The sequence below is a fragment of the Camellia sinensis genome, chromosome 8 (genome assembly GCF_055761805.1).
Source record: "Camellia sinensis isolate YWXY chromosome 8, ASM5576180v1, whole genome shotgun sequence".
Classification (NCBI taxonomy): domain Eukaryota; kingdom Viridiplantae; phylum Streptophyta; class Magnoliopsida; order Ericales; family Theaceae; genus Camellia; species Camellia sinensis.
This window is the reverse complement of record NC_138968.1, coordinates 60,880,239-60,952,327: the sequence shown is the minus strand read 5'-3', so window position 1 is coordinate 60,952,327 and position 72,089 is coordinate 60,880,239. Positions and strand designations below refer to the sequence as shown.

The following is a 72,089-nucleotide window of genomic DNA, read 5'->3' as shown; positions in this document are numbered from 1 at the left end:
CCTAGGGCAGACAAGTGCCAGGGACCAATGGTGTCCTTTACTGAGGACAACCTAGAGATGGTACAGCATCCACACAACGATGCCTTGGTGATATCCCTCCAGATTGGAGAGTGCTAGCTAAAGCGAATTCTAATCGACCAGGACAACTCTTGTAACATCATATATGTCAGGTGCTACAAAGAGTTTGGCCTTCACCATGATGATCTGGAACAATCCAATGGTCCTATGGTTGGGTTCAACAGAATGCCGACGTGGCCCTTAGGAGTAATAAGTTTGAAGGTGCATGCTGGCACCAAGAAGGTAAGAACGGAGTTCACAATAATTGACACCCCTCCCCTTACAATGCTATCCTGGGAAGGCCATGGCTGCATATAATGGAGGTTGTTCCCTCAACATTGCACCAGCTGTTGCAGTTCCCAATAGAACATGGAATTGAGGAGGTCAGAGGAGATCGGGTGCAGGCAAAGAATTGCTCCATGGCAGCAATGAAATCCACCTACAATGTACAAAAAGCAGAAACAGCAGAGGTTGAAGATGAGGACATGGAGGTCCTTGAGGATGTCAGCAAAGAGCCAGCCGAGAAAAGTGAGGAAGCCTTGAAGAAGATCTCAATCCAGCAAGGGGATGAAGAGCGCTTATTCCTTCTCAGCTCAGGCTTGGTCGAGAAGGAGGAAAAGGAGTTAGAGGCGTTCTTGAGAGCAAACCTTGAGGTATTCGCCTAGACACCATACGAGATGCCTGGCATTGACCCTAAGGTCACTTGCTATAAACTGAATGTGGACAGGCCGACCAAACCTGTCATTCAGCGGGCAAAAAAGCCTACGTTGATCCATGTTGAGGCAGTAGAAGAGGAAGTGGATAAACTTCTGGAGGCCAAAGCCATTCGAGAGGTAAACTACCCAACATGGCTATCAAACATGGTTGTTGTGAAGAAAAAGACTAGGAAGTGGAGGGTCTGCGTGGACTTCACCAGCCTGAACAAGGCTTGTCCCAAAGACAATTTCCCACTACACAAGATTGACCAATTGGTGGATGCCACTTTAGGGCATGGAAGGATGTGCTTCCTAGACACTTACAGGGGGTACCATCAGATAGCTATGTACCCCCCTCCCGATGAGGAGAATACTGCATTTATCACCCCAAAAGGGTTGTATTGCTATAGAGTAATGCCTTTCGGATTAAAAAATGCAGGAGCAACCTACCAGAGATTGGTGACAAAGATGTTCAGACATCTAATAAGCAAAATAGTGGAGGTATACATTGATGACATGGCTGTGAAGATGAAGGAACCTGAGGATCATCTCCCCAACCTGAAGACAGTCGTTGATATCCTAAGGACATTTCGGCTTCGACTCAATGCGTCGAAGCGCGCATTTGGAGTTGGGTCGGGAAAATTCCTGGGATACTTGGTCACCAGAAAAGGGCATTGAGGTGAGCCCGAATCAGATCAAGGCCATCTTGGAGTTAAAGAGCCCAACGTCGGCAAAACAAGTGCAGATATTGACTGGAAGGGCTGCAGCTCTAAATAGATTCATAAGCAAAAGTTCTGACAAATGCAAACATTTCTTTAGTTTAGTAAATAAAGCCACAGACTTCTTGTGGACAGAAAAGTGCGAAATCGCCTTGGCCGACTTAAAGAAATACTTGATTACAGCTCCAGTTCTCTCAAATCCAGCACTAGGAGATGAGTTGTTCCTATACTTGGCGGTTTCAGAACATACAGTGAGTGCAGTGGTAATCAGAGAAGAAAATGAAGAACAAAGGGTAGCATACTACGTAAGTAAAACCCTAGCAAATGCAGAGACCAGATACCTACCCTTGGAGAAGCTAACACTAGCTTCAGTAATGGCCTCCAAGAAGCCGAATCATTACTTTCAGGCCCACAAGATTGTGGTGTTAACTGAGTATCCTTTGAAATCCCTGTTGCAGCAAGGAGATCTGATAGGTAGGATAGCCAGATGGGCAGTGGTGTTGTGCCAATATGACCTGGAATTCAGACCAAGAACAGCAATCAAAGGCCAAGTTTTGGCTGACTTCGTGGCCGAGTTCACACCAGGCGCCATCATACATCGGGCTCCGTTGAGCCGAGGTATACGATGTCCAGGTGAGTAAGGAGAAACCTAGTTGGGAATAGCCGAACAGAGGAAAGAAGAGAAACTCAGGCCCTGCAGTATTTACGTCAGTGACTCCTTCCGCCTATATGTTGATGGAAGTTCAAACCAACAAGGAGCGGGGGCAGGAGTAGTGCTACTATCGCCGGATGGACAGATGCTGGAATAATCCATTCATTTGGGGTTTAAGGCCTCAAACAACAAAGCAGAGTATGAAGCACTGATTGCAGGATTAAAGTTGGCAACAACAATGGAAATCGACGAGGTAATGGTCTTCTGTGACTCCTAACTTATCGTCAATCAAGCAACAGGCGAATACGTAGTCCAAGATGAAAGAATGATGGCCTACGTAAAGGAAGTGGACAGACTGATAGCATTATTCCAAACTTGCCAACTACAGCAAGTTATCCGAGATGACAACAGTCATGCTGATGCCTTGGCCAACCTGGCTAGTGCAAAGAAACTAGGAGAAGCAAGGACAATTATGGTTGACTACTTGTCATGTCCAAGTGTAGAACCACTGAACAAAAAGCATGAGGCAATGTGTATGGAGATGGAACCAAGCTAGATGGATGCGATAATAGTATTCTTTAAAGATGGAAAACTGCCAGATGATCATAAAGAAGCACACAAGATCAGACTGAAGTCGGCAAGATTAAGTCTAAGAGTAGAAGGGTATCTCTACAGAAGATCTTTTACTGGTCCCCTTTTGAGGTGTGTGCATCCTTCACAAATTGAAGACTTCCTGTATGAGATACATGAAGGAGTATGTGGAAGCCACACTGGGGGGAGGTCACTTGCTCATAGGGCCATTACTTAGAGGTACTGGTGGCCCTATATGCAAAAGGATGTTGAAGCTTATGTTAGGAAGTGTGAGAAGTATCAGAGGTTTGCACCTTTGATACACCAACCAGCAGCAGATTTGAACCCAGTGTCTAGCCCTTGTCCGTTTGCCCAATGGGGCATGGATCTTGTTAGACAACTGCCTCTAGCAACTGGACAAAGGAAGTTCCTGCTAGTGGCAACGAATTACTTCACCAAGTGGGTAGAGGTTGAACTCTTTGCAAAGATTTGAGACATTGATGTAAAAAACTTTATATGGAAGAACATCATCACCAGGTTTAGGATCCCGAGGGCGATAATAGTAGACAATGGTACACAGTTTGACAATAAGCTAATCAAGAGCTTCTGTGCAAAGTACAAAATCAAGAACTACTATTTCACTCTAAGCTTCCCTCAAAGCAAATGGACAAGCAGAAGCATCCAACAAAATAATCTTGGATGTCATTAAGAAGATGTTGGAAGCAGTAAAGGGTAAATGGGTGGATGAGTTACCCAGTGTACTCTGGGCATATCGGACTACGCCGAAAAGATCAACTGGGGAGTCCCCATTCGCCATGGCTTATGGCACAGAAGCAGTTATTCCACTGGAGGTCGGCATCCCAGGGATCAGAACCCAGGGAGCAGAAAATGGGACCAATGAGGCACTCTTGGCCCGAGATCTGGATCTGTTAGAAGAAAGAAGGGAGAAAATAGTAATTTAGCTAGGGGCGTACCAGCAGCAGCTTGCCAGGACTTACAATAAAAAGGTCAGCCCAAGAGAGTTTCAAGTTGGTGACCTTGTCTTGAGAAAGGTCGTCGGCAACAAGAAAGATCCCAAAGAGGGCAAGCTTGGCCCAAATTGGAAGGGACCTTATACAATCATGTCGGTCCTGGGCAATGGGGCATATCAGCTTGAAGGCAGCGAAGGCAAAGAGTTGCCAAGACCCTGGAATACTTGTAACCTGAAGTTTTTCTATCATTAGATTTTGTTTTGTTTTTTAAAGTTTTTTGTCATTAGCTGAAGTAAATAATAAAATTTTAGCTCGATTTTTTATTTCAACCTTGTGAAAAACGATTGACCAGGCATTTGGCGATGTTTCTAATTGAAACATGACGAATAACTTATATGGCAGAGTTAAATTATAGTTGCATATAATAGAGTTGAACTAAGTTTGAGATGTTTATGATTGAAACATGACGAATAACTTAGACTTATTGTATGATAGAGTTGAATTATACTTGCATATAATAGAGTTGAACTAAGTTGGCGATGTTTCTGATTGAAACATGACGAATAACTTAGACTCATCATACGACATAGTTGAATTATACTTGCATATAATAGAGTTAAACTAAGTTGAATTAACCTGAACTTGCCATATCAGCAGAGTTAAACACAGATTGAAGCTAAGTGCATCTGGGTAAGATTAACAAATGAACCAAGGTTGAGAACCTCGGTTAGTCTCTGTTTAATATAAACTTCAGTGACGAGGTCATAGCCACATGCTTAATGAGAACCCAAGTGGAACTTAAGTTCACATTAGGGGGCAGAGAGCTGGAGAATAATGCTTGAGAGTTGGAATTTACAAGCTAAAATTGGTTTAACACTTGTTGAAAATTTCAGAAGAATTTACAAGTTGAAGTTAAGCCGAGGTTATGTTGAAAAAAGGTTGGCTTAACACTTGTTGAAATTTTTAGAAAAATTTACAAGTTGAAGTTAAAAATGAGGTTATGTTGAAAGAAGTATCTGCATACTTGCCGAGATTACCAAGTTGCCAAAACTTGAAGTATGGAAGACTGAAGTGTTAATAGAAAACGATAAGAAGGTAGCAAGTTTTAAATAAGCACTTGTGAAAATATTTTTACAAAATGCGAGATAAACAGTCAACAGTTATACCCGAAGTATTTTACCCCGAGGAAATTGCACAGTTAAGGTGTACCTTGAAGACATGCAAATTATTCTAAGTATGGAATCATGCAAGACAGTAAAAAGAAGACAAACATGCAAACACTTGAAAGAAAAAGTTGTACTTGCATTAAAAGAAGCAAAAGGGCACTTCGGCCTACAAAGAGACTACTTGTTCAGATTACAAAAGTGGCACGTCGGCCAAATATGAAAACTAAAAATATTGTTCAGAAAATTACTAAGTAAAAAAAAAATATTATAGCAAGACTACTCGGCGTCGGTGGCGGGCTGTGTCTCGGCCCCAAAAGACAACTAAGTAATCTTCTCGGCAACCTTCTCAGCCTTGAGCTCGGCGTCAATCTCTCGTAGAGTCTGCTCAATGCTCTTCTCGGCCATTGGTACCTCGGATGTTGTCTTCTGGGGAGAGACACCTTTTGAGACCTCGCCCTTCTCATCCTGAGTCACGTCTAGGACTTGTTCATTCAGAGTTGGGGACTTGGCGCTAGCAGGATTTTCAGCAACAGCCACCTCGGCCTTTTCGTTTTTGGCTTCCTCTCATTCTTCTTCTTCTTCTTCTTCTTCTTCTTCTTCCTCTCCAGCCTTAACCTCAGATTGGCTTGAAGTGGGTGGGAATGGTAGCGCAAGTCAGCCTACGTCCCTTAGAGGAGAGTCCTTAGGGACAGCTAACTCCGCCAGAGCGGCCATCTAACCAAGGGTGAAACCCTTGTTGCATGCCTCTCTGACTTGTTTTTTGTAGTCCTTGCGGACATCGGCTGCCCCTTCGGCATAGGCCTTCTCGTCTGCCGCTTTGATTTCGGCGGCTTTGGCGGCCAAGGCATCTCGGAGTTCGGCTTGGGCTTCGATCATTTTGGCCTCGACATCTTTCTTCTCGGCCTTGAGGACCTCAGCGATAGCCTCAGCAGCCCTCGCCCTTTCATCGGCCTCGTCTTGGGCCTGTTTGGCTGCCTTGGCCTGATCTATCAATGTTTTCATCTTGGCCTTGGCTTTATTGATGGTCTTAAGCAAACAAGCAGCCTCCTTGGTCTTGCGGGTCAACTCCTTGATGTCGAAAGCCTGCATTGTAAAGGAGTAGGCGTGCTGGATCGCCTAGAAGAAATGGAAAAAAAACAAAAGTTAATAAAACTCTCTAAGTACAGAAAAAATAGAGAATGTAGAGTACCAAGTGTTAGGGGCTTACTTGTACGGAGAGCTGCAACATCAGAGCAAAATTTTCGTATTCGCTAACCTCGGCGTTGCATTCGAGGTCTTTGGGTAGGAGCAAGGCAGTAGAGAGGGCAACGCCGACTTCAATGTCAGTCGCGCTGTCGCTGGCTCTGACTGGCTTGTCCTCAATTGTGATTGGAGGGGCCTAGGGGGCATCAGATTTCAGGGACCCCGAGGTTGTAGCAGACTTTGACCTCGACTTTTTTGACCTGGTGGATTTGGAGGGTTCGGCCTCGGCGGGCCTCTTTTCGGTGGTAGAGGAACTTTTTTCTGCCTCAGCCATTTTTAAGATTGGCAAGGTGTCCTCAGAGTCGATTTGAGTCACCGTTGCCTTGGCTTGGGCTTTCTTCAGCCTTTTTGGCTTCGGTTTGGGTTGAGACTGAGAAGGGAAAGATTAAACTGTGATGACATTGGGGATGTCGGCAAGAATGTCTTCAGCAACGGCCTTTCGTCGCCCATTTCATCGGCGGAGATAGCAACAGTAACTTTAGTGCCAAGGTGGATCGCTGGAAGTGCAGTTGGTGGGTTGGCTTGATCGTAAGTTGATGCCTCAGAACTTCGGCGTCTTCGGCTACGAGTTCTACCTACGGGGGAAAAAAGTGGAGCTCGATGTCGGCGTTGGCACTGAAAGGGTGGAATCAGTTGTGGAGCTGAAGTAGATAGCTACTCTGCTGGGTCAGATGTGAAGGCTTGATTTGGCTGAGGTGATGTAGTTATAGGAGGAGTTGTAATGGAAGGAGAGGAGTTGCTCTTCTTCGGGACGTCGGGCAAAATGGATTTGTAAGTTGGGATGTAGTTGAGCAGCAGAGGGGCTTTTCGCTTGTCAACTAGAAAACCCAATAACTTCTTGAAATCCTTGCTAGGATAGAATGTTTTGCGGAAGTACTTTAGTGGTTGAAGAAGCATGAAAAAGTAAAACAAACAGACGTTAGAGCATACAAAAATATCAAAGTAAAAAAGACTTGAAAAGCAAGTAAAAGTGACACTTGGCTCTTACCATTTCCCTCTTTGAACACTGTTTGGCTTAAGGGGTAGAGGTGAAGGTCGTCATCTAGTGGGAAGTCCCAGTTGCCCGAGACGATGAAATAATCATCTCTAGCACCCTTGTTGGAGTCTGGGAGATCGACAACAAGTTTGTATTCTGTGGATCTCGGCTTAAGGTAATAAATATAGCCCTTTTTTGACTTCTGGCCGCACATGGTGTAACGATACTGGATGTCAGCAAGAGTAATCCTAGCGTTCTCTTTTTTGGTTAAGGCAATTATACCATTGATACCTCGGTAAGAGTTAATGGCAAGCTGCATTGGGTTCAGTTTGTAATAATGAAGGACTTCGCGGAAGAGGATGTCAAGGGGGAACCTAAGCCCGCACTCAATAAAGGCTACTATTGGGAAATGCATGGAATCCCCATCAAGCATGATGGAGTCTTTCTCTCCTGCCAACCTAAGGTGGACATCGGCAGAAATGGCAAACTCCTGCATGAAGTATTCTAGCTTAGGTGGGGTATCTACCTTCCATCTGAACATACCCATGACGTCGGCTAAAGTGAGGGAGGTGTTGGATTTCAAAAGGAATTGTTTTGTTAAGGTTTGAAGGACCTCGGCTAAAACCTAAACGTGTGTTGGGGCAAGAATTTTTGAGGATCTAAAGGGAATTTGTTTCAATTTTTCCTAAAGTTTGTTAGTTCTACAATAAATCCCAAAACCTAAGACTATGAAAATAAGAATTGAAGGCAGGAATCTAGAGAACACAAATAAGAAAACAGCGAAGAACAGTGATTTGGACTCAAGAAAACCAGAAGGGGTTCAAGAACATTGCATAAAATAAAGAACATCAAGTGTATGAACAGTGTGTGAGTACGTGTATATACCCAGAAACCAATTGCAAGCAAGGCAAAATTTACAACACAAATGAAGATTTAAGAACATGAATAAAATCACAGTAGCGGTGTACAAGCATAACAGTTTGAAGTGAAACAAGAAATTGAAACGAAGGGAAGTAGTGGCTTACCAAGAAGAGTGATGCCGGTGAAATGAATGCCGAAGTTGAACGACGGTGGAACAAGTAGCAGGACGGTGAATGCCTTGTCGGGGCCGCCGGGGGGGGGGGAGAATGGAAGCAGTTGCAGAAAGCTTCGAGAGAATGAAAATGGAGGATTTGGAGATGAGTGTTAGAGAGAGAAAGTTTGGAGAAGACGAAGATGCAAAAGTGAAACAGCGAAGAGAGAGGGAAGTGTTTTTGATCAAAATACGAAAGGGCGGCAAAAATGCAATAAATGTGCCTAAGATGGCGTGCCTGTCAGGTGGCGCACACAAAAATGACGTGACCTGATGGCGCGTGTCAGATACGGTTTAATAGGAACGAGACGCGTGGCAAAAACAGTTGAATTACTGTGCATGACAACTTGCACGCGTGTAAAAACTCTTGGAGTTCTTGATTTAATGAAGCAAAGACCTCGGCTATGGGGATGATCTTGGCTTGAGAACTTGAAAAAACTTGGTTCTTGGTTCTAAGGCATTGATGCAAACATACTGAAGTTTTGGACATATGGAGCCGATGTGTGATAACCTCGGTAATGAAGGATAGAGCAAGCTTAACCGATGTGCTGAAGGTTCAAATGATATAGGTTCCATCACCTTAGGAAGCCGAGGTAGTAGAGCCTAGGGGGCAGTTGTGGGGGCCTATTTCTTGAATGACAACACGTAGCCAAGGTGGCACCAAAGTGCCAGCCGAGGTGCCATGTGTCCTAGTCATGGCGCTGAGGTGATCTCGGTTAGGCCGAGGTTACCTGGGAAGATACCGAAATCTGAGATGAACGGATAAGGGATAAGAGTCCTAGAATGAGGGAGGACCTCAACCAGGATAAGGATAAAACTCTTAGGGAGTTTATCTTTATCTATTAGAGAGTCCAGGATGAGCATTAGGACAGAGTCCAAGAGAAGCTAAGCTTCTACATGGATCAGGTTAGTGCTGACTATAAAAGTAAGGCACCCTTGTGGGTCTAAGGTACGCTTTTTGTATTCTGGCTAGTGAGTTAAGAACTATTTGCTATTTTTGAGAGATAATTGAGTACTGACTTGATCGTCGGAGTGCCCCCAGGTGGAAGAACCACCGCCAGAGTCTCATCTTTCTATGACAGGTTGTTCGAGCGCAATCTATTCTGCCGGTGTTCTCCAGCTGAGTATCTGATTGGCAACGTGGTCAAAAGACAACACGCACAGTATCATAATTCAAAAGCATCAACATCTGTTATTACTAGTTCTACACTGATTCGGTTTCCCCGGGGTTCTTCTAACAGACTAAATGCAGAAAATAGTAGGACTGTTACTAAAACCACCATACTGGTGTAGGAACAATTAAAATAAAGTGAATCAGAAGTTCAAACATTGCCTTAGGAAATTTCAAAATATCCTTCAAGTGTATGTAGGTAAATAAATTGATAGGAATGCAATAAACATGAAAGAGACACGAAGGGAAAGGTATACGATTCCTAATCACTTTAAATGAAGTTTGGGAACCTTCACAATAATTGCTAAGATTCCGATGATGGTTTCTACAAAACGAGATGAAGCATACAAGCGTCCATGATTTTCTACAAAGCTTTTAGATAGATTGGACAAACCAAAAACACCACAAAATTGAAGAATTTCAACACCAAGTTTGGCGAGTGTGCATGCACATGTATGTCATTGTACCCCATGAGTGAGACTCATTGGATAATGCCGATATAAATTGCATGAACTAAAGTTTTTATGCTCATGCATAAATTCATATATATATATATATATATAAAATATTACGAACAACTATGTCATAGTTCATATGATGATAGCCTTGGAATCTAATCAATCTACTAGAGACACCTTATTTTGACCGGCCTTAAGATTGGGACACCTTCTTCTAATCATCCAATGATGAAAACAGAAACACAAGACTTCGATTATTTTTAGCAGAAGCCATGGACGAAAGAGGATCCCAACCTGGCATCCCTTTTGGCCAAAACCATTTTTAGACCCTTAAAACCATTTTCAAAATGCTTTTAAACTTATAGAATTCAAGCATTCTATGATGTTCAAGCTTGTGTTTCAATCAAAACCTTGTATCTTCAGAAAAATGAGTGAGAACAAAGTAGAAATGAGTGAAAAGGATGAAAATCCTCTAGAAACACACTAATTACCCAAAATTGACCATGGCCATATGTTGTTTCCCAACCGTATAACTTTATTGCATGCCCATGGCTTATGCCACGGCCATACATTAAATGTATGGCCAGATGAAAAGTGGCCAACTGAAGAATATTGGTGGCAAACAGAGCAGTTTCTAGAAGATGGTAACCATGCAACTAGGAGTGTGCTCTTCCACAATTCTTAGAGGAATTGCACAGCATAACATTTCATCATCGAGTGTTCAGAATGAGGTGTCTAAGTCTTAAAGGTGGTCAAAATGAGGTGTCTACAATGAGTAATGCTAGGGGCATCAAATTTTGTACTAAAAAAATTACTAAACACTCACATAGGTACGGAACCCACACCCATGTGAGTGATTTGATAGAAATTTTGGTAATACATTTCGTGTCTCTAGTATTCTTGTTAATGATTATGCAATATTTTGAGTTGTTTATCAAAGATCAATTATTATGAACAATACTGTTGAGAGCATCTCCAATCCTTCACTAATATTCATAAAATTTAAATTTGATGAAAATTTTGTTAAAAAGAGATCTAATCTATTCGTTGAAATATTGAATCAAGTTTTCACCACAAATTTCATCAAATGAGTGCTGAATTAAATCTTTCATCAAATTGAGCTCTTCTACCATCTTTTCTCTCTTTTCTTTGCCTTTTCATACTGATTTCGGAGCTGTTTTAAGCTTAAAAATGTGATTAAAACTTGGTTACAAGTGAGGGAGGTAGCCCCTTTCATTGGCTAGCTCGCTAGTTGTGCACCCCTTTGTTTTGTTTGTTTTTTTTTTTTTTTGCTTTCTTTTCACTTTATTCGGTAAATTTCAGTACCTTTTAGGCACTGTTTTTGGGTTGTTTTTGTGTGTTATGAATGGAATATGGTCTTACAAAAGGGTCCTAGTCCTCCTCACTACTTATGCTCTTACTTATCATGCTTTAAATATCATATTTGTGTTATTGTAAGTCCTCTTGGATTTGGCGTGTTTAGGATATAGCGACCAATCTTTTGAGTTGATCGTTTTGGCTTTCATTATATCTCTTGGAACCTTGCAATCATGGAAAGATTAGAGCTTAGGCTTAACCACCCCGCCACAAGTTTGCTTAACTAGTGTAAATTTCTTACTTTCATATTATTGTTGTTCACCTTGACTTTATCTTTTTAAATTTTGATCAAATTATTATTTGATGAATGATTTGATAAATTCTTAGTTTGATGAATAATGTTTCTCCATTAATTTGATGAATATTTGAAAAATGGATTAACCATATATTTTTAAATCCTTTCATTTGATGGGAAAAAAAATTATAAATTAGAAATATATCTCTTGAGGTTTACTTAAAATATAGATTGCCCGCTACGTTTTTTGAAATTACAAATATTCCTTTATCATTATTTTTTATTTAACAATTTAACTGAAAGATTAAAATTTCTAACTACTTTACTGTATAACAATAAAGTACTTGAATTGTTAATTGAAATATATTTCTGACATAATTAAAAATAGTTAATTAACTTTAATAATTTGTTAATAAAATGAGTCATTTGTTCTACAATTAGAAACTACATAAGGCAATCTATATTTTAAGCAAATTTCAAAGGCGTATTTGTAATTTACCCAAAAAAATTAAGAATTGAAGATGCACTAATAGTCTAATACAACCATAAACAAACTAAGATTAGGCCTACCTTCCATTTACCAAAAAGGGTTTATAGTTCGTTTGGATTGAATGGTGTAACACATTGTACTCTTTGGACTAGTGGGATTGCTTTTGACTCTTATTATTGTAATTAGAGCCTCCTTGAGTGACATTAGAGTATTGATCGATGTGGTATTGTTATAATAAAGTAGGATTGAATTAAAAACATTGATTCGAATAATTGTAGTAATCATCACTCTTTTACCATTTTTTCTATTCACACTTTCAATCTTAATGTAAGACTAAAACCTTTAGAAAACTTATTTTCATGACTTCGATTTAGACAAAAGAACGACCCAAAAAGGAGTTCAGATGAGAAAGTTATGTCCATTTGAAAAATTAACAACTGAGCTGAATTACATAGTTCGCTCGAGTAGTCTTTTACAAGCCTAAGATACTGGGAGCTCGAATCTACTGCTTGAGCTCAAGAATGGGTGCTCGAGAGGTTAGTTCATTTTGTCTTCACCGCTTTAGTGCAAAAATGAGTGCTCGAGCAGTCACTCTAAAAATCTGCGTGTAAAAAGGCTCTTTTTCTCTTTTTTTTCTCTCTCTCTCTCTCTCTCTCTCCTCCCATTCCACCATTGCTAAGCTCCAAGGTTCTTTAAACCTTGATTTCATATCTTTTTACTCAAAATCTCACCCTAGTTCTTAAGAACTAAACGCGTGGATCGTTGAGAGTTATGTTTTGAGCTAGGTTGGGCTTTCACCCATTCTCTCTCATCTTTGAGTAAGAGTTCTCTTAACCCTATATATCTATGATTTGATATAATTGTGTGGTATTCTGATAATTATGAGTTGTAAAGATTAAAGATTTTCATATATAAGTATATTATTGTAGAAAAAGAGATTTTCACTCCATCTTTTGAAACGTTTTATACAAATCTTGAAGTTGTGGTAATATATTGTTGATTTGAAAGTGATGCTGTTGAAAGTGAAGAAAACCCCTAATTTTATTGAAAAACCCTAGGCTGGAGATTTTATTAATAAAAGGTTTTGAAATCAATCGGTGTTTTATAAATAAATTGAAATCAATCTTGTGTTGGGAAAACATGGAATTATTGGAATGGCGTATGTTATAAAATTTTGTTAATGATGTTGATGAGGTTAATTATCATATATGCATGTGGGGGAACTTACCGATAGGTCCCATACACAAAGTTCAAAACCCATTTAGTATCAAAACAAAACACTTTCACCAATTAGTCCTGCATATTTTAATTGTTACCAAAAAAACTTTTTTTTTAAATTTAATTTAAAAACGCTGCTACATCCTACCACTGTCAGACTTCCGTTAGACATTCACCGAAGACTCAACGGAATGTTCGACATCACCGGAAAGTTGTCGGAGTATCACCGGAAATTTGCTAGAGTATCGTCGGAGTATTTTGAACGTTACCGAAAGTCACCGGAATGTCTTGAATTTGCTAGGTGTCAAGAATATCTTGAAAGACTCATCGGAATGTCCAGAATATTGCTAGGAAAAAAAATTGAGAAATTAGAGCAAAAAAAATAACAAAATGTGCTAAATATTGATAAACTAAAAGAAGAAAAAAAAAAAAACAACAAACAACAACAATGGGAAAAAAAAATGTCATTTTCAATTTTTGTAGGGTTTAAGAAAATAATCTTCAAAATTGATCAAGCTAAAAAGCATGCTTTGAAACTGTAAAATGTTATAGTTTCAAAGCGTGATTTTGTTTAGCATTTATCCTTATTAATCAAACTGAAAAATATATTATGAAACTGAAAAATTTTACAGTTCTAAAGAAAGTTATGAAACTACAAAATTTTACAGTTCCAAAGAATGATTCATTTTAGCACCAAAAAAATTGAAACTGTAAAATTTTACAGTTTTCACCTCCTGTAACTAAAACTCAAAAACAACTTATTCAGAACTTGAAAATTTTATCCATTATAACGGGAAAATAGATGTGTATTGTACAAGAAAAAAAATTGAGAGATCGAAGGAAAGAGATAGATATAGAGAGAGGCTTATACTTCGGCAACTATTTTTGGTTTATATTTAGCCGAATGTAATGTAGATCTACTCAGATCTGATGTAGATCTAAGTAGATTTGCATCAGAGATTTACTCATCTTCTTTGTCAAAAACTCATCTCATTTGTTGCCGATGAGCATGAAGCAATGAGTCAGTGTTCAGTGGTTGCCAGTGAATCCCAATCAATGGTGGTGGTGGGCCACCCGTGACTGTAGATTAGAAAGAAAAAGAAAAGAAGGAAGGCATGGTCGTGATCATTGCCAGATATCAGATAAAGAGAAGAAGTAAGGTGTTGAGAAAGAGGAGAAGACAAATTGACACAGGACTTTTAGGTTTATCTAAAAGGTTTTGGGATTAAATAGAATACACACTTTTCAAAAAAAAACTTGTGGGCAATTTGCCCTTGATTGTGTTGTTATTTTAATGCTTTGATAGAAATAACTATTCTATTTTTGGATTGCTGATGGGGCAAAACATTTGAAAACTCATGTATTGCATTGCATTCTCTTGGCTTTGGATCAAGTGTCTAGTTATTTAAAAGTGTGCATAGTTTTGAAAACGTGTTGTGTTGTGTGTGTTGAGGTGCCCAATTGCCCTTCTGTGCTCAGAAGCCGGAAAATGTGAAAATGTTATCCGAATGTTGTCGAGGTGCCCAATTGCGCTCCCGTATTTGATGCCAGTAAATGTGAGAGATATTGTTGGCTGTCCAATTGCCCCTCTATGCTTGGTGGCTGGTAAATGTGGAAATGTTTTCGAAATGTAATGGGTATCCAATTGCCCCTTCCGTACTTGATGCTGGTAAATGTGGAAATGATTTGGAAAGTATGATAGGTGCCTAATTACCCTTCCGTGCTTGCTAGTAAATGTGAGAGTATTTTGTGACACACATTGTGGATTTTTATCACAAAAAGAATTTAGAAGGGATAATAATTGTCCAAGTGTTTGAGTCAAACATGGGTTTGCAATTATACATTGAGCATTGATTTTTAAAGGAAGTCATGAGTCTTGTGCATGACATTGCATTGCATGATCATAATCATAATAAACATTTATATATTGTGTTAAAATTATTCCTACTAGGTGTCAAACACACTCCATTTTATGGACTAGATATTCAAATTTTCAGGTTTATACTGATGTGCCTCTCCTTGTTGAGGAGCAAGCACAGAAGCTCATTTTGACGTTTTCTTTGTTTACCGCTATTGAGCTTACTTGTTCGGGATAAGATTATATTTTGTTGTAATCAAGGCCTTAGCCCTGAAAGATAGGGTTCTTTTGTTGCCTTCTCTTTTTACTTTAAATCATGTATTTAAGGTAAGACATTTAGAAATTTTGTTGTTGACATTTGAATGAGAAAGAATTACATTTTAATTTATGAGATTGTTGTACAATATTTTATTTATTATCACACTATATAACGGAATTAAATAATAATAAATGATTGGTAATTATTAAAATGGATCATAAGTTTTTGGGGCGTTATAAACGGTAAGAAAAGAAAAGAAAAAAATGATTATGATTTCTTACTATTCTGTTTGGATAAATAAAAAGAAAAGATATATAATTTTGTATCTATCTTGTTTGAATAAACTAAATAAAAAAATAGAAGGAAAAAAAAAAGTGTTTCATTCTATTTTAGCAAAATAACCTTCTAGATTAACCAAACATACATATAGTATTAAGGGATTTTTGGTAAGACCCCCTTTTTTGGACATTTTTTTAAGATAAAAGACAACTCAATAAATTTTCCTTCAAAAAGTACCTGAGTAAGAGAAGCCCAACTCAATAAGGACATTTTATAATTTGTTTTTTCTTTTTGACCATATTGCCCTCATATATATATATATATATATATCATATATTTAAACAATCTTAGCTCATGCATAAAACGATCTTGAAGATGATCTACAAAGTGAAGATGATCTGCGAAATCCATGAAGATGATCTCAAAGTCTAAAGATCTCACCGCCAACGATCTCATCATTGGTCAACAATACACGATCTCGCCATTCAAGATCAACACTCTCAATTAAATGAGAGATTACGTTGCAAAGCTATATAAATCTGTTGTTATTTTTGATTTGTTTTTGTTGATTTGCTGAGTTCAATCAGGTGTGTGCTCTATTTTTGTTTGACGTGATGAAAGTAAAATTTTACTCTGGTTTGTGCTATGTTTTTGTTTAACAGAATGAGAGTAAACTTTTACTCTGGTTTGTGCTCTGTTTTTGTTTCATAAAATGAGAGTAAAATTTTACTCTGGTGTTATCTGTTATATTTTCTTAACATGCAAGTAAAATTTTACTTTATTTCAGAGTAAAATTTTACTGCATTTCAGAGTAAAATTTACTTTGAATTGAAAGTAAAATTTTACTGTGTTGTTGAATGTTCATCTATGTAGTTTCTAATTTGCTTTCTGGTAAAATTTACTCTGAATCTTCAGAGTAAAATTTACTCTGAATCTTCAAGTAAAATTTTACTTTATTTTAGAGTAAAATTTTACTGTATTTTAGAGTAAAATTTACTCTGAATTGAAAGTAACATTTTACTGTATTGTTAAATGTTTGTCTATGCAGTTTCTGATATGTTTTTTAGTAAATTTTACTATTTTTCAGAGTAAAATTTACTCTAAATCTTAAAGTAAAATTTTACTATGTTGTTGAATGTTTGTCTATGCATAAGAGAATACACTTTATTTTTCATTAACCAGAGTAAAATTTTACTGTTGTGAAAACAGAGTACATATTAGATAAATGAATTATAGTCGAATTTTGCTTTAAATCTATGAACAAATAAACAAAAAACTCTCGATTTTTTATTGTAATATATCAATTTATCTTTTTATCAATTTATCATATATAGACATATATGAGGTCATTTTATCTCAAATTTAAAACTTTTGATCTCAAACATGAGTTCATAGGCATCAAATCTGAGATGGTGATGGATTTCAATGGACGATTTCAAGATTTCGATTTTGTGAGATGGATCGAAAATGGAGATCAAAAGGGTTTAGGGCTTAAAAAGAGAGAAAATAAAGGGAAGCGAGAGGATACCAGTAATGTAGAGATAGAAAGGGAAGAGAAATGGTTCAGCTAGGGTTTTGGATTATATGGAAGGGCATTTCAGCCTTTTCATCATATTTTTTTATTTGAGGGACTTTTGAAACTATTATTTTATTTGGCGGGCTTCACACAAAAAAACCCTATAGAAGGGACTTTACTTTTCACCAAAAATCCCTAGTATTAATAAGATATTTTCCAGATCTGACACTAAACTAGCATTGACTATAACTATTACAAAATGCTAACAGTCAGCCGCTCATAAGTTTATGAGCAAGTGACTGATCTGCTGTGGCTTACAGCACCGTGTTATGAGCTCGTAGGAGTATTTTTAGATTTTATTTTGATAATCTGAATCGTTCATATTGTAAGGTACGTCGAATAGATTATTTATGAAAAAAAAAAGTCAATTAGATATTTATAATTCATAATAAGACCACATTTATGTTTAAAAATAAATAAATGATTAATATAATTTTGATAATTTTTTAAAAACAATTATAGTCCGATCATGGAGTTACACATGTCCGATTAACCTCATTTTTATACGACAAACTCTATAATATGAACAATTTCGATTATCAAAATAAAATCGAGACAAGTACGTCACAATAGCACGCTCCTAGTCCTAAGGCTATCTCCAACGATGCATCAAACCCTGCATCAGATTTGAAATTTGATGAAAAACTCACTTTTTTCTCACTCCAATGGTTTCACCAAATTGATATCAAAATGAGAATTCACCAAAAGTTTTACCAAAATGAGAATGCGCTGGTGTTTCACCAAAACACTATTTATTATCGTTGTATTTTCATTACTGGATGACCAATCGGATGACCCACCGGATGACCAATTTTGACAAAATTTTGTATAGATTTTACACTGGGAGGTCGACCAACTGGACGACTTCGGAGTCGACCCCCCAGATGACCCTGACCTTAAAAATCTCAGGATTTTAGATTTTTCAGTATCATTTTGTCAAGTGAGATTACCAAATCTCTATCTGCACATCTCAAATTACATTTTCCCAAACAGTATGAGCCAAACTATGCATTTTTCCTTTAAATTAGCCATTTGAGAACAGACCAAATCCTAGAACAAGTTTAAATTTGCAAAGAATGAAATGCAGAGGGATTGCACTTACAGTTTTGAGCATTCCTCTAATGTCATAGTGATAGCCTTTAGAGAAACCTTTGGTTGCATCAGCTCTAAGGTACAACATCAGCCATGGATACAATTTTGAGGTTTGGAGTTTATGACTAAAAACCCAACTTCCAACACCCACTTTCTTCAATTTATGACTGAATTTGGGTTGTCCAAAACTTAGCATAAAGAACTTAGAGAAGAAGGTGATAAAGAAGATACACAACTTAGCAATGTCTACTAACAAATAAAAGGTTTTGACAGGAGTAATTAAGAGGGAAAAAAAAATAAAATCATAAACCTTATCGGTTGACCGGCCGATTGAACTGCCGGTCAACCCCTTTCTTTTTGGTGCACATCGTTGGAGCTAGTCGTATCAGATTGAGAAAATCAGCTATTTTTTACTCAGATTTGGTAAAAAAAGAAATGAACGGTTGGAAATGCTCTAACACAAGTAATTTGTAATATGACCAAACATGATTCAAAAAAAAAAAAAGAGGAAAAATATCATTTGAGTAAAATCTTAAAAAATTATTAACATATTAACAGAAAACTTTACAACATTGAAACATAATTTTATAATTTTTTTCATTAGGACTGTTTATTTTGACGGATTTTTGTATCATTTTCTAAAAAATAACTTATTTAAAAAAATTTTGTAAATTAATGCTATTTTTCCAAAAAAAAAAGAAAAACCTGATTGAACGCGGGAGTCGTCGCCCGTCGGGTCTGCGAGACGAACCTGGAAGGCTAAAACCCAGACTACAGACAGCTCCCCAAAAAACCTCTCTCTCTCTCTCTCTCTCTCTCTCTAGGCACCCTTGACTGCGTGCGAAGTGACCAACTCAAGCCCTTCTGATTACTGTGTTTCCTTCAAAGTAATTTCAACGAGCACCTGTCGTGCAATAGCTCCATATACTCCCGAGAGCGATGAAGGGCAACAATGCAACACTATTAACACTTGCTGAGAAATGCAAAGTCTCTCTCTCTCTCTCTCTCTCTCCCTATATATATATACATTTGTCTTACTTCTGATCTTCACCCACTTGTTATCTTTGTAATTATGACTCTGAATTATTAACAAGAACTATTATTTTGCAGACTATTTTAGCATCAAATTGGCAAGGCAACCTTAATACGATCAAAGCCGACGCCAAAGGAAGGTAATTGGTTTAACAACTTTAGTCTCTTCTGATTGGACTACCCAAAAAAAAAAAAAAAAAAAACTACATTTCTGTGGTGTCTCAAGTATTGGGTTTGGTAGTATGTGACTTTAAACAATGATGGTTGTTTTCAGCAAGGAGGAAATCTATACTTCAATGGTTAAGTACTTTGTCAAGAGAGGGAAGCCATACATTTGGGTACCTGAAAAGGACTTTCACAATGTGGTATCTATGCCTCTTGTCTTGTGATTCTATTATCTATTTACTGATTTGAAGCTTCCCTTCTGTTTATTTCCTAATTCTATTTTCTTGTTGACAAATTTTGATTCATCCTATTTGATTATTTGATAGTGTGTGGGTGCCCATAAAATTGAATCAGCTCGTAGTGTTTACATAGCTTTTAAACAAATGTTTGTAGTGTGATTTGGGGGCGCTGCCAGTGCCATGAGGGTCACCAAAATATATGAATTAAACTAAAGTTTCTTGTACGAAATTCTGAAATGCCCTATTGTTGAACCAAGAAAAAAGGAAAAAGAAAAAGAAAAAGAAAGATAAGCAAGAAGTGTGTTTAAATGTTATCAAACAATATGAAATCTGCTCATCCAGATGGCTCAATTTGCAAATTCTCATAATCGTATGGCAAATGAAAGTTGGATGAAATTGTGTAGTCCAAATTTTATTTATTTGCGCTGTGCACATGTAATTCCTAATCAAAATTTTTTGCCAAATGTACAAAATCAAATTCTATGGACAAAAAGAAAAAAAGAAAAAGAAGTGAATAATATATCAGTATTAACTAGATTTTCTTTGTCAATATAGTTGTGTATAATAATATGATCATAAAATCAAACATGTTTTGTTGTCTGTGTTAATTTACAAAAGGATATTAGATATTTGCATACCCCTATCTACTAAAGGTAAGCATATGATGTTGTGCTCGACACTTCATAATATGAAAAATATCTATGATAGACTGGACATAAAAACCTCAAGCAATGTCTCTTGATTTACGTGATTTATGTGATTAAGTGATTAGTTAGAAAGTCATCTACCATCCTATTGTGCAATTTTGTCTTGACAAATAGCTGAAAATGCGTGTTCCAATATTCAGTTGAAACAAGTAAAATGATCACATGACGAATCAATCTATCAGTTAGAAGATAACTCGTTTCAATAAGCACTTTTGAATTTGATGAACTTGTTGTCAAGAATATTAATTTCATGTCAAACATAGTCAATATCCCGAAAATATGAACAAACAGGAATTAATGTAAATAAGGCATCAATAAATTAAAGCACGATGAATAGAAAAAAACATAAATGACACAACAAATTTTTTTCAAATCACATCATATAGACAAACACACAAATACCAAGACAAAACAATAGTAGCAACCAAGAATCAGACTGTGTAGTCCTATGAAGCATGAGTACTTCAAAAAACATATTGTGTTCATATAAGGTATGTATTGGGTACTAGTACTTTGCATGGTATTTCTGTATTCGTACCATCGGGTACACAAAAGAAGTACCCATATTATTTTTTTTCTTAATTTTTTCCATACCTAGAGTTACCAAGTATATACTTCAGTTAGAATTACCTAGTATATACTCGAGTTGCACCTCGGCTGAAATAGTATTTTCTTGGGCTAATTATATGGACCTCCCGTTAGGTAGTTGACCATTATATTGATCTCTCTTGTGGTTTTGAAATTACAATGCCCTCTTATACTTTTGCTGACATTATACACAAACGCCCCTCTGCTATCCTGTTGTTAGAATTCCCTTTGTAGTTTTTGAAATTACACTGCCCTCGTTTACTTTTTCTAACAATATACACATACCTCTCTTCACTAGCTTCTTGTTAGAAATGATAACAAAAATTTGTTGTCATCGAATTTTGGTCTCTAAATGCCGAAATTACCCTTATTCTCTAACACCCCATGCAATGTTATCCTCGCAACCATACACCCACATCAAATCCAGCCTAATCTGCATCTATGTAGGCTTCTAGACTTAGCTCCTCATTATTCGTGAAGAGGACGCTTCCCAGGGGTAGATTTCAAGTATTGTAGGTGGCACGACCTGAACCCGTCCCTAGAGGTTTGGATCTTGACCGGCCAATAATCATGAGATTACCTACGGTCTCAGACAGATTTTCAAATGTATAAATATAAGGGGCCAGAAGCGGAAGCAAAATACAAATTTTGTCCATTGAACTATGCTTACATGACATGATCATAAAATATATACCACACATCTCATAACATACCATAATATTTACAAACATTCATCTTATATATATAACCCAAGATCACCATATAACTTAACAAAGCTTGACCAAAGCAACAACAAAAGTCTCAACATGAAGGCACATCTCGAGTGGCTTTACAAAAAGGGCTGACTCCAAGCAATCTCTAATGCAAGTCCTGATGCTCACCTACATACATATATATAAAAGAGTGAGATAGAAGCCCAATGAGTAATCTCAATGTCAAGCGGTTAAATGAATGAGCTCCATAACTTATCAAAACAATACAATGTTCTTGACATGATTAGGGCATGTTTCGGAAACGTATAATAACAAATATAGTTCATCAAACCTTTCATAGCTTAACACATTGCGTAATACCCAAAAGCCTATTAAAACTTGACGGAATACCATACGGAATGTTCACGATGGAACAAAGCATTCTGAATGCCCACAATGGACGACTTATGTGGAACGCTCACATTGGACGACTTCATACGGAACACCCACATTGGACGGCTTCATACGGAACGCTCACATTGGACGAGCTCATGCGGAATGCCCACTTTGGATGGCTCATACGGAATACCCACATTGGACGGCTTCATACGGAACATCTATAATGGGTCGATATCATACGAAACAATTATACATTATCAAAGCCACGCAAAACGATCATCAAAGATCAACATCATACAGAACGTTTACAACCAACCAATAGCTTATACAGAATGTACATGACGAGGGAAGACAGAACGGAAGTTATCGGAGATTAAAATACATTTTTCAAGTTGTCACAATAGTTGTTTAAAAGGAAACTCGTTCATTTTTAGTGAAATCTCATTTTCAAAAAACTTATCATATCGTATTCATTTCGGAATTTGATAGCATAGCTTAGCATCTCAAAAGTATATATTCGGAAAACTTATCATATCATGTCAGAAAATACTTGTCTCGTCGAATATCTCGTAAACAAAACATAGATTTCATAAATCATCATATAGCAAAGCCGATTTCAAAGTTGTTTATATGAAAATATCTTTACAAAGACATTACTCACCTTGGCTAGTTTGATGTTCCTTTTTCAATGTTCCAACCTACAAATTCACATAATCATACACATTGAAACATGTAGTTCAAATCGAATAACTCATCTTCTCTTTTCTAATTCATTTACTTATATCGATTTCTTGTTAATTCCCTAATGAATCATAATTCATGCCTAGGAATGCTCAGAAAGATATAGGGACGAAGATATGAATACAGAATAACTTTTCAAAATATGCTAGAACAGAGATGTTCGCTCGAGCCACCTGTTGGTCGCTCGAGCAGTCTGTAGAGACTGCAAAAGTATTGGATGATCAGAACGTGCGCTTGAGCCATCCCACGTGCGCTTGAGCCAGCTCAAGTGATCTAGCCAACCTTTGGTTGCTCGAGTAGTTTGTGATGTTCTGCAAAAATGCTAGATGTTTAAACTGTTCGCTCAAGTAGTAACTCCATTGCTCGAATGGCCTGTGCGAAATCTAGGTTTCAAAACTAAAAGATTGAGCTTTCAAACACCATTTCAAAACTTAGGATCATGTATGGCTTGCTCAAAAACATGGAATTACTTCAGAAAACACAAATACATGACCCCTTTAGAAACCATTTGCTGAAAACCTTTTTAATTGACAAACATTTGAACCAAAACTTCATGCATGCAAGATTTTGCAATCTTTTTCTTGAAAATATGCAATGGTGACCTCAACTTCATGAATTTTTGAAACAATATCATGATATAACCTCACATGCACACAAGAACTTCAAACTCAAACCAAAAATGATGAAATCAAAGATTGACTTCCATGAACATGCATGCAACCCATTTTCTTGCTCAAAACCCATTTCCTTTTCAAATTCCATGAGATTGATTCAACTACTCTCTTAATTCATGATGCATGGAGGATTTTCTACAAGATTTAGACTTAGAAACCTCACCTAAGGCTTTAATCTTCAGAGATTAGAGATGATTTTCCCTTAGCTTCTTCAATTCTTCTTCAATCTTCACTTTCTCTCTCTAAAATGAGAGCTCACTCTCTCTCTCTAAAGAACTCTCCAGCAAATATGAACTCAAAATGAGTCCAAGTCTCTCTTAACACACACACATATATATGTGTGTGTGTGTGTGTGTGTGTGATTAGCTTAGGATGCTAATTAAAGATTAGGCTAATTAATCAAGGTTCAAGACTAATTAAACAAAGTTTAATTTCGCTAAACCGAATCAATTTTTAATTAAACTACCCAAAAGGTTCTAAATATTCCAATTAATCTATTCAACTTGTCAATTTCGGTTTCTGAAATCATTCAAGCCTTCAATTTCAAATTCTGAACAAAAATTATAACAGACAGTTTTCAAATCAAACAGATATACACAAATTAATCACAAAGCACATATCACAACTTAAAATTCACACACAATTAAATAAATGTAATTATGATATGCATGTTGGGGTTGTCACAGTAGGATTCAATGAACAGCTTCCAAGTGGGAATCCTTTAGAGAGTGCATGAATTGGCTTACTACACTCACGACATAGGCAATGTTGGGTCTTGTGTGGGACAAGTAAGTGAGTTTCCTAACTAACCTTTGATATTTCCCTATGTCTACAATCACGTCGTCTACAACTTCTCCTAGTTTGCGATTGTGCTCAATAGAAGTGTTTGAGGGCTTGCAGCCGAGCATACTTGTCTCCTTAAGGAGATCAAGTATATATTTCTGTTGGGAAATAAAGATGCCATTTCTAGAGTATGCTACTTCAATTCCCAAGAAATATTTCAGTTTTCCCAATTCTTTTCTTTCAAATTCTTTGGCCAATTGCTTCATAAATTTCTCAACTTCCTCAAGGTCATCTCCAGTTACAATAATGTCATCAACATAAACAATCAAGACTGGAACTTTTCCAATTTTCGATTGTTTGATGAAGAGTGTATGGTCGCCCTGGCTCTGCTTGAAACCCATGTTCTTCATTGCACTGGTAAATCTCCCAAACCATGCTCTAGGGGACTGTTTTAGCCCATATAGCGCTTTCTTCAACTTGCACACACTAAGTTTTCGGTGAAACCTAGTGGTTCCTCTATGTAGACTTCTTTCTCTAAATCACCATGCAAAAATGCATTCTTAAAATCAAATTGCTACAAGGACCATCCAAGATTAGCTGCTAAAGATAATAGTACTCTAATAGTGTTCATTTTTGCAACTGGGGCAATTGTCTCATGATAGTGTACTCCATATATCTGAGAGTAGCCTTTGGCCACAAGCCTAGCGTTACATCTCTCCAAGATTTAATCAGCTCTATACTTCACAGCAAACACCCATTTACACCCTACCAATTTCTTTCCTTTTTGGCAACTCAACTATTTCCCACACATCATTTTTTTCTAGTGCTCTCATTTCTTCACTCATGGCATTTTTCCATTTCTCATCCTTAAATGCCTCTTGGATTGTTTGTGGAATTTTAAGGGTGTGCAAATCTATGACAAATGGTCTATGCAGTGGAGAGAGTCTGTCAATGGAGATAAAGTTTGCTATGGGGTGTTGAGTGCATTTCCGTGTTTCTTTCCTAAGGGCAATTGGTATATCAAGGTCTGTAAACTCAGGTTGTGAAGCAAGAGGATTTTCAGTACCTGTTACATGTTCAGATTCTTGGGCTTGCATCGGTTCAGGTTCAGACTTTTTCATTCTTGAATACACTTGTAATGGTAAGTTAGTAACATCACTACCTGTTTTCTCATCAGGAGTTTTTTCGGTTTTATTTGGAGACAAGGATGATGTTTCTGCTGGAGAAAGAGAACCGGCAGGAAGAGAACCAGCAGGAGGAGTGAGTGTTTTAGGAGCTAAAATATCGAGATTATCAAAACCGAGATTGAAATTAAACTTATCTTCCAATAAATGCTCTCCCTGAAGATAAGTTTCACCAAAAAGACTTGTTCTGAACAAAGGTAACATCTTTAGAGATAAAGAATTTTTTTCAACTGGGATGATACGCATTTATAGTGGAGGAATAACCAAGGAAGACACACTTAAGGGCTCTACGATCCAATTTACCCCGATTGTGAGCATGAATGTGAACATAGGAAACACAACCAAATATTCTTGGTGGTAATTGGGTAGACTTATTGAATTCAAGATAGAATTGTGAAAGGGCACTAATTGGGCCCAATGCTCTTGAAGGTAGTTGGTTTATGAGATGAGTTGCAGTCAACACAGCTTCCCCCTAATAGGATTTAGGCACTTGTTTCTCAAATAAAAGAGCTCGGGTTGTTTCAAGAAGATGATGGTTTTTCCGTTTTGCAACCCCATTTTGTTGTGGAGTATCTGTACATGAAGATTGGTGTATTATCCCGTCCCTTTGGAAAAATGGTGAAAGAATATGGTTAAAGCATTCTTTCCCATTATCTGATCTGATATTTTTAATCTGAACACCAAACTGATTTTTGAATCATTTTGAGAAACATAGGGAAAACAGGATTAATGTAAGATTTATTTTTCATGAGAAACAACCAAGTAACACGAGTACATTCATCAATGAAGGAAATAAACCAGCGAGTGCTAGTAATATTTGGAATCTTAGATGGCCCCCACACATCAGTATGAATCAAAGAGAAAGGATATAAAGATTTATTATCACTCAATGAAAATGAGACACGATGATGTTGGCAAATTGACATACTTCACAATGAAAAACCTTATCATCCAAATTATGAAATAAACTAGGAAACATAGTCCTTAATACAGAGAAAGAAGGGTGCCCTAGACGAAAGTGATGAAGCCAAATTTGTGCTTTATTTGGTGAGATTTTTTTTTTGAGAAATGAGATAAAGGTAGACGGCCACTATCTTTGCCACCACAAGTATTGAGACAGTAGAGTCCTTCCTTCTCTTTAGCAAGCCCAACCATCCTCTCCATAACCGGTTTCTGAAAGATACAATGATTGAGAAAAAATGTCACTTTACAGTTTAGATCTTTGTAATCTGATGTATAGACAAGATTTGCAGAAAGTTTAGGCACATGAAGAACAAATTTCAATGCAAGAGAAGGTGTAAGATTTATGGTTCCTTTTCCTGCCACGGATGCAAGGTTCCATCACCAACTCGGATTTTTTGGTTTCTAGGGCATGGGGTGTATGTTGTGAAATAGTGTGAAGAGTTGGTCATGTGGTCTGTGGCTCCTAAGTCTATTACCCAGGTTCCGTGCAAATTACGGTCCTTTGAGACACTAAGGGCTTGAGAAGAGGAATACTTACCTGAGTGTGCCAATGAACATGAGCCAACTGGTTTGTCAAGTGAAGTAAGGAAGCTCCAAAGTTTCTCAATTTCCTCCTTCTGTAATATACCGATTTCCAAGCTGCTGCTAGTTGAGTCTTCGCTAGGTTTATCATCAGCAAGGGCAATATTTGCTTGGCTGCCTGGTAGGGCATACCATTGTTGAGTGTTGTTTTTGCCAAAAGGTGTTTTTCCCTTCAATTTCAAGCACATCTCCCTATTATGCCCTGGTTTCTTGCAATGGCTGCACCAAAGGTATAGCGACCCCGGTCTTTTCTCTTTAAATTATTGTATCCGGACTTAGGTTCCGTGGATCCTGTCATTACTTATTGGTTGTTGTTGTCCTTTAATCTCTTTGTATTTGAAGTATAGGTTGGGTTGGGCGGGTCTGTTACAGGTTGGTTGATTTTAGATGCCAATAGGTGATGCCCAGATTTTGGCCTTTACGCTCGAGCGGAAGTTTTAACGCTCGAGCGTTCCCTTCGTTGTTGCTTCTCCGCTCGAGCGGTAATTTTGACGCTCGAGCGTGATTTTCCATCTCCCAGTATTTTGCTCTGCAGTTCTTCCGCTCGAGCGGTAGTTTTTACGCTCGAGCGTGATCCCTTGTTTTTGCTCCTCCGCTCGAGCGGGGAGTTTGACGCTCGAGCGGGTGTCAGCGCCTGCAAAACTTCTGGAAGGGTGCAATCGACGCTCGAGCGGCTTTCTTCACGCTCGAGCATGATTCTGTGTCTTACGCTCGAGCGGGGCTTTCTACGCTCGAGCGTAGAGTCGATTATATCAGTCCGTGATTTCACTTTTTGGATCACTTTTTGACCTACTTTTCCTTCATAACTTTTTAAAAACCGCCCCTGGAGTGTTTTTTTATCTCTCTCTCTCCCTCTACACACATTCTCTCTTTCGATTGATCTACTTAGAGTGAGTTTCTACCTTAGATCCTTTATTAAAAAGTTAGAGTGAGTTGAGGGCTTCGTTTTAATCTGAGAAACTTGGGATTTGGAGCACGTTGGTCTTTGGTCTTCATCTCCATCTTCTCCATACGGGTTATTTTCTTCGAGGTAGGGATTTTCCTACTCCATTTTATATGTTTTGTTCTAAGTTTGGTATTTTGATAGGTTGGGGACACTTTGAAAATTTTGGGAACAAAACCTAGTTGAATTGCTAAATTGATTTGAGTAATTAATTTAAGGAAATTGGGGAAATTGGTTAAATCCATGGAATTGGGGAATTTATTGATTAAATGGTGTAGTTGGTTAATATAAATCACTCGCCTATTGAATTGTTGGTATATTTATTTTTCGAGTCTAGAAATAACTGTTTTGGGCTATCGGTGGAGGATAGTCGTGCTTGTTGTAGACATTGCATGCAGATTAGGGAAAATTGAAACTAATCAATTTGTTAAGTCATAAATTTAGACTATTGAATTAATACAGAAATTACATGTATTGATTGAGCATTGCATATGCATATTGTTTGGGAGGAGATAGGGGATGTACTCCACGGTTTAGGGGAAGATAGGGGATGGACCTCTAAACCGGATTTTTGTTTGGGAGGAGATAGGGGATGGACTCCATTAGCACCATATTTATGTGTGCTTATTATATTGAAGTGTTTTTACATGATTATTGATACAGCACTAAAATGTGTATCAAATGGGAAGTATGAAGTGTTTTGATATGAGCATGAGTCTCATTTGTTTTGTTGATATTGGAAGTAATGTGAATATGATATATAATTCACTGTTGTAAGTTTGGCCAGGTTTAGAGCCATGTTGATAATAATGGAAAGTGAAATATGTCTTAGACATTAGTGTCATGAGACTGTTTAATGATAAAATTGATTATCTTGGTTAACCATCTATTGAATGCTATAGCTTTATTCAATGCTTATATTTGGTTTAGTATTTTTCTACTGGGCTGTGGCTCACCCTTTATGGGAACATCATTTTCAGGTTCAGGTGATAAGCTACCTCCACGGACTTAGCCTGGAAGGATTTGATGTTTGGGATTTTGAAGACTTGTCTTTAGTTATATGTTTTATTTTGTTATTTTTGAGATTTCATGTAAACATTCAAGCCTAGGGCTTAACTTGTAAATGAGTTAGTACTCATCCTTTTGTGTCCAAGTGTTAGCTTGGAAAGATGTAAGCCCTTAGGGCATTTATTTTGATGTTGCAGGATGTTACACGTGATGTCTTTCAATAAGAATACTCTGATGAATAACTCAAATGATTCGTTTTCTTTTATAAATGCATGTTAATGTTATGGTTATTATGGGTTTATTTTGAGGGCGTTACAACTTGGTATCAGAGCGTACCGGGTTTGAATACTTTGGGTACGTGGGAAGTGATTAGTATCACAATGGGTTCGTCTCGTTTGATAGAGACTTAGTGTAACGTTATATGCTTATGTGATAACATGTTTATGTGGTTATGTGGGTATGGAATGTAGTTTCTAGGATGTTGATTGGACCCTTGAGTTCTAGTAGTCTTGTTGGAAAGGCACTTGATCACTGCTGCTTCCAACCGGAACTATAGTAACGCATTGGGACTATCATTATCCGGGAATGAAATTCGTAGGTGCTTATGTGATTATGTGCTTACGTGGAATGAATTATTTTTGTCCAATGCATTAGGACGCGAGTGTTTAGTTTCGGCACATTTATTAATGTGCTAACGTCTTTGTTTGTTTCCTTTATTAGGATGTCAGGGCGAGGACGAGGACGCGGTAGGCGTGGTAGGCCGGGTAGGCAGGAGGTACCGGTGCCAGAGGAGATTCCGGCAGTTCATGAGGGAATTGGCCAGGCCAATGTGGCCGAGCCAGTAGGCCAGCAGGTTATGGGCGCTTTAGCCCGAGAGATAGCAGGGGCATTCAGGGAGTCGGTAGGCATTCTTAGGGCTGAGAATCAAGCCCAGGTTGTTGTTGCGGATGCAGGACCTTCCTTTCTGAAGAGGGAGTTCTTTCGGTCTAATCCGGATGAATTTGTGGGTGATCCTAAAGAGCCGCTTAAGGCAGATGAATGGCTCGAACAGACAACGAAGACGTTTGAGATGCTTGGCATCGAAGACGAGGGGTTGTGATATAGAGGTTGATTACCATAGAATCCCATTTTCCTTTGTAGTTATGCCTATGAGAGGTTTCGATGTTATTTTGGGTATGGACTGGTTATCGTCATACCGGGCAGTTATTGATTGCTACCGCCAGAGAGTCACTTGTTGTACCGTGAATGGTGAGTGTTTTCATTTTCTGGGGGACCGTGTTGGTAGTGTTTTGCCACCGGGGTATGTTCCGCGAGGACGGAGTGAGCTTAGTGGTCTACTTGCTAACCTTTCGATTAGTGAGGACGGTGAGACTCAGATCGTGTTGCCAAGGGTGGTGTGTGAGTACTCGGACGTTTTTCCCGAGGATCTTGTTGGTTTGCCACCGCATCGAGAGATTGAATTCTCTATTGACTTAGTGCCCGGCACGGTGCCGATTTCTATGGCACCTTATCGTTTTGCCCCAGCTGAGTTAGTTGAGTTGAAGACCCAACTCCAGGAGTTGCTAGATAAAGGCTTTATACGTCCTAGTGTTTCGCCTTGGGGAGCACCGGCCCTCTTTGTTAAAAAGAAAGGTGGTGCTTTGAGACTTCGTATAGATTACCGGAAATTGAATCGGGCTACGGTTAAGAATAAATACCCTATGCCCCGTATAGATGATCTGTTCGATCAGTTGAAAGGTTCCCGTTGTTTCTCGAAGATAGACTTGAGATCAGGTTATCATCAGTTGAGAGTCAGGGAGGAGGATATTCCAAAGACGGCATTCCGTACGCGGTATGGCCACTATGAGTTTTTGGTGATGCCATTTGGGCTTACCAATGCACCGGCAGTATTTATGGATTTGATGAACCGGATATTCCGGGAATTTCTAGATCGTTTTGTAGTCGTCTTCGTGGACGACATCCTTATCTATTCACCTTCAGAGGAAGAGCACAAGGAACACTTGAGGGTGGTGCTTGATTTACTTAGAGCCCATCAGCTTTATGCTAAGTTTGGGAAGTGTGAGTTCTGGCTAGAGGAGGTGAAGTTCTTAGGCCATGTAGTTTCTAGGGAAGGGGTGTCTGTTGATACATCCAAGACAGAGGCAGTGCAAGATTGGGTACAGCCTAAGAGTGTGTTTGAGATCCGCAGTTTTCTGGGATTAGCTGGGTATTATCGCCGGTTTGTAAGAGATTTCTCCAGATTAGCTTCGCCTTTGACTAGATTGACTCGGAAGGGAGTCAAATTTGTTTGGAGTGAGACTTGTGAAAAATCGTTCCAGGAGTTGAAAGTTAGACTGACCACTGCTCCAGTCTTGATTATTCCGGAGAGAGGGTTGGGTTATGCAGTCTATTGTGACGCCTCACGAGAGGGTCTTGGTTGTGTGTTGATGCAAGAGGGGAAAGTGGTTGCCTATGGCTCACGTCAGTTGAAAGTTCACGAGAAGAATTACCCTACGCATGATTTAGAGTTAGCAGCTGTGATATTTGCCTTGAAGATTTGGAGGCATTATCTTTACGGTGAGAGGTTCGAGGTATTCTCGGATCATAAGAGTCTGAAATATCTGTTCACACAGAAAGACTTGAACTTGAGGCAGAGGAGGTGGATGGAATTTATTGAGGATTATGACTTTGAATTGCATTATCATCCGGGAAAGGCCAATGTGGTGGCCGACGCCCTTAGCAGGAAACCTGTTGGTGACATAGCTAGTATAGCCATCCGAGAGTGGGAGATGTTAGGTGCACTTGGAGAGTTTGATTTGCTTCTAGGCGAATCCGTTGAGGCTGCGGCCTTGCTTTCTGTTGTTGCGCAACCTACACTTGTGACTCGAGTGTTAGAGGCTCAGAGGGGCGACCTTGAGGTAGAATCCCTCCGTGAGAAGATTTCTGGTGGGAAGGTTGAGAGAGGTTTGACGGTGTATCCCGACCTGAGTGTGAGATACCGAGACCGTCTGTTTGTGCCGGAGTCTCATCGAGAGGAGGTACTCCGAGAGTTTCATCATTCACGCCTTGCAATGCATCCGGGAGGTACTAAGATGTATCGGGATTTGGGTCGCCAGTTTTGGTGGCGGGGTATGAAGAGAGATGTGGCAGCTTTCGTGTCTAAGTGCCTTACTTGTCAGCAAGTGAAGGCCGAACATCAGAGGCCAGCGGGTTTGTTGCAACCCTTGCCTATTGCCGAGTGGAAGTGGGAGCATGTCACTATGGACTTCGTTGTAGGTCTTCCGAGGACTCAGCGGGGCAGTGATGCTATTTGGGTGGTTGTAGACCGGTTGACTAAGTCGGCGCACTTCATTCCTATGCGCGTTAGAGATTCAGTAGATCATCTTGCCGACTTGTATATTCGGGACATAGTGAGGTTGCACGGGGTTCCAGTGACGATCGTCTCCGATAGGGACCCTCGTTTTACTGCCAGATTATGGCGGAGCTTGCAGAGCGCCTTAGGTACTAAGTTGACCTTTAGCACAGCTTATCATCCTCAGACTGACGGGCAGTCCGAGCGTACTATTCAGATCCTTGAAGATATGCTTCGGGGTTGTGTTCTTGACTTTAGCGGGTCATGGGAGAGGCACTTGCCATTAGTGGAGTTTGCCTACAACAACAGCTTCCAGTCTAGTATCGGTATGGCACCGTTTGAGGCCTTATACGGCCGACCGTGTAGGTCTCCTGTTTGTTGGGCCGAGGTAGGTGATGCACCTCTGTTGGGTCCGGACTTAGTGAGGGAAACGACGGAGAAGGTTGAGCTTATCCGTAAGAGGCTTGTTACAGCCCAGAGTCGTCAGAAATCTTATGCCGACCGTAGGAGGAGACCTTTGGTGTTTGAGGTGAGTGATCATGTCTTTTTGAAGATATCACCAAGACGGGGATTGATGAGGTTTGGGAAGAGCGGGAAGTTGTCCCCTCGATTCATTGGTCCTTTTGAGATCCTTGAGAGGATTGGCGAGACTGCTTATCGTTTAGCTTTGCCGCCGCAGTTGTCCGGAGTACATGACGTGTTTCATGTGAGTATGCTTCGGAAGTATGAGCCGGATCCATCACATGTATTGGATTGGACCGATTTAGTAGTTGATGAGGATGTCTCGTATGAGGAGAGACCGGTTAGGGTCTTGGATAAGCGGGATCAAGTCTTGCGAGGCAAGACCATTCCTTTGGTGAAAGTTTTGTGGAAACATCACGGGGTGGAGGAAGCCACATGGGAACGTGAGTTGGAAGTCCGCGAGAAATATCCGGACATGTTTATTGATTTATAATCTTGTAGTTAGATTTTGTAATATTGTCGAACTTTAAAGCTTTTTATATTTGTCTTAAGCTGTAAAACATTTAGAATGTTTTAGTTAATGGAAATATTTTGGAACTTGCCTCGAAATGGAAGTTTAAGGGAACATTGTATATATTGAATATATTGAAAATTGTTGAAATTGAAAGAAAATTGCATAGTGTTAATGCAGGTTGAAATATATGGTTGTTTTTCATATTGTGGCATGCCTCTTTGTTAAGAGATGGAATGGCCGGTGTTGGGTCAAGTTGTTTATTAGTGAGTTATCATATTGTTGGAATTTGAGAAAAACTTGTTTTCGAAACCTTGTGCTTAATTTCGGGGACGAAATTCTTTTAAGGAGGGGAGATTATAGCGACCCCGGTCTTTTCTCTTTAAATTATTGTATCCGGACTTAGGTTCCGTGGATCCTGTCATTACTTATTGGTTGTTGTTGTCCTTTAATCTCTTTGTATTTGAAGTATAGGTTGGGTTGGGCGGGTCTGTTACAGGTTGGTTGATTTTAGATGCCAATAGGTGATGCCCAGATTTTGGCCTTTACGCTCGAGCGGAAGTTTTAACGCTCGAGCGTTCCCTTCGTTGTTGCTTCTCCGCTCGAGCGGTAATTTTGACGCTCGAGCGTGATTTTCCATCTCCCAGTATTTTGCTCTGCAGTTCTTCCGCTCGAGCGGTAGTTTTTACGCTCGAGCGTGATCCCTTGTTTTTGCTCCTCCGCTCGAGCGGGGAGTTTGACGCTCGAGCGGGTGTCAGCGCCTGCAAAACTTCTGGAAGGGTGCAATCGACGCTCGAGCGGCTTTCTTCACGCTCGAGCATGATTCTGTGTCTTACGCTCGAGCGGGGCTTTCTACGCTCGAGCGTAGAGTCGATTATATCAGTCCGTGATTTCACTTTTTGGATCACTTTTTGACCTACTTTTCCTTCATAACTTTTTAAAAACCGCCCCTGGAGTGTTTTTTTATCTCTCTCTCTCCCTCTACACACATTCTCTCTTTCGATTGATCTACTTAGAGTGAGTTTCTACCTTAGATCCTTTATTAAAAAGTTAGAGTGAGTTGAGGGCTTCGTTTTAATCTGAGAAACTTGGGATTTGGAGCACGTTGGTCTTTGGTCTTCATCTCCATCTTCTCCATACGGGTTATTTTCTTCGAGGTAGGGATTTTCCTACTCCATTTTATATGTTTTGTTCTAAGTTTGGTATTTTGATAGGTTGGGGACACTTTGAAAATTTTGGGAACAAAACCTAGTTGAATTGCTAAATTGATTTGAGTAATTAATTTAAGGAAATTGGGGAAATTGGTTAAATCCATGGAATTGGGGAATTTATTGATTAAATGGTGTAGTTGGTTAATATAAATCACTCGCCTATTGAATTGTTGGTATATTTATTTTTCGAGTCTAGAAATAACTGTTTTGGGCTATCGGTGGAGGATAGTCGTGCTTGTTGTAGACATTGCATGCAGATTAGGGAAAATTGAAACTAATCAATTTGTTAAGTCATAAATTTAGACTATTGAATTAATACAGAAATTACATGTATTGATTGAGCATTGCATATGCATATTGTTTGGGAGGAGATAGGGGATGTACTCCACGGTTTAGGGGAAGATAGGGGATGGACCTCTAAACCGGATTTTTGTTTGGGAGGAGATAGGGGATGGACTCCATTAGCACCATATTTATGTGTGCTTATTATATTGAAGTGTTTTTACATGATTATTGATACAGCACTAAAATGTGTATCAAATGGGAAGTATGAAGTGTTTTGATATGAGCATGAGTCTCATTTGTTTTGTTGATATTGGAAGTAATGTGAATATGATATATAATTCACTGTTGTAAGTTTGGCCAGGTTTAGAGCCATGTTGATAATAATGGAAAGTGAAATATGTCTTAGACATTAGTGTCATGAGACTGTTTAATGATAAAATTGATTATCTTGGTTAACCATCTATTGAATGCTATAGCTTTATTCAATGCTTATATTTGGTTTAGTATTTTTCTACTGGGCTGTGGCTCACCCTTTATGGGAACATCATTTTCAGGTTCAGGTGATAAGCTACCTCCACGGACTTAGCCTGGAAGGATTTGATGTTTGGGATTTTGAAGACTTGTCTTTAGTTATATGTTTTATTTTGTTATTTTTGAGATTTCATGTAAACATTCAAGCCTAGGGCTTAACTTGTAAATGAGTTAGTACTCATCCTTTTGTGTCCAAGTGTTAGCTTGGAAAGATGTAAGCCCTTAGGGCATTTATTTTGATGTTGCAGGATGTTACACGTGATGTCTTTCAATAAGAATACTCTGATGAATAACTCAAATGATTCGTTTTCTTTTATAAATGCATGTTAATGTTATGGTTATTATGGGTTTATTTTGAGGGCGTTACAACTGGTACTCTTTGTTGATTGGTAGCCTGTACGCCTCTCCTTTGTTTGAGTTCAGGCCACTGAATTTGTTTGGAGATGGTGGTTTAACCACGGCCAGAGCAGATCCTTCATCAGTAGGAGAGTCTAACATCACAGTCCTCCTTCCCTCTTCAGTCTGTATGACTGAAAGTACCTCATTCAAAGAAGGTAAAGTTTCTTTTCCAAGCACTTGCACCCGAATTTGATCAAGTTCCACATTGAGTCCAACCAAGAACTCATAAATTCTTTCGCTTTCCACAAATTTTAATATCATAGCGGCATCATCACTGCACTTCATCTTAATGTTTTGATAGTAATCAAGTTCAAGCCATAAACCTTTCGAAGTGTTATAATACTCAGTAAAAGACTTTGTAACTTATTTTGTCGAGTGAATCTTGGTTTTAGTTTCATAAACCAAGGCTGCATACTTTGGAGTAGGTCTGCTTCACAGTGTCCCATATGTCTTTGGGAGTTGTCAAAAACATGCAGATTCCACTTATTTCTGGTTGCATCGAATTTCAGAGCCATGACATAACACGTCCCAAGCCTCAAACTTTAGATCTTCTTCACTCGGCACAGGATCAATCAGGTGGCTGAGTTTTCCCTTACCCTTTAGAAATGTCCTTAACCCATTGTGACCATACCAAATAATTTCTTCCATTGAGTTGATATGATGGCTGTAGGTTCTGATATTCACCATGTGAGGTGTGGATAGGTTGGTTTAGCTAGGTATTGGTTTGAGCAGTGGTTTCGGATGTAATAAACATTGCGGGATTTTCTGGGTAAAGTTTGAAGTGTTTGAAGGCAATAGCAGGCTAGGGATTAAAGGCAATGAAGGCCAAACGATATTCTGCACTCAGCAATGAAGGTTGTGCAAAAAGATTCTCGGGATAGAAGAAGAAATAGGAGCAGAAAAAAACCTAGAGCTCTGATACCATATAAATGAATAATTCTTCTTACCATTAACTGAGGGAAAACATACAAAATATATAGAGTACAAAGGACACTAATTTAGGGAACTAATTCTACATGAAATCAGGAAACAATCGCTAAAAGTTAGGGCCTAACTAACAGCAGTTATACTAGGAAACAAATACAAAGTATACAGGTTGTACAATCTTAGAGGGATGTAAATTCCCTGTTCACCAAGTCAACCAAATCCGTAAGGATTCGCCAACATCTATCTATCTATCTATCTATATATCTAACACCCTAACTAAATAGTTTCTTCCTAACTAAGTAATCCTCAAGTACTAAATAGTTTCTTCCTAACTAAGTAATCCTCAAGTAGTTTAGTTACTAAAATTGAAAGTCCACATCTAGAATTTTGGTCATAGGAATAATTAAATTGTTTGGATTGCCGCTATTAAAGTGACTTAATATTATTTAACTTTATAATTGATTTAAATAAAATTTGCGATACAATATGAACATTGAGAAAAATCAATGTACGAAAATACGGGTGTTCTCACAGAACCACTCTAGATGAGTTAATTTTTTTAACAAAAGATTTGTCTTTCAGCTCTTCTAATGTATCTTCTATTTTCATGCAGAACACTATCATTGATGAGCGTGGATCTTTTGCTGTGACAAGTCCCTTCCCAGGCCCACTTGCAAACTTACTTAGATCTATCAAAAAGGTTGGTGCTCTGTACTTTTAGCAACTGGAGCCTCGTTTCATAAAGCACTATGTTGTTTTAAATTACATGGTGTGCATAATAGTGTACTGGTTTGAATAAATTTAGCAACTATTCTGCTCGTTAGAAGTTGAAAATAAAAACAAATGATGCAACCATTCTAAATATGTTACCAGAATCTACCAGACCTTGATTTGTTTATGTGATGCAGCTACCTGCTCGGGTTGCTCTGAGTGGAGATGTTGTGCCCCTTAAAGGTGAAAAGGTATATTCATTACTCTACGGTTGATATTGGTTTTATTTGATCAGGGAAGTGATTTTGTTTATTTTCTTTGAACTGTTTATATTCAGCAATTTGATTCATGCACCTTGAATCTGATCTTCATGATGTCAGTTGAATTAGTATGTGGGAAGGTGAAGATTTTGAGAGTATGTGGGAAACAAAATTCTTTTTTGGCATCTTTTTGGGTTTCAATGGCTCCTCCTTTTAAAGGGATCCCTTTGTTTCTAGTTTCATGGGATTTGGAGAGCTGTTTATAGAATGTGAGTTATATACTCTTTTATGTATTTTCTTTTTTTTTTTTTCCTGTTTTATTTTGGTGACTTCTTGCCCTTGTCCTTTTGTATTCATCTTTTTTCTTCTATAAAACTTCTTCTTTTGTGCCTGATAAAAAAAAAAAAAAAAAAAAAAAAAAAAACAACGTAAGTCATCTCTCAATTCTTCATATTTAAAATATCTTCACTGGTTTTCTCATATTTTCAATAGATTTGTTAGCCATTATACCTCATGTTGGTCTGGTGGTGTTTGAAAATTTGGATAGATTGATTATTTGCACATATTTTTAGATATTTGTGCCTGCATACAACCCAATGCTGCAACTGATGTTTATGTTCACAATTAGTACACAGGAAAACATTATATGCCAAGCTAACTGTTAACCCACACTCTTAAATTTTCTAGCCTCATGCTTGGCGGGACTTATTTGATTCCATCAACCAGAGAATATTATCCTTGACTATTTTCTTCTTACTTCTGTTGTAGGTGAAGTTAGCTTCAGAAAGCCTTAGAGAAACCATATCTTCAGAAAGGAAAGTGATTAAAGAGTCCAATTATTGTGTTTCTGGTGTATTAAGTTCTTCCAATCTTGGTTGTACATCTCGAAGTGAAAATCTTCAGGAGCTACTAGATGGCAATGAACAATATGTGGTTTATAAGTTTAATCTAAGGTAAGAAAGTTCGGCCTAGACTGTTTTCACCTTGTGCATTTTGTATGAAGTACTTGAGCGACTACACATTATATTCTTGACCAAGTTTTGTCCTAGTTCCTCGACTGTTTATGTCCGATGAATCAGACGGAATATAAATTACTCCCTCCGTCCCAAAATATTAGTCCCTTATTCTATTTTTCATTGTCCCAAAATATTAGTCCCTCTTCAAAAATCAAGTACAAAAATAATATAAATTTTCTATTTTACCCTTCTTTTAAATTAATAAACAACATAAAAAGTACAATTATGCATTGATATTCCCAAAAAATGTACTATCAAAAGGATAATTTTGGAAAATCAACTTTTTTCAAATACAATAATTGTACTACCAAAAAAAGTTGGATTCCCCAAAAGGGACCATTATTTTGGGACGGAGGGAGTAGTATAGTAATCTCAGGTCCTGAAAGAAGTTCTAGTGCGCGATATAAATTACTATAAGGGATGAGAATGGATCTCATTTAGCTTCATAATGCCTTTTATCTTTTATTTGTTATTTTCTCATGTACATAGAAATCCACGACAAGTAAACTTGATTGATATTACCCATTTTAGAACCCAGCATTCAGTATTGTAGTTTGTACTTGAGGAAAACCTTTATGCGGGGAGTATACTTATTGGGGAATCAAACAATTAATTATAGAACAGAATTATGGCAAGGATCTTAGATGATTGGTTGGTCAGGTCAATAGGATTATAGCAATAGTTGTTACCAATAAAAAAAAGATTGGGAAATTACAAAAAAGGACTTAGGGTTTGACCCTGGCAACAAATCAAACCATAACTTTTTAATTATTTCAATTTAAACTCTTAACTTTTAAAATGGTATCAATTCTAACCATCCGTTAGTTATATCTAACAAAACAGGGGCAATTTATACATTTTAACGGTGGTGGCTATGGACTAGGGAAGGAATGAGAGGGGTAACAGTCAACTGAGGAAAGGGAGAAGTAGCGGTGGCAGTGGGTTGGGGAAGAGGAGGGATGGTGATGGTCGATGGCAAGGGTGGGAGGTGGCTGTCAACAGTAATGAAGAGAAAAGAGTGGTTAAATTGTCTAAATTGCCTTGTGTCCGTTAGTTGTTATAACAAACAAATACAAACAGATAGTTATTACTTATTTATTTATTTATTTATTTTTGAGTGTAATTTCCTTAAAAAAGACTGTCAAGAGTCCTAAATCATTTTGGCGTGAGGTCAATAGAATTATGCTAAGAGTCCTAAATCTTTTTTGGCGTCTGTTCTGGTTAAGAGTTTATATCTTGTGAAATTTCTGTATGATATCTGAAAGACGGATCCACGTGTAATTTTTAATTTTAAATCATATATCATTCATCTGTTTTTTGCATCTTCTCTCTCTCTCTCTCTATATATATATATATACATAAATAATACATATATTTTGTAAGGAGAAGAAAAAGAACTATAACATCCCTTATGTGAACAACCATCTGATGGAAGTTATGTACTGTACAGTTCATGCATGTACATAGATAGCAATGGAGGCACTCATGAAGTAGATTTAAAAGATATTGAAGCATCTAAGGCGGATCCGTTATGTAAGTACCTATGAAAGATGATTATTTCAATACTGATGTCCCTTCAGTGTTTATGGATAGATTTCCTTACATTTTTTATGTTTCTTGTGTAGCACCTTTTTCTTCAAGCCTAATTGATGGAATTAATCAAAGTGAAGTGAGGCGTAGAGCCCTTGTTCTTTTCTGTATTGCATACTTGAATAGAAATGCAAAGGTAAGATGTTGATCCATCTATTGCCTGTAGACATCTTTGTAACTGCTAGTAGGCATGACTATCGTTAAGATTATTCTTTACAAACCTATTCTGTCAATTTCATGCATAAATTGCTGTAACTATCCTCTTGTATTTGTTCTATTTCAGTTTTGCAAATGTGCATATGTGTTGCTTGTATAATGCAGCAAGGGTAAGATGAGAAAAAAATGAGAGTTATTTGAAGTTTTGATCCTGCTACACTTTGTTTCTCAAGTACTAACAAATTGAATATGTGGACTGTGGGCATTGTTGTATTACAAATGACTGATTGAATGGTTAATCTTTCTCTTATATAGTAATTGCTTTAATTTAACTGAGCATATAACTCTTGACAGGGCAAAACTGAGAAAATGATGACCCCACTTGAGTGGGACACGAGGCTTAGTTTAGTATGGTTTGGTTTATGCAGTAATTGCTTCTTTCCTGATGAAATCCATCTTTCAGTTATCTGTTTTCATATATGTGGAATTGAATAATTCATTGCAATAATGAAAACTTTCATACTCGTTGGATATAATCCTCATTGGCAATGGATATGGTGGATTTTATATGATAGAAGAGCTTGTCGTGTAGGGTATACGAGTCTAGTGATATCCATGCTTGACTTGGTTTCCCATTGTCACTTGCACAAGCAACACAAATGTTGTCTGTTGACACTAATAAAGATGATAACAATGTTATTTTTTTGTGTAAAAGTAAGCAGAAATGTTCTGTTAGAGAGTGCTATTTGTTGTTGTTGTTTGCTTTGGTGGATTATAACAAAGGTGGGAAGATGATAATTATTGCTATACCTTCTCAAGATTATTTTATATTCGGTTCAACGATTTGTGCCGAGTAACACTCACTCTTCCTATGTGCTTGTTTGGCCAAACAGACATTCTTGATGAGACTGTTCCTCCATTTTCCAGAGACGCTGCACCTTCCAAATGGTTTCCAAAGACAACCCTTCTTAGATTTGAGAAACAAAATATCAATATTCTTGGTCATTTTAAATTGACTTGAATTTGCAACTGAAACCCCAAATTTCATTCGTTTAGGACTTCAAAATAAACATATGTTGAACTCTGTTATTTGACTCCAGCTATCAAATTTTACCGTTTCTTTCTTGAGAGCAAATTTTCTTACCGTGCAATTCTCTTTCAGAGCATCAATGTTGTCTTGTACATATTACGAGCAAGAGGTCAATTAGTTATCTTGGCATATTGATCGGAACCTGACATAGAACTGAAGAGGCACGTTTCGGTCTCCTACAATCTGACCATAAAGCCAAACCTTGATACATGTATATAAAATTTTGCTGCCTTTTCGTCACGCTAAACTAGTCAAATTTGAAAACTTACGTGCTAATAAATTGGTTATTATGTAAATCTTGTGAAGCCATAAGCCTCAAAGGACTGATTAATACTTTTAAGGTCATGCCATCATTGTACTAATGGTGTTTTCTTCACTCTGTCCTTCTGAGTTTATTTTGGTTTTGGTATTGTGAGAGAGAAATAACTGATTTTCTGTTACCATGTGAAGGATGCATTCATGTTTTCAGTAGATGGGAGAGGATTTGATGTGCTGGGGAAGGTTCTAGGTCCAGTAATGAATGATGGGTCTCGTGAATACCAGTGGAAGGAGTTCAGGTTCACATTCAAGGAAGCAGTACGTGATGTGGAATCGTTCTGTCAACAACTTGTAGAGATGGAACAGGAGGCCCTCAAGACTGTTTCGAGTTTCAGTGGATTAGGATAGAAGAAGTAAAACAGAACGGGGCTAGAGCAGAGAATATTCTGCAGTCACATCTTTGTAATGTTAAAATTTAGTTGTACTTGTTGCAATGAAACATATATGGTTTTCATCTCGGATTTTGGGGATTGTGTGGTTGCATTGAGAGCTGCCTTGATCACTTGTGTAAACTACCACTTTGCACCAATTTGTCATTGAAGAAGCTGTTCTCATCTCATTGCACACCACTTGGAACATGTTGTATTACCTTCCATACGACAACAGTATCAGAATAATTGCATTGCAGGGGGGCCTCTATTTCCCCATCCCCTTTTTAGCACATTCACTCAGTGATTTATTCATTTATTTTTAATTATAATTTTATCCCAAAAAAAGGTTAAAAACTAATTTACCTCCTTTTTGGGGCCATTTGCAGTCTACTATGTACACTCGACACTTCAATAATAATAAGCGGTGAGCTTATTCATGATTTTGACTATTTAGCACTTTGTTAAACTAAGTGAAAGGGGTTAATGGGTGTCTTGTTTTTTAACAGAGTCAAAAGTCAAATTTTAACATTTTAAACTTAAAAGACAAAACTGTCATTTCTTAATTTTTTTCACACCCAAAATCTTAACTAGAACTAATTATTCAGATTATTATTTTTTAGTAATTAATATATTTTAGTTAATTATACACATTATTAAAAAAAATTAATTCACAAATTATTCTAGCGTTTGACTTGTATTTAAGTTTAATTGAGCTAAATATGTGATTAAGGTTGAAATTATGCAAATATACAGCAAAAGAAAAGCATTAACAGAGGAGAGAATAGCTAAGAATAATAAGAAATAAAATGGAAATTTAGTCATTTAATGTTTGTTATTAACAGTGTTAATATAGCATTTTAGTTCAAAACTACAAGGAGGCTTGCTACCTATTATTGAAGTACATGCGCTGAAATGCAAATGGCTCAAACCAAAGATGGATAAAGTAGATTTTGCCCAAAATAAAACTATCAAAATGCATTTATCTTTTTCATCGCACCCTAATCCCCAAACCACCGCCCATTATTGTTGCCACTGCCCCAGTCACAACCACACCCACCACCCCATTACGGCTCGACTTGACTTGATTTGTTAAGAGCTCGGTTCATTAAATAAATAAATGAGCTCGGGCTAGACTTTTACGCTCGTTTAGTGAATGAACCAAGCTTGAGCTCGAATAAGCTCAGCTTGTTTATTTTTATATGAATATCTTTATTTAAATATATAGAATTGTAAGCAAAAAAAAAAAAAAAAAAGAAGAAAATTTCATTACCGTGTTTCAAATCGAGCTGAAGCTTTATTAATATTAATGAGGTTGACTTGAGTTGAGCTTGAGATCAAGCTAGATAATTGAGCTCGACAAACAAATGAACAAAATTTGAGCCTTGGAAATCTTGGCTTGACTTGGTTTGTTTGTTGTCCTATCTACCATTGTTACCCCTTCTCCTTGCTCTCCAATGTTGCCAATCTTCCACACCCTTTATCTAGCATCATAGCCCTCCACCAGCCCTAGTAAATTGCGCACATCATGACTCCCAAAATCTAACCACATTCTCTCCATTGTTTAGAGTTGATTGATATGTTAGCGATATGATGGCCTAAACATATGTAAAAGAGGGGGGAAGGAGTGAAAGCAGAGGTGCAAGAGAGGCAAGAATAGTGGTGTGTGGTGGCTGATGGTGGCTAGGGTTTAAAGGTGGAAAAAATAATGTGGATCTTTTCGAGATGGTGAAATGTATATTTTACAAAATATCAAAATTATTTAATTTGTACGAAGTGTTGTGTGAAAACAACATCACCCTAATTGCAAGGAAATAACGTAAAATAACATAGTAATTATCTCAGAGCAAAGTTGTTTTTTGCTTTTGTTTTTTGGGCATGTCATGGTTCACAATGAAAATAGTTAAACGTTTTTGAACTTTTTCGGTATTATGTTATTGTAGACGTCCCCGAATGTCCCGGGAGGGAATCCCGTTTTGTTCATTGGGGCTCACTACAGTTCAGGACTCAATGTCACGGTCCTGTATCTAATCTCACGAAGTGCAATGCAAGACCGATGAATCATCAAAGAGTCCAAATCTGGTAAATCGTTTTGAAAAATTGACTTTTAGAAAGAAGTGCCAAACATGGACTGCTTTGCCAGATACAGAGTCGCCACCTAAATATTTTATTTTGGGAGAATTTAGAAAACCCTGACTTGTGCCTAAGGCCACGTGTCCGTCATCACTAAAGTGGCCTCGGCTCGAGAACTTGGGTACGATTGTGGAAGGTCACTTCGTGAGCACCCCCGCTCGCCTGATCAAAGATCGGCCTTTACTAACCATGATATCGAGTTTTGAAAACATTATGTGCTCTTATTCCGGTTTATTAGCCTAGAATTACTATGTGATGCGCACAGCATACAAGTATAGACTGGATTGCCTAAGTTGGAACAAAGCATCGCACATCCATTTGTTTTGAAAATGGATTGAAGTTTGCTACTCGCAAGTAGGCTAAAACACGGGTTTCGAAGAATTATTCCAACTCAATCAACCCAACATTCACCCACAGGCATTCAGGCAAGTATGTCACATAAGCACATAGCTTCATGGTAAGCATGCTATCATGGCAGTCACTCACACACATGCAGCTAATTAGAAATCATGCATGAATCCTAACTATACTAAGAATGCCTAATGCAACACATGAAAAAATGCAACTACAATAGGCTCAGCTATTATAAGATGGCATATGAGATGCAACAATCAATACATGTATTCAACTTAGAATTGAAATACAATACAGTTAGCATGATGCACCGAGCCCGGTGCATGCAAAACAGATGAATGGATGCAAATATACGAACATAAGGATGCTAATTTAAACGTGCCCTAAAACTAACCATCATAAGCTGATAAATAAAAGGGAGAAAGACATGGGGTTGGAAGACATATATCACACACGCGCACTTATTACAATATTGCCCTCCTCGGAGGATCCGAATAATACAAAACCAGATGAATAATGAACTACAGCTAATTATTACACGACATTAACTAATTAACAAACTAGTTAAGTAAGCATGTAAACTAAATGAATGTGACTGCCTCGGCTCTGTTTTGGATGACAATGGATGCATGCATGCTCGAGTCGCCTTGTCGGGAAATCCATCGCGATGCCTCGTCTCGCCTTTGTGTGCAATTGATTTCAGAAACTTACAAGAAGCTCCAAGAGGCTGAAACTCCACTCTAGGAAGTTGTGGGAGAGCTGCCGGCCAGCCAATGGCATTGGAGACCACCTGCTGACCACCCTTTGTGGTGGAGACCAAAAAAGGTGGTCGGCCTGCCAGAAAACATGGTCGGCCAACCACTTTCTGCCCCTAGATTCTGGTTTTCTGCAGCACAAAGCAATAGGGAGGCATGGCAAGGTATTTTCAACAAATGTGTACTCGACCACTCTTCCCGTCATAGCATAGGTTCTAGGGAGTGTAACCCTTGATCTTCAGACCACCAATCACGCATCTCGATGCATGATGGCCGATGAGTTGGATTGCACGACTTAATGTGGCATGAATGCACAAATAAGCATCTAAAGCCAACAACTCTATCATGGATAGTCAAGAGTGTCGGCGACCGGGAATCGAGGCACGTTTCATCACTTGGAGTATGAAACGCTCCTCGTTTCCCGTGTTTGGGCTAACTGCTATCCCAAACATGATGAAACAAGAATGGCATGCTCAATGCAACTTCTAGCATGCAATCCTAATGTAATGCAACTAAATGATACAAAGATGCAAGGAATGACATGGAAGCATGCAAATGGCATACACAATGCTATGAACTACACATGACATACTCAATGCACATGGACTAAACAATGGCATACACAATGCACATGTGAAGACTAACAAACACAATGAGATGAACAAGGCATGCTCAATGCAATGATCAAGTTATGCGACAACATGGACTATGTGGCATACACAATGCAAGGTGGACTTAAACCAAAGTGAATAGGCCTCGGCCACACCCAAATCAGTGGCCAATGGTGATGAAATCAAGGCAACAAACACATACAAGTATGCACAATGCAAGAGCCCAAGCCTAAGGCACAAAACACAACTTTCCAAAAGCATTGAAAGGATGCGACATGGAGTACAATGGCATATGTTGCAGCACTAAAATGACATGCAAGATGACTTAGAATCATGCAAAACAACTCATGTAATGCATGTTGAAAGGCTCAAGCATTAAAAGTTAGTGAAGCATATTACACTACAAGCATGCATGGCAAGCATCATTTGACCAAGGGGCATCAAAACAAAGCTAAGACAGCCCAAAATATGAACAAAATCATGTTAGAGCATGGTCAAAATATGCTAGAATGGTGAGCCAAAACATCATGCATTCAAAGCTAGTGAACAAGATTTACACTACAAGCATATGAAGCATGCAAGAGGCTATTAAACCAGCCATAAACAGAGCCATGACATGCCAAATGATGACCCAAAAACCCAACTGAAGTATGGTCCATGCATGCAAGAATGATAGGCTCCTTTGATAGGCTATAAAGAGGGTTGTTCTACACATGCAAGATGGACACCCAAAATGGAAAAATAGGCTTTGGACAGTGCTTATGTAGGTCCTAAAACCCACCAAAAATGGCTTGAAACATGTCTTGGAAGCATGCAAATAAGGGCTCCTTTGTTAGGCCAAATATGCTAGTAAACAAGACAAGGGGTGAGAGGGTCACCCCTCTCTGATTTTCATGCTAAAAAATACGTAACAACCACTGAAAATCTGCTGGATTTCAGTGGTCAAAAGGGCCAACAAAGCTCAACACAAAGGCCCTAATGCATGGCTTAAAGCAAGATGAAATGAAACATTCAAGGGGGTAGATGACCCCCAACAGAAAAATGGTCTCAAACAAACGTGTTAAGGACCTCAAAATAAGACTTTTTTTTTTGTTTATGACAAAGCCCAAATATGCTTGCAAATATAGCTAAGATATGAAGCAAAATAAAGCTAAAAAGGGGGAAAATGTGTGTTACCCTTATAGCCAAGAACTCCAGCAGCTTCTGGACCAAAACAGCAAACCTTCAACCTCTGAAAATGGCCTCCAAGATGTTTAGAGTGATGGTGGAGGGGTTACACTAGGATGTGGTATGCAATAGGCCAAGAACAAACACTTTCTAAGCCTAAAGTATAGAGATATAGAGAGATATAAGCTTGGAGCCTGCAAACAAAATCTGAACCTTTGCTAATGAGGGAGATGCCTTCCTTTATAGCCAAGAGAGTTCAAAGCTTCTCCAAGAAGCTTAAAACCAAGGTTAAACATCCTCCATACACGTGTATGGAGGATGCAATCTGTGGTTTCCAGCTGGCACAACTGGCACTAACTCAGTGAGACAGAAAATGAGAAAGCTGGCCGACCAGTTCAGGTGGTCGGCCGACCAGTTCAAAAGGTTCAAGTGAGCAAAATGTGGTCAGCAACCCTGATTGGTGGTCTCCCAAGTGAGTGCAAGCTAGTGGTGTGGTGGGAGACCAGCAATTATGGCCCAAAAGTGAAGGGGACCAGCTACCTGTCAAGAAAATCGGTCGGCGGGAGAAAAGTGGTCTCCAAGGAGAAAAGGTGGTCTCCCACCCTTGTACCACCTTCCAAACAATGAAAATAGGGTCCATACCAAAAATTAACCAAGATGGATGCAAAACGAGGGTTCGGGGGCCAAAATGCACAGCTGGGTACCCCGAAAACTGACTGTTAAGCATCGAAAGTGGCGTGCGACCACGAAGGTGGTCTCCCGGGCCATAGTGTCCCTCTAGAGAGAGGAAACAAGGTGTGTGCCAAAAACTGGAGTAAACGGAGAAAGTTAAGAGGTCCTGAACCGAGGCGCATGGCCAACGGCTCTAAAAATCGAAAACTGGTCTCCAAACGGGAACAGTGGTTTACGACCACAAAAAGTAGCCTACGGCCACTAAGAGATGGTCTACAAGATCTCTCCCTCCCTTCGGGAAAAGAAAGCAGAACCTAGTTCGCAAACTGAGGCAAAGCACAAAAGAATCCTGAAGTCTGGAGGCAAGGTTCTCAGCCGAGACTCTGTAACCTTAGAATGAGCACAACATGCGTCATCACTGAGCGCTCAATTGATGGCGTTTGAGTCTTAAGGTCGGTCAAAAATGGGGTGTCTACAGTTACCCTCTTTGACAGAACTCGGAAGTCAGAAGTGACGGGAGTGAATGTCAAAGCCCAGAGACGACCCATTTTTGACAAGGCCGAAGACTTAGACAAACAGGCGAGATAAACAAGAGATGGGTCCGCAGGCGTGCCCGCAGGCAGGGGAAAAATGCAAAATGACACGCACAAAGCCGAACATAACTCATGATCATGCAAAGTAGCAAACTGTAATGAAGCAAATATTCACAATAAATGCAACAGTTTTAAGCAAGAATGCAAAGCAAAACTACATTTCATGCAGAAAGGGTGTAAGAGAATTATTCAATTCTCGTTACGCTTCACTCGGAGAATACAATACCTGTCTGGTTCGTCTGGTTGCACCAGCCTCAAATGAACCATACATACAATGTCGTGCCTATAAAAGAAAGAAACTTAACAGGTACAATACTGTTAGACATATGCATAGCAATGCAAGTGAAAAGTGTGTGACCACGCAAGTGGAGTGTGGATGCATGACAATGCAACCTAAGTATGCCGTATAACAATGCGGATAAAAGATGCAAAATGATATGCAATATTACAAAAAAATATAATAATATATAATGTATTGAAACAATGCAAATGATATGCAATGTATTTGAGATGATCAAACCACAAGCAGTACAAAATCTCACAAATATCACGAAAAGGATGGAGATACAACAATAAAACTCCGTCTACCATAGAAAAGGTGCCGACACCCTCAAACTACAATCCCATCAGTGGAATAGGTGCGTACACATGCAGAACTATGCGTGTGTAGACGGAACACAAAATACAAGTAATTGGGTGGCATGATATAAGTGATGAATGATCAGCTAAGAAAAGATCATGATCCTAAATACTGGATGCAACACACTATACTACAATGCAATGAATGCAATGGATAAGGCGCGCGGCCAGACCGTATCTTGCCTAGACAAGGCATGGACACAAACAAACCACGTCTAACACGGAAATGGTACTGTCACCCTCAAACCACAATCCCTTTAGTGGAATAGGTGCGTACACAAAATCTCATAACCATGCTTCAACGTGAAAAGTATGGGCACATACCAGACCAAGCTCAACATGGAAAGGCGCAAGCCATAGATGGATAATGCAGTGAATGCATGCAAACTACAATACAATATATATATTCTATATGCAATGGATGGAGTGGATAAGGCGCGCGGCCAAACCGTATCTTGCCTAGGAAAGGCATGGACACAAACATACCACGTCTAACACGAAAATGGTGCCATCACCCTCAAACCACAATTCCATCAGTGGAATAGGTGTGTACACAAAATATCATAACCATGCGTTGGCGCGGAAAGTATGGGCACATGCCAGACTAGGCTTAACATGGAAAGGCGCAAGCGACAGATGGAGGTGATACAATGGATATGCGGTAAATGTATGCAATATATACTATGTACGATGCAATGTACATACTAGAATGCGATAGTTAGGAAGTGAAGGTTCTTTACAGGAGCACTTGGCAATGACCTACCTCAGCAATGTCCTACCTCATGTTGGTGTGGGAATCTTCCCCTTCTGCTTGGTTAAACCGTAGGTACTACTTTTCTCCCTGACTATGGTCGCAGCTTTCCCTATTCTTCAACAGGGTGACAGACTAGGTTGGTTCGGTATCTAGAATTGAGGCGCATACACATGCTATCTCAATCTATGGGGCTGCCATATAGATTTCAAGCCGAGGATATACCCCTGGGTATTTAAACCAGACTTTAGTCTCAGAAATCCCAAACCTTTGCGTTCTAGGCATAAGCATTTGAACTCTAGTTTCCACCGTCTCAGTTGATCTCCTAGGAACTCACCGCTAACACAGGCAGGTGGCTATACCAGACCACCAGAAGTCGTTCGGGCACGACAAACACCAAACGAATTGCACTTTTAGAGGATTTAAGGTCTCCTAGACCGAAAAGTGCACAAGACAGTGCGAATAAAGATGTAGGATTTTAGGTCTCCTAGACCAGCATAAAACAGATATGATGCAATGGATGTAACGAATAGAGCAATAGATGCAAATGGGGTAACACACTCCAACCATGCTGGAATCGTGAGAGGAGGAAGAACAAAGAAAACCAATCAGGAGTGCATTCCACGCAACCAGAGATAAATTCCAAACATGCTGAAATTGTGTGAGGAAGGGGACACTTTAACCATGCTGAAATCGTGAGAAGAGGCCTGAAAACAACCGCCTAGGTGCATACACAACGCAACCTGAGATGAATTCCAAACACGCTGAAATCGTATGAGGAAGGGGACACTCTAATCACACTAAAATCGTGAGAAGAGGCCTGAAAACAACCGCCTAGGTGCATACACAACGCAACTTGAGATATATTCCAAACACGCTGAAATCGTGTGAGGAAAGGGACACTCAAACCACGTTGAAATCGTGAGAGGAGGTCCAACGACCCGTCTAGCACGTCTACAACGCAACCTAAGATAAATTCTAAACACGCTGAAATCGTGTGAGGAAAGGGACACTCAAACCACGCTAAAATTGTGAGAGGAGGTCCGAAAACAACAGCCCAGGTGTGTACACAACGCAACCTGAGATAAATTCCAAACACGCTAAAATTGTGTGAGGAAAGGGACACTCAAACCACGCTGAAATCGTGAGAGGAGGTCTGAAAACAACCGCCCAGGTGTGTACACAACGCAACCTGAGATAAATTCCAAACACGCTGAAATCGTGTGAGGAAACGGACACTCAAACCACGCTGAAATCGTGAGAGGAGGTCCGAAACAAACTATCATGCGCGTACTTGGCGCAACCTGGGAAAGTTCCGGAGGACAACGATCCTAAACGTAGCTCGGCATAAAAGAATAAATGATACAAGATAACACAAGATGCAAAAAAAACACAATAAGTGCGATGATACAGTACATGTTACAAGCAATGTAGAGCATGATGTTTAGGGAATGCAATAAACAAACAAATCGGCACTTTAGAAAGCAGCTCACGGAGCGAGTGGCGGTAAACCGGTTTACTCTGACGGGGATCTCCCCTCTATTGGGTTCTTCGAACTCTTACCTTCAACTCACAGTACAAAGGTCCCGAAATGCTGACAAGGGGTAGCTTCTGCATGCAGAAACCACAAATGCCATTTTCCTTCCTGATCATATTCACAACTTTCCCTCATTGCAAACATAGCCAAGATAACTTTGACAGGGAATGGTATTCAGGGAGAACACTTCTGATCGCCATTCTGGCCTGAAACAGTGAAACCGTCAACACAGTATTCTGTTCACTTTGAACACACAGCTTGGATCAGCACACTGCTCATTCTGAATGCGCAGCTCATAACACAGTATTCGGTTTATTCGGTACACAGCTCACAACACAACACTTTGTTTGTTTGGCATGCGGCTCACAACACAATATTCTATTAATTCAACGCGCAGCTCGAAACACAGCACTCTGTTTATCTGGGCACACAGCTCATTTTGGGTACACAACTCATTTCGGGCACGCAGCTCATTTCGGGCGCACGGCACATTTCGGGCACACAACACGTTTTGCGAGCACACACCTCATTTCTCAGGCACACGGCTCATTTCGGGCACACAGCTCATTTTAGGGTACACAGCACATTTTTCGAGCACACAGCACATTTTGGGGGCACACAGCTCATTTTTCGGGCACACGGCTCATTTCGGGCACACAGCTTATTTTAGGGCACACAACACATTTTTTGAGCACACAGCTTATTTCGGGCACACAGCTCATCTTTCGGGCATATGGCTCATTTCGGGCACACAGCTCATTTCAGGGCACACAGCACATTTTGGGGGCACACAGTTCATTTTTCAGGCACACGGCTCATTTCGGGCACACGGCTCATTTCAGGGCACATAGCACATTTTTTGAGCACACAGCTCATTTCGGGCACACAGCTCATCTTTCGGGCACACGACTCATTTCGGGCACACAACTCATTTCAGGGTACACAACACATTTTTTGAGCACACATCTCATTTCGGGCACACAGCTCATTTTTCGAGCACACAGCTCATTTCGGGGTACATAACACATTTTTTGAGCACATAGCTCATTTCGGGCACATAGCTCAGTTTTCGAGCACACAGTTCATTTCGGGCACACAGCTCATCTTGGGGATGCACAGCTGATTCTGAACACACAGTTTCTTTCGGGCACAGAGCTCATTTTTCGAGCACACAGCTCATTTCGGGGCACACAACACATTTTTCGAGCACATAGCTCATTTTGGGCACACGACTTATTTTTCGAGCACACATCTCATCTTGGGGGCGCACAACTCATTTTTCGGGCACACGGCTCATTTCGGGCACACAACACATTTTTCGGGCACACGGCTCATTTCGGGGGCACACAGCTCATTTTGGGGGCACACAGCTCATTTTTCGGGCACATGGCTCATTTTGGGCACACAGCCCATTTTTCGAGCACACAGCTCTTTTCGGGCACACAGCTTATTCTGAACACACAGTTTATTTCGGGCGCACAACACATTCTAGGGCACGCAGCTCACTTTTCGGGCACACAGCTCGTTCTTCGTTCTGAACACACAGCTCATCATTTTTTCATTCTGAACACGCAGCTCACACATTTCAATTCTGAACACGCAGCTCATAAATTTTCATTTCTGAACACACAGCTCATTCACTTCATTTTGAACATGCAGCTCACACATTTCAATTCTAAACACGCAGCTCAGTGTTTTCATTTGCACACAGCTCATAACACAACATTGCTCAATCTGAACACATGGCTCATAACACAGTATTCTTTTAATTTTGAACACACAGCTCATTCTGAACATACAGCATGCGATGACGGAACTTGCAGAAGTTGAAACAAACTCAGATGCCCGACATTTTTCCTTTTTTCTTTTGCTTCAAAGTCTTGAACCTATACAGCTTCAGATAGGTCCTGGTTTTACTGTTCCCATATGACCCGGGTTGAACCCTGTGGTTTTTGAAAGAACAAAATCTTGTTTTACACAAATGTGGAGAACGACACGGCACTCTAAGCACAAAACGATTTTTTTTAAAAAAATTGTAATGAGAAAAGGGTTCTCAACCGGGTATTGAGCTAACGACTGAACACAGTGCACCATGACTCAATAAAGGAAAAGAAAAGGGCAAACAACCTAAACACGTCGAGACACACTTGAAACGACTTAAAAACGAGAATCGAGACAAACAAAACAAAGACACAACACTCAGACGTGTTACAATGGCGAGAGACCTCTAAGTGCACGAGGAGCCAGTTTCTTCGGGTATTATTCCCCACCCTTTCTTATTTGTGATTCTCACATCACTCGGCCCTCAAGCTCGGTTTTTCTCTCAAAACCCTTTCCTCGCTTTTCCTCTCAGCGCACATCTCTCTATTCTTTAATCTCTTATTTTTTATCCCTCCCCTGGGTGGTTGATAGATAAACAGGAAGTTGTGTGCTCTTGCCCAACATTATCAGCTCGCGGTTACTTCTTCTGGTGACGTCCAGTCGATGCCCTGGATGAGGGAGTGGAATGCATTGATCCATACCAGTTCGTGCTTCGCACTTGGCTCGATACCTCATTGCTTAGAGGATGTGAGAGCTTTCTGCCCTTTTGCGGTTAGCTTCCATTGGGCCCTTCTTGGAAGATAGGGTGCCCTTTCTGGCAAGTATGTTGACAATGGGGAAAAGACAAAACACCTGAATTAACTGTGCCCCTAGTTCATTATTTTGACCATTTTTTTTTTGTTTTGGTTTTCTACTAAAACAAATTTTGACCAATATGAGAGTTAGATTAACGCACTTGTTTAATTTTCTGATTTGAAATCATGCAAGTTAGGTTATGAGCCTGAAAATTTTCCTTTTTTGGGTCCAAGAAATGGTCTAGTTTTGAAAAATGAAATACTTTTCGAGAAAATTAGTCAACCTCAATAAAAATTCTCAAAAACTGTTTTTGCAAACGGCCACTACTCAATGAGCACGGAACCTACTCTTGAGATGCACAACCTCAGATTCGAAGGAGAATCGCCCCTTGTCTGAATGGCACTACATGGCAACGGAAAGTTGCCCCTTGTTTGAATGGCACCGCAGCGCATCGTATGGCAACAGAAAGTTGCCCCTTTGTTTGAATAGCACCGCAGCACACTGTAACCAGTTTTCAAGGTGACGATCACAACCGAACTCTTGGATACAGAGAAGACAACGATGATTAGAACCATTACATGGACACAGTCAAATTTGAAGTGTTTTACGACTGGACTTCAGAACGAAGTTGCCTACATATCCCAAACATGGGAATCAAGCCTTACGTAGTTCGGGGTAAGGTACACTCGGGTATTAACCTCTCCTTTTGCACTCTAACTTTTGCCAAGGCTGCCCTTTCTGGGTTTTCAACCTTGCGAGCTTTGTTCTTCTCTTCTTTCAATTCTTTTCATTTTCTTTTTCATCTTTTCTTTTCATTTTTTTTTTGTATTTTTCATTTTTTTTTTCTTTTTTCTTCTTTTTCTTGCTCTAATTTTTGCCTGGGTCGCCCTTCTGGGTTTTCGGCCCAGTGAGCCTTTCAAGGGTAAAAGTGTAGCTTTGTCCATGTCAAATGGTTTCGAGATCTTGAAGTCATCTGAATCCAGGAGAATGGCCGTTGTTCGCTAATGATGTAGAAGTCCATCCAATGGAGGGTGAATTTTCCCTTAGTGTTGTGGATAGGAACTCGGTTGTCTTTCAGCAATGTCTTCTTCTTTCCTCCCTTCTGGGGTTTGGCATTCTTGCCGATCTGCATTGATTTGTGGAATGATCCATCTTCGGCTTTTCGAGCACAATCTGGCATTTTTTGCCCCTAGTTCGAGGGGTGTTTCTGATCTAGCTTTGCAAGCTTCTTTTGACGACATCTGATCTTCTTGATCTGACTTCCCTACCCCTAGTTCGAGGGCTGCTTCGAATCTGGCCACACAGGCCTCACATTGTGGTTGACCTTTACACATTCTGAATCAAGATTCAAGGTTTGAAAGTGAGGGGTCGAGTCTCGGGGCTGAGAGCGATCCTAAGCTGCACAATCTCAAGAGCAATTCCACACAGGTCTTTGTAGGACCGCGCAAAATATTTTTTGAAACTTTATAAGAAAGCGACAAATCGCTCGCGCTGAAGACAGTGTAGAACCAATCTGGATCAAGCCAGGGTCCTTCTCAGTACTCACATTAACAAACACGATTTCATTCATTAAGGGCTTAGCATGCCTCTCTTTCTTCTCAATTGATCAAATTTTGTAAAACCTAAGGAATTCCTTCCTCTTCGTTTTCACCACAGTGTTCAAAAAGTTTTGAAAAACTTTGGTCAATGCAATAATTTCAAGGCATAGAAGAGCGGGTGAAATGTACTGCCATTTCATTCTAAACTTGCTGGCACAACAGGCTCAGAGTAGAGATAAGCACAAAGTACGAAAAACCACTGTTGCTTCATTCAGATCTTTTGGTGTAACTGGCTCCACGACAGAAATAGACTAAAAAAGAAAGCAAAGAGACAAACACAAAACAAAATAGTGGTATTCGAGGTAACATCCCCGGAATCACTCAACTCCTATACAATAGGACTGACTCGATACAACAAGACAGACCTTAACAAAAAGACTGACTCAAAACAAAGAGACAGACTCAAAACAACATAACTGAACTAACCTAAATACCCAAGTCAGAAACCACAAAAACTAGCATTCGCAAATGCTCAAAACAGTGCGTGCCATACGCCATATCTGAAGTAAACTAAGCACCGCCCGCAGGTGGTTCACCCCCGATCACATCATATTATCCTTCAGATTCACTAATCCAGTGACGATAGACTTTGCTAAGCTGGTGCGACGATGACCTTGTTGTCAAACAGATCTTGTACATCATGGCGAAGACGAAAACAACTGTCAGTGTCATGACCGGTTTGTTGATGGTAGTCACAGTATTTAGTCTAGTCATGCTTTGGAGGGATAGGATCGGGTAGAGGCTGTTGCTCTAACAGTTTCAGATATCCTTTCCAGAGTAAGACCTCTAGAGCCTTTGACAAAGGCATATAAAGTGGGGTAAAAACCCTCTTAACTCGAGGTGGATATTTGGTTTTTTGTGAGCTACTTCCGGACGCACCGGTGAATGGGGTAGCTGTTCTTGATGCGGCGGTGGTGACCATACCTACTTCAGAAGATCTTGCAGCTGCATCACCACTGGTGGTTGCATTCGAACTGCGGAAAAACGCCCTCCGGGGCTGCTCCTTCTCTTGGTCAATGAGACTTTGCTTCATAGTGTCCTCGATCTGTATCCCCATCTCATGCAAATCTGAAAAGGTGGGAAAGGGGAGAACGATCATCTTTTGCATGAGTTTGGGCTAGAGATTGCGCACAATCATCTGAATCTGATCTTTGTCAGTGGGCCTAGTGGTCATCATTGAGGCCTTAGCCCTCCATCAGGTTACGAACTCAGAAAAGTTCTCCTTAGGCTCCTGCCTAGTCGTCTCGAGATCACGGGTTGTAATCTCGATTTGTGTATTATAGGAGTACTGAGCGACAAAAGCCTCGACCTTCTCATCCCAATTCCTCTTAACATCGTCTTCTAATTTTGCATACCAGATGGCCGCTACACCCGACAGGGTCCGGTCGAATAAAGAAAGCTTCTGTACTCTGGTAAGACCTATTGGCTTTAGTATGTCTGAAAACAACTGTAGATGCACCATGGGATCCCCAGATCTGTCAAAGCGGTCGATATGTGGCATTTTAAATCGGTCTGGCAGCGTCACGGCTGCGTAGGTGTACCTATCTTCGATATCTGGGATGGACTTGACGCCCTGAGATTTCTTGAAGAACTTTTCAAGCTTGCTCACTTTTAATGCCGTGGGGTCCACCTCGAACTCAAAGGGGGAGTCCGATAAATTGATAGGCGTGGGTGCCTTGGATAGTTAAGGTAGAATTGGGGGCGGAGGTGGCCCTATCGGAATGTTTGTATGTTCCTGGACGTTTGGTGTCTCCTCGGGGTATTGGAACCCTTGGTGGGGGAGGAGGTTGGTGTGAAGTGGATGCCCCGGCTTGCTGTTGCAGTCTGGTGATTAGCTCTGCCTGTTGGGCCATGATCTCAGCCTGCTGTTTGGCAAATTCTGCTTGACGAGCAGCGTCTTGCTGCATGGCTTTCATGCTTTCCTGGAGCTGACGCATCATCTCCTCTATTCCTGCCATACTGCCCTGGTCTAACTGATCTATCGGTATATCTGTCTTTGTGGTAAAAACAGATATCTCAACCCAACTGTACACAAGTGAGATGGATAATGACTGCTGATCCGAAGACTGTTGAACTGATGATCTGTGCGTGACTGGCCCTTTTACCCTACCTCTGGCAAAGGAACACTGATTGCCCTTGAACTGAATCTCTGACCTGACAAAGTCTATTAGCACAAGTCCAATGTATCTGGGGGATATCGAAGCCTTCTGAAGCTATGGCTCCTAAGACTACCTAGAAAAAGAGAAAACAAGCAGCATCTCAGCCCAATTTCACCAGAACAGATATGAGCAAAGCCGAATGACTGTGCTCTCCACTGAATTTTGCCCCAAATTCTGCCTGTAAACTGATACCCTCAGGTAAAACTGATTTCCAAATATTGGTGCCCTCAGGCCTGATACCCTGACTTACAAACTGATACATGCATTCCTGTAGAGACACACTCTAAAAGCACATAGCAAGTAAATGAGAGCCAAAACGCCCCTATGTTGGGATAGGGTTTTCCTATTCTATTTTGTCAGGAGCTAGGGTTTCACTATGCACGCAGCGATTTCAAACAACCTACAATAGGGTGAGCAACCTGTCCTAGTTTGGAATAGTCACTATGGATTCTGAACATGCACTAGGTCGAATGGTCAAAAAGGGTGCCCCGGTAAAAATCGGGATTTGTGTTCCCATCATGGCAGAGCCTGTAACCGGTCAGCCTTATGGCACACTTCTCGAAGCGAGCCTTCGGCAAATCGTTCAGGAATAGTAGATAGCAAACACTGTGACTTAGGCGCACCAATGCAAATGCAATGCAAAGAAACACATAAGTGTAGTCAAAACAAGATATCATGAGTTCAAGTCAAGTTCTCTAACTCCCCAGCAGAGTCGCCAGAAACGGTAGACGTCCTCGAACGTCCCGGGAGGGAATCCAGTTTTGTTCATTAGGGCTCACTACAGTTCAGGACTCAATGTCACGGTCCTGTATCTAATCTCACGAAGTGCAATGCAAGACCGATGAATCATCAAAGAGTCCAAATCTGGCAAATTGTTTTGAAAAATTGACTTTTAGAAAGAAGTGCCAAACATGGACTGCTTTGCCAAATACAGAGTCGCCACCTAAATATTTTATTTTGGGAGAATTTAGAAAACCCTGACTCGTGCCTAAGGCCACGTGTCCGTCATCACTAAAGTGGCCTCGGCTCGAGAACTTGGGTACAATTGTGGAAGGTCACTTCGTGAGCACCCCCGTTCGCCTGATCAAAGATCGGCCTTTACTAACCATGATATCGAGTTTTGAAAACACTATGTGTTCTTATTCCGGTTTATTAGCCTAGAATTACTATGTGATACACACAGCATACAAGTATAGACTGGATTGCCTAAGTTGGAACAAAGCATCGCACATCTGTTTGTTTTGAAAATGGATTGAAGTTTGCTACTCGCAAGTAGGCTAAAACACGGGTTTCGACGAATTATTCCAACTCAATCAACCCAACATTCACCCACAGGCATTCAGGCAAGTATGTCACATAAGCACATAGCCTCATGGTAAGCATGCTATCATGGCAGTCACTCACACACATGCAAGGACGTTAAAGCATAAACACTTACTGAGTACTCCGAGCCAAAGAAAGAAGCTAATTAGAAATCATGCATGAATCCTAACTATACTAAGAATGCCTAATGCAACACATGAAAAAATGCAACTACGATAGGCTCAGCTATTATAAGATGGCATATGAGATGCAACAATCAATACATGTATTCAACTTAGAATTGAAATACAATACAGTTAGCATGATGCACCGAGCCCGGTGCATGCAAAACAGATGAATGGATGCAAATATACGAACATAAGGATGCTAATCTAAATGTGCCCTAAAACTAACCATCATAAGCTGATAAATGAAAGGGAGAAAGACATGGGGTTGGAAGACATATATCACACACACGCGCACTTATTACAATATTGCCCTCCTCGGAGGGTCCGAATAATACAGAACCAGATGAATAATGAACTACAGCTAATTATTACACGACATTAACTAATTAACAAACTAGTTAAGTAAGCATGTAAACTAAATGAATGTGACTGCCTCGGCTCTGTTTTGGATGACAATGGATGCATGCATGCTCGAGTCGCCTTGTCGGGAAATCCATCGCGATGCCTCGTCTCGCCTTTGTGTGCAATTGATTTCAGAAACTTACAAGAAGCTCCAAGAGGCTGAAACTCCACTCTGGGAAGTTGTGGGAGAGCTGCCGGCCAGCCAATGGCATTGGAGACCACCTGCTGACCCCCCTTTGTGGTGGAGACCAAAAAAGGTGGTCGGCCTGCCAGAAAACATGGTCGGCCGACCACTTTCTGCCCCTGGATTCTGGTATTCTGCAGCACAAAGCAATAGGGAGGCATGGCAAGGTATTTTCGACAAATGTGTGCTCGACCACTTTCCCCATCATAACATAGGCTCTAGGGAGTGTAACCCTCGATCCTCGGACCACCAATCACGCATCTCAATGCATGATGGCCGAGGAGTCGGATTGCACGACTTAATGTGACATGAATGCACAAATAAGCATCTAAAGCCAACAACTCTATCATGGATAGTCAAGAGTGTCGACGACTGGGAATCGAGGCACGTTTCATCACTTGGAGTATGAAACGCTCCTCGTTTCCCATGTTTGGGCTAACTCCTATCCCAAACATGATGAAACAAGAATGGCATGCTCAATGCAACTTCTAGCATGCAATCCTAATGTAATGCAACTAAATGATACAAAGATGCAAGGAATGACATGCAAGCATGCAAATGGCATACACAATGCTATGAACTACACATGACATACTCAATGCACATGGACTAAACAATGGCATACACAATGCACATGTGAAGACTAACAAACACAATGAGATGAACAAGGCATGCTCAATGCAATGATGAAGTCATGCGACAACATGGACTATGTGGCATACACAATGCAAGGTGGACTTAAACCAAAGTGAATAGGCCTCGGCCACACCCAAATCAGTGGCCAATGGTGATGAAATCAAGGCAACAAAACACGTACAAGCATGCATAATGCAAGAGCCCAAGCCTAAGGCACAAAACACAACTTTCCAAAAGCATTGAAAGGATGGAACATGGAGGACAATGGCATATGTTCCAGCACTAAAATGACATGCAAGATGACTTAGAATCATGCAAAACAACTCATGTAATGCATGTTGAAAGGCTCAAGCATCAAAAGCTAGTGAAGCATATTACACTACAAGCATGCATGGCAAGCATCATTTGACCAAGAGGCCTCAAAACAGAGCTAAGATAGCCCAAAATATGAACAAAATCATGTTGGAGCATGGCCAAAATGTGCTAGAATGGTGAGCCAAAACATCATGCATTCAAAGCTAGTGAACAAGATTTACACTACAAGCATATGAAGCATGCAAGAGGCTATTAAACCAGCCATAAACAGAGCCATGACATGCCAAATGATGACCAAAAACCCAACTGAAGTATGGTCCATGCATGCAAGAATGATAGGCTCCATTGATAGGCTATAAAGAGGGTTGTTCTACACATGCAAGATGGACACCCAAAATGAAAAAATGGGCTCTGGACAGTGCTTATGCAGGTCCTAAAACCCACCAAAAATTTCCTGAAACATGGCTTGGAAGCATGCAAATAAGGGCTCCTTTGTTAGGCCAAATATGCTAGTAAATAAGACAAGGGGTGAGAGGGTCACCCCTCTCTGATTTTGGTGCTCAAAAATACATAACAACCACTAAAAATCTGCTGGATTTCAGTGGTCAAAAGGGCCAACAAAGCTCAACACAAAGGCCTTAATGCATGGCTTAAAGCAAGATGAAATGAAGCATTCAAGGGGGTAGATGACCCCCAATAGAAAAATGGTCTCAAACAAACATGTTAAGGACCTCAAAATAAGACTTTTTTTTTTGTTTATGACAAAGCCCAAATATGCTTGCAAATATAGCTAAGATATGAAGCAAAATAAAGCTAAAAAGGGGAAAAATGTGTGTTACCCTTGTAGCCAAGAACTCCAGCAGCTTCTGGACCAAAACAGCAAACCTTCAACCTCTGAAAATGGCCTCCAAGATGTTTAGAGTGATGGTAGAGGGGTTAGGCTAGGAGGTGGTATGCAATAGGCCAAGAACAAACACTTTCTAAGCCTAAAGTATAGAGATATAGAGAGATAGAAGCTTGGAGCCTTCAAACAAAATATGAACCTTTGCTAATGAGGGAGAGGCCCTTCTTTATAGCCAAGAGGGTTCAAAGCTTCTCCAAGAAGCTTAAAACCAAGGTTAAACATCCTTCATACATGGAGGATGCAAACTGTGGCTTCCAGCTGGCACAGCTGGCACCAACTCAGTGAGACAGAAAAGGAGAAAGCTGGCCGACCAGTTCAGGTGGTCGGCCGACCAGTTCAGGTGGTCGGCCGACCAGTTCAAAAGGTTCAAGTGAGCAAAATGTGGTCGGCAACCCTGATTGGTGGTCTCCCAAGTGAGTGCAAGTTAGTGGTGTTGTGGGAGACCAGTAATTTTGGCCCAAAAGTGAGGGGGACCAGCTACCTGTCAAGAAAATCGGCCGGCGGGAGAAAAGTGGTCTCCAAGGAGAAAAGGTGGTCTCCCACCCTTGTACCACCTTCCAAACAATGAAAATAGGGTCCATACCAAAAATGAACCAAGACGGATGCAAAACGAGGGTTCGGGGCCAAAACGCACAGTCGGGTGCCCCGAAAACTGACTGTTAAGCATCGAAAGTGCCGTGCGACCACGAAGGTGGTCTCTCGGGCCATAGTGTCCCTCTAGAGGGAGGAAACAAGGTGTGTGCCAAAAACTGGAGCAAACAGAGAAAGTTAAGCGGTCCCGAACCGAGGCACACGACCGATGGCTCCGAAAATCAAAAACTGGTCTCCAAACGGGAATAGTGGTCTACGATCACGAAAAGTAGCCTATGGCCACTGAGAGATGGTCTACAAGATCTCTCCCTCCCTTCAGGAAGAGAAAACAGAACCTGATTCGTAAACTGAGGCAAAGCACAAAAGAGTTTCGAAGTCCGGAGGCAAGGCTCTCAGCCGAGACTCTGTAACCTTAGAACGAGCACAACATGCGTCATCACCGAGCACTCAATCGATGACGTCTGAGTCTTAAGGTTGGTCAAAAATGGGGTTTCTACAGTTATGTTAACCTAGATTGTGCTAAAATTCGAATTGAATTTTAGATGCAACCATTCAGCATTATGCTATGAAACAAGTGTAGACACCCCATTTTGGATTGACCCTAAGACTTCAGGTGCTTAAAAGTTTCCCAATGATGAAATGGTAATTACTTCGTCCCTAGAAACATTTGAGGTTGTGTCGAGCTACTGTATTACCTTATTTTAACCGAAAATCTTCTTTTAGTGAAGATTACCATTTTACCCGTTTTTAGCCAAACTTAGTTATCTAGTCTCGAGAGATAAAGGGAAGCCCAGTTGAACTTTGACTGATGATATTTCAAAAATTCGTAGCCAATTTTATCAAAAACATTGATTAAGAGGCAAACCAAGCTTACTTGGGTCACAAGCAAGTCAAAAGCAAGAAACCTCTCACTTAGGCATACAAGTTGACACCTGGACACCCGACTGGAATGTTTGCCCACATGTGTATTGTGCGACAATAGCTTGGTTGTACGGCTGCACAAGCTATGTATGGCCGTACTTTCTTCTGACGCCTAGAATCTAGTTTTGGCTAGATTGTATCTGTAGTTTTAAAGAGAGGTGGCAAGAGGAAGCGATGGGGCAACCTGTAGACACCCCATTTTTGACCGTCCTCAAGACTTGGACGTCACCGCTTGAACACTCGGTGATCATCCATGTTTGTGTTCGTTTGGAGTTCCCGGAGGTCTCGGCTACGCGCCCTGCCTCAAGATTTCCGAACTTGACCGTTTTGTGTCTGGTCTTGCACCAAACACTTGTGTTTTGCCTTGGAGGGGGCAGGGAATGCCTTGTGAGGCATCCCCACATACCACCGGCAGTGGCTAGAGGCTACCGGCTGGTTTTTGCTTCCATCGGCAATCTTTTCTGCCGGTCGGCACATTTTGTTGCCGGTCGGCACTCTTTTTTGTCAAAATGACATTTTTGGGCAGCCGACCACTGTTCATCTACTTTATGTAGATATTTTGTGCCAGCTGTGATAGCTGGCACCAACTCTTCTTCCCTCCATACACGTGTATGGAGGGATTGCCCTCTAACCAAGCTTGTTGTATAAGCTTTGCAAGAGGGAGTTCTATAAGAGGACAAGCCTCCTCTTTGCTCTAGGTTAGAAACTTTGGAGGCAAAAACCAGAGCTTCCACCTATAGATACACCATATCTCTATATCTCCCTCTCTCTCCTCCTTTGTGTGTGTTTCTTGGCCTAAAAGTGTGATTTTACCTTACTTTTGCACCAATACACACACTATTACACCTTGCTCCGAGATTGAGGACTTTGGGGGTTGATTCTTGAGTTTTTGGGCTGTTTTTGATCAAAAGAAGGAGACTACCTTGGCTGTTCTTGAAGTGTGCTTCAAGGGTGAGCATTTTACTTTAGTTTCCCCAAACTTGCACTAGCTTTTTACCTATTTTACTTGCTGATTTAGTTTTTGTGCATAACATAAAAAAGGCTTGTATTTTCATGCTTAAGAACTTTCATTAAGAGTCCTTCATGGTTTGAGTTCAAACTCACCCTCTTAGGCCTTATTTGGCCCTTTTGTTGCCTCTTTGGTAAGGCTTTGTTTGCTTAAGTGTTTTGGTCTTCTCACCACTAAAAATCAATGGATTTTCAGTGGTGAGGAAGGTGGTTTGAAGTCTTGCATAGGGGAGGGACACCCCTCTCCCTTCATTGTCTTGTTTCCTTGTATTTTGGCTTAAAAGGGTAACATGTATGCTTGATCATTTTTGGCCTCATTTCAGAAGTTTTTTGGGTGTTTTAGGTCATATGTGATCTCTGTTTTTGGCCGGATTTGTACCCATTTGCATGCTTAATATACTTGCTTTACATTCCTCCATTTGGCCTAGGATTGTATCTTATGTTTAGGCCATGATTCTTGCATGTGTTGGCTCGATTCCATGAAGGTGCTGGCATTATTTCACCATGTTTAAGGTCTGTTGGCCATTCATTTCAGTCATACTTGCCTTGTTTGGTGTCATCTCTTTGTGTTTTGGCTTGTAAGCCTTGAGCATATTGACCTCTAGCATGCATAACTATGATCATCCTCATGATTTGGCATCATTTAAGACCATATTTCAGTCCATAAATCATGCTTATATGCTTGCATTTGTGACTTCTTCCATGCCTTGGGGGTGTGCCCTTTTATGCCTAGATATGAGCCTTGATGCACACACCTCTTTGGAGTCACTTTAGCTGCCATATTAATGGTTTTTGGAGTCCATTCTTGCATGTTAAAATTCTGTTTTGGCTTGTCCAAGTCATGCCATGAGTGGTCATGTTGGTGGGAGTGAAGTACCTCCTTTTTGTGCCTTAACCTTAGGACCATTGGTTTGCTTGTTAGCATGAGTATTGGTCCACCTTTCTAGGCACTTTTGCCTACTGTTTTGAGTTGGGTTAAGGTCTGCCCCTTTACCATTTTAAGCCACCATTGCATGCTTGCTTCATGTTTGATGTATGGTTGCTTCATTAGGTGTTGTATCAAGATGCCCCTTTGGCTTAAAGTGTTCATATTTACATTGCATTTGCATCTTGTATGCCTAACATTGCATGCTTGCCACACTAGTTGCATGATACTTGGCATGCCTTGCATATCGATATCATGTTGCATTTTGAGCCATGTTTGCATAACATGCATTGCATTACTTGGTTTGGGGTGTCAAACCAAGTGTGAGGGTTGAGGGGCGTTCATACCATAAGTGATGTAACGTGCCTTAACGTTCGGTCACCGGGGCCTTTGACTTCAAAATGATAAGGCCTCGGTTCTCATTTGTGTGTTGCATGCATCTTTACATCAAGTGGCAAACTTGATCCCTTGGGCTATCATGCACCATTGATGGCTTGAGGATCGAGGGCCATGCTTCCCTGAGTTCAAAGCATGATGGGAAGCATGACCATGCTCACATGTGCCTGAAATCCCATGCCATATACCGTATGTTCTCTGTTGCTGTCAAATCTGTCTTCTGCAGGAAGCTTCTGCCGACCGGCATAATTCAGTGCCGACCGCCCATTGATGAATGGCCGATAAACCCAAAAACAGCCGATGGAAATTCTGCACTGCCGGTGGGAATTTCCCCTAGCCGGTGGTACTCTGCAGCATGCAAGGAACCTGTCCTAGAGCTTTGGCAATTTTCAGAGAGAGACAGGGCAGTATAAACAGAGGTGGCAGGGGTATGGCACGGGTTTTCCAGGCGAGCCGGGTTTCGAGCATGCATCACACGCGCATCCTGAGGCAGGGGGCTGTGGCCACCTTTCTTCCTTTTGCATTTATCCTATTAAGTAAATTAGAAGTTCTGTAATAATTTATTTGTTTATTATTCGGATTGTAATATTCATTTGGTCCCTCCGAGTGAGGGCAATTATGTAATAAGTGTGCGTGAGTGTGTGTATGTCTTCCAACCTCACGTCTTTTTTCCCTTTTATTTACCTGCTTATGATGGTAGATTAGGGCATTTTTGAAATCAGCATACCTTATGCTATGCATGCGTGCATTCATGCATTTGTATTGCATGCATTAGGCTCGGTACATCATGCTAACTGCATTTGTACCGCAATTCCGAATTGAATACGTGCATCAAATTGATCGCATTTTCGCATGCCATGATTAAGTTAACCGAGCCTACTCTAATTGCATCTTGCATGTGTTGCATTAGTCAACTTGACATGAACTAGGATCACGCATGTTTGCTAACTAGTTTATTGTTTTGGCACGGAGTACGATGTAAGTATTTATGTTTTAGCATACCGCATGCGTGTGAGTGTTGCCATGACAATATGCTTGCCATGCGGCTAGATGCTTATGTGATAAACTATTTGAATGCCTGTGGGTGAAGGTTGGGTTGTCCGAGTTGGAATAGCTCATTGAAATCCGTATTTTAGCCTACTTACGAGTAGCAAAATTCCAAAACATTTTTTTAAAACAAATGGATATGCAATGCTTATTTCCAAATTAGACAATCTAGTCTATACTTGTTTGCTGTGTGCATAACATAGTAATTCTAGGCTAACAATTGGAATAAGAACACATAAAGTTTTCAAAAACGGATATCATGATTAGTAGAGGCCAGTCTTCGGACCGGGCGAGAGGGGGTGCTCATAGCTGACCTTCCCTAATCGTACCCTAGCTCCCGAGCCGAGACAACTCCGGTGATGACGGACATGTGGCCTTCGGCACTGAGTCAGGGTTTCCTAAATTCCCCCATAAAAAATATTTAGGTGGCGACTCTGTATCTGGCAAAGCAGTCCATGTTTGGCACTTCTTTCCTAAAAACTGTTTTCTCAAAACGATTTGCCAGATTTGGACTCTTTGGTTCAAGATTAAGAACCGTGACGCGAATCGAGTCCGAACTGTAGCGAGGTCCCTTGCGGACGTGCTGCACAACCCTAGCATGACTTGGGGTGTTCCCGAAGGCTCCTTTTTGCCTATAAATCGAGCCTCTACCATTCGCTTTTAAGGGTTAATAATTTGAGAAGCTTTTGAGAGTTTTTTTGAGTGATTTCAAGAGTGAAACTCCCCCACCCAACCCTAACTTCGAAAATCACAACCCTACAGTAGCTTTAACACATCAAAGTAGATCTAGGGTTTGAAAATCTTGAATCAAATTAAAGCTAGAACTTGAGGGAAGCTTTAAAGCAAGAAAAGCTACTATTTTCTTGTATTTTCTTGCTTTCTTCAGTTTAATGTGCAAAACAACAAGTAAATGCTTCTTTTCCTTTAATTGCAATAACTGCTAGTCCTATTTTTATTATGTAATCATGGCTAGGGTATTAGGTTAATGCAAAACATCTTGTAGGTTGCTAAATTTGCACGGTTTCCGCTTTGTATTGCGCGTTTTAGTTCAATCCATGTTAGGAGCATGTTAGATTAGATTAATCATGTATTAAACATGCATAAAGTCCTGCTTAGGTCTCATGTTTGTATGTTTAGTAGCATATTTAGGATCATGTGTATTATTTAATTCATATTTGCATGTTGGATGTGTGACGGCGGAATCGGGGTAAGTTTTCTTTTTTTCTTCGTATGTGCTTGTTCTTTGTGCATTGTTTTGAATAATCCAAGTTAAATGCTTTTAGATACAAGATTGGTTGTTTTGGATATTTTTATAGATATTGCTTCATTTAGTTCATGTTTATTTCCATTGTATTTCAAAATATATTTTTTAATGAAAAATCATAGTTTTATGGAAAATATATAGCTTTATTGATTAGATCTAAATTGAGTGATATTTATTTATTTATTCAAATCATCTAATTTTAGGTTTAGTGAATTTTTTAGGGTTTAATAATGGATTGTGTGAAATAATTAATCGTTAACCTCATAAAATAGAATATTAGTAGAGGCTAATCACTTGATTGGACAAAATGAGGTACATCATTCAAAGACCATCCCTTTTTGTACCTTAGTTCTCGAATCTTGATTATTTAGTTGTGACAGATCAAGTCTTTTGCTTAGTTTTCATTGTTAAAGGTTTCTTCATTCTCCATAAAATTAAGTGGCTATTCTATCAATGTGGGAAAGTGAGTTGGTATAACATACGTGTGGAAATGCACCTTATACCAAAAAAGGCATGACATCCATAACAAGACAATTCTCTAAGTACTTCAACAACTATAGAAATAAAAAAAATTATCTTATAGTTGCCCCTATCCTGCTACTACGGCTATATTACATTCACATCCAGTTACGAAAAACAGCTATATTGACAAAGCGAAACAAAGATCACTAAAAGAAAAGATAGCTTCAAAATGGAAAATAAGAAGATTCCATGAATTATATAGGGCACAACAATATGAGTTCCAAATTGCTAACACCACACATAAAACACCAACAAAGAAAAAGTAAATTTCAACCAATTAATATGCTAAAAAATCAAAAACTATTTCGACACTTTCATAACCATCTTTCCAAAATCCACTGAAACGCCAAGAGCTTAGTCGACTTTGTCAATCTTGGAACCTACACTACTACAATCAACATCCATACCAATGCCACCGATGTCTGGACCACCAGCACCTTGGTACATCTTGCCTATGATTGAGTTACAGATGCTCTCAAGCTTCTTCTGACTAGTGGTCTTGTCCTCAGCAGAGACATTCAAGACACCATTAGCGTCAATGTCAAAAAAAAAAAAAACACTGATATGAGGAACACCTCTAGGAGCTAAAGGAATGCCAGACAACTCAAATTTGCCTAACAAGTTGTTATCTCTAGTTCTTGTTCTCTCACCTTCATATACTTAAATCGACACACATGGTTGATTGTTTGAGTATATAGAGAACACTTGCTCTTTCTTGGTAGAGATTGTGGTGTTTCTTGGAATCAGAATAGTCGTGGCACTGCCAGCAGTCTCTAACCCAAGTGAAAGGGGGGTGACATCCAAAAGTAATAAGTCTTGAACCTTCTCCTTACCCTCACCACTCAAGATGGAAACTTTGAACAACAACTTCTTCCCATTGAAAAAGTCTTGTAAAAGATGCAACACTTTGGGAATTCTAGTAGACCCACCAACAAGGACAACATCATGGACAATGCTTTTGTCCATCTTTGCATCCCTCAAACACTTCTCAACAGGCTCTATACACTTTCTAAAGAGATCAATGTTAAGCTCCTTAAATATGGCACAAGTAATGGTAGAGTAGAAATCAACACCTTCAAACAAAGAATCAATCTCAATGGTGGTCTGAGCAGTTGATGACAGAGTCCTTTTGGCCCTCTCACAAGCAATTCGTAATCTCCTAAGAGCTCTAGGGTTTCCATTGATGTCTTTTTTATGCTTACTCTTGAATTCCTGAACAAAGTGATTCATTATTTGATTATCAAAGTCCTCTCCTCCTAAGTGAGTGTCACCAGTAGTGGCCTTGACTTCAAATATACCCTTTTCAATTGTGAGAAGAAATACATCAAAAAAGATCAAAGATAAGAACATTTTTTTCACTAACACTAGTTGCCTTCTTGTCTAGACCATAAGCAATTGCAACCCAATCGGCTCATTAATGATATGCATTACATTGAGGCTATAAATGATTCCAGCATCCTTTGTGGCTTGGCATTGGGAGTCATTGAAGTAGGCAGAGACAGTAACAACAACATTATTCACTGTTGAGCCAGTTGAGGACCATGGAAGAGATCTCCTCAGTAGAAAATTGCTTCTCCTCACCTTTATAGTTGACCACAATCATAGGCCTGTCACCGGGACCAACAATGACCTTGAATGGCCTGAGCTTTATATCACTCTGTATAGATGTGTCACTGAATCTTCTACCAATCAATCGCTTTGCATCTATGATTAGAAAAAAACCCAGACTTTTTAAATACAACATGGAAGTAGGAACACAACAAGACCTTAAAATTAATATTTGACATTTTTGGGTACCATTAATTCGAAGCTTCTCTTTTCCTTTCCTATTTTCCTTATTTTTTTTTTAAACCACTACTAGGTAATTTGCTTTCCCAGGAACTAAGATGAGAGGTTTCTCTTTTTAAAGGATGAAAAGACATTACTTTGCCAATAGGGGAACAGATTATGATAACAGAACAATCACTACAACAAAATGTACCTTCGGCGACCAAAATTGGCGGCTGAAAAAAATTTAGTCGCCAAAAGTTGTGGAATTGGAGATCAAAAATTTTTTTTGTCGGCAAAAGTAAAATATTTAGCTACTAAATTTTTTTAGTTGGGGTATATTGGTTATTGGTGACTAAAAAAAAATTAGTCGCTAAAAATGCCAGAATTGGCGACAAAAAAGAATTTTAGTCATCGTTTACCTTTTGGTCACCAAAAGTTTATTTTCAACAACAAAAAGGAATTTTAGTCACCGTATATCAAGTTTTGGATACTAAAACCATTTAGTCACTACTTTTTGGTCACCAAAAAAGTTTATTTTCAGCGACAAAAAAGAATTTTAGTCTCCAAAGAACTAAAATTTTTAGAGGGAAACATTTCAAATATCTTGGAGGGATTTATAAAATACTTTTAGCGACTAAAAAATTTTAGTCACCAATAACCATCTATGTAAATATCTCACTCTCTTACTCTTCTCTCTCATCCTCTCTCATCTCTCTGTCTTGCCAAGACGAGTACGAGCCATGTGACGCTGGCACTTGTAGAGAGTGCTATGAGGAAGCCAGCGAGATCGAGGAAGAGCTCAAACGCGAGATCGAAGATCTCAAGTCCAAAGTCTCCTTACTTAGATTCTAGACTCCTTTCGATCATTACCGCCATCACTCTACTCCTTGCTTCTCAAACATCGTTTTAGTCGCTTCCGATGACGATTCTGGTAAACCTGTGTCTAACCCCGTTCCCGTCTCTGCCCATAAGGCCATTCTAGTGAGTACCTATTTTGATTTTTAACTTTCTTTGTGTGTTTTTGTTGTGTGTTCAATGTGTTTGATATGTGGATTGTGTGGACAAACTTTGAAACGTGTAGTGATGATAAACTCAGAATTTGGATCATTGGTTTTGGTGATCGTTTGATTGATGTACTTTTAGATCCAATTCAACACTAGTTGAAGACTCTTGAACTAATAGAATGAACTGGGTCAATTCTACTTGACATGTATCAATAAAGTTGAATTCTTTATCCATCTTTTGTTCCTTTACACTATTTCCTAATGTCTGTTTTGGATTTGGCTTTTGGCTAATTGGGTGGCTAGGAATATTTGTGGGAAATGAGTTCAAGTTCTAGAATCTTTGAGGAGCCATAACATGATGCAATGAAGATCTGATATTGAATTCAAATTTTTTTTTTTCGGTTTTCGTTTATTATGTTTTGGAAACAATAACAATGACAAGTTAGAAATACCATCATTTTAGTCTAAAATTACGTCCTAAAAATGGGGTATTGTAAGGAAACAAGTTTTCTTTATCAATTGTAAGGAAACAAGTTTCCTTTATCAATTTTCATTTATCATTTTTATCGAGAAATGAACAATATTTGAAAATGAAACTGAATGCGCTAATATTGGCTTCTATTTAGGCTTTTATTGCTATTAAATTTGAAGGTGTGCCACTATCACTAACTATGAGCAATTGGCTAGTGAGCTCTCATGATTGTAATTTATTCCTCATATACCCTTGGTAATATAGGACAGTAAGGCTTAAAGGTTATCATTTGGGGTGATATTGGGAATACTCTTTTTAATGCTCTCTAAGACAAACAAGGAGGCTTATGCAAGTTCTTTTTGAGTGTCTTGGGAAACATCTGTCTTGACCTTGCGGCCAATTTTGGTGTTTTGCTACTGCAAAGTAAAATGGGCATATAAGAACCTTAGGTAGTTTTTGAATAATCTTACTTTTGATTTACCTGGATTTTGTAAATTTTTGGAAAAGAAAAGATTGTAGCTGAGGAAATTTCTCGATCATTCATCTTCAACTAGAGATGAGAGGAGAGCGCATTCCAGCAGCTCCACCAAAATTTCACCTGTGATAATTCTCACGCTTTCACTTTGGCCTTGAAATTTTTTTTTATTTTTTTTT

General features: G+C 39.6%; 1 protein-coding gene and 1 pseudogene across 2 annotated transcripts; one reads left to right on the top strand and one right to left on the bottom strand.

The window, feature by feature from the left end:
* Positions 1-18,714: 18,714 nt before the first annotated feature.
* Positions 18,715-42,090, top strand: LOC114269788 (uncharacterized). 2 transcript variants are annotated; one of them, XM_028211148.2, is made up of 9 exons: positions 18,715-19,120; positions 19,244-19,305; positions 19,440-19,530; positions 37,104-37,190; positions 37,399-37,452; positions 38,230-38,414; positions 39,928-40,010; positions 40,103-40,203; positions 41,764-42,090. In XM_028211148.2, exons 1-9 carry the CDS (start codon positions 19,073-19,075, stop codon positions 41,977-41,979), a joined length of 927 nt encoding a protein of 308 aa, XP_028066949.2. In that variant the 5' UTR covers positions 18,715-19,072; the 3' UTR covers positions 41,980-42,090. The 2 variants fall into 2 exon arrangements, with proteins under 2 accessions (XP_028066949.2, XP_028066950.2); XM_028211149.2 differs by having other exon boundaries at positions 18,830-19,120; positions 19,440-19,527.
* Positions 42,091-68,543: 26,453 nt separating this feature from the next.
* Positions 68,544-69,933, bottom strand: LOC114269802 (heat shock cognate 70 kDa protein 2 pseudogene; annotated as a pseudogene).
* Positions 69,934-72,089: the final 2,156 nt, after the last annotated feature.

What these genes read in the sequence shown, in the direction of transcription:
- LOC114269788 (XM_028211148.2), top strand. Translation starts at nt 19,073, where the DNA reads ATGAAGGGCAACAATGCAACACTATTAACACTTGCTGAGAAATGCAAA. An exon ending in CACTTGCTGAGAAATGCAAA is followed by an intron (nt 19,121 to 19,243) that starts GTCTCTCTCTCT and finishes ATTATTTTGCAG; the next exon opens with ACTATTTTAGCATCAAATTG. An exon ending in AAAGCCGACGCCAAAGGAAG is followed by an intron (nt 19,306 to 19,439) that starts GTAATTGGTTTA and finishes GGTTGTTTTCAG; the next exon opens with CAAGGAGGAAATCTATACTT.